Below are 72,089 nucleotides of genomic sequence, written 5' to 3'. Positions count from 1 at the left end.
ATCTCCTGACCACTAGGCACTGGGGTTTTAGTGTTGATTCATAACATATGCAAGGAAAGAACACGTCATTTACTGCGCAGGGAAGCATGCAAGCATGGATTACACGGCATGGGAAACTTGTCATCATTCAACTGATCACAATTACTCTGGAAAAATGTAAAAGGCAGAAAACTGACCATGAATATGCTTTATCCACATTTAAGAAGCAATCCTTTTTTCTACACAAATCTCTACTCCCTTACCAAATCCCCCACTCACCATCCCCCCCAAGCAAGCATCACCTCTAAAATGGAAGGAGCTACTGTCCTTACCGGCCTCACTGAGCAGCAAATAAATACTAGAGTAGCTGCTGCCAGTTCCCCGACTGTGGACCGACACACGCTCAACCCAGAACCCAAGTCCTGAAAGAGGAACCACTGAATAAAAACAAGACTTTTGTAAATCACCTTACTTGCTCTCCACACCACACAACCTCCCCGTCTCTGGATCTCAAAGATGCACAAAGCCCCTGCCTCCCTAAAGGAGAGCTGTTCCTCTATGGGATTGTCTTTTGGACATGGGTATTGCTTTGGGAAATGAGTTATTTATAGGGTTATTTATAGAAATGAGTATTTTAGGGGCACCTGGGTGGCTCAGCGAGTCAAGCATCTGACTTTGGGTCAAGTCATGATCTCACAGTTTGTGAGTTCGAGCCCTGTGTCAGACTCTGTGCTGATGGCTCAGAGCCTGGAGTCTGCTGTATCTGTATCTCCCCCTCTCTCTGCCCCTTCCCTGCTTGTTCTCTCTCTCTCTCTCTCTCTCTCTCTCTCTCTTTCTGAAAACTAAACATTAAATTTTTTTTAAAAGAGTATTTTTTAAGATTTTTATTTATTTTTGAGAGAGAGCAAGCAAGTGGGGGAGGGACACAGAGAAAGGGAGAGACAGAATCCTAAGCAGACTCCACTCTGTCAGCACAGAGCCCAATGCGGGGCTCGACCTCACAAACCATGAGATCGTAACCTGAACCAAAATCAAAAGTTGGACGTTTACCCAAATGAGTCACCCAGGTGCCCCAAAAAGAGTATTTTCAAGACTATGAAGTTTGCTAACTGATAGTCAAGACTTTAAGAATTTTACAGAAAACTTCCACTTAAGAATGAAATTGGAGAGAGTAAAGGGAAGTGGGGAGGCAGTGACAGGAGCACATGCAACATCTGAGCATTAGCACACCATGGGCTGTGTGTCCACTCTTCAAGGACGAGGTGGCCTTGCCCTATTCAGCTGCCCAGTCTGGCCATGCACTAAGGATGCAGGAAGAAGCTTTTGCCCATCCCCTGACCTGCTCCACAGGCCCAACAGCACTCTTCAGTGTTTGCTTGGCTAACATCTCTTCAACCTTTAAGTTTAACACTACTTCTGAATGAAATCTGGCCTTTTGTAGCAACGTGGATGGAACTGGAGAGTGTTACGCTAAGTGAAATAAGTCATGCAGAGAAAGACAGATACCATATGTTTCACTCTTAGGTGGATCCTGAGAAACTTAAGAGAAGACCATGGGGGGAGGGGAAGGGAAAAAAAAAGTTAGAGAGGGAGGGAGCCAAACCATAAGAGACTCTTGAAAACTGAGAATGAACTGAGGGTTGATGGGGGGTGGGGGGAGGGTGGGTGATGGGCATTGAGGAGGGCACCTGTTGGGATGAGCACTGGGTGTTGTATGGAAACAAATTTGACAATAAATTTCATATTAAAAAAAATACTTCTTCTGGGAATCTGTCTCAATGCTTCCCTTCTGGAGGCTGAACAACTGCAATTTGGAGGGGGGGGGGCAGGGGATGGATGGGTCAGAGAGATGACTAATTCCATGTTGAGACATGTGGGGCTTGTAGTTTTCTGTGGAAAATCCAGGTGGTGACATGGGGCAAACAGTTGGTTCTCTGGCCCAGTTATCAGAACAGAAGAGGAGGCTCAGAAATGCCTAGAAAGGTCCCAGCATCTGAACCATCCTGAAGGCACTGGTGTGGAGGGGGCCCCCAGGGATGGTCCAGGCTTGATGCATCCCGGGGCAGCCACCACACAGAGGGCAGATGTCACATTCTGAGGAAAGAGACCAAGAGTGTGTGTGTGTGTGAAGAGTTTTCTGTAGGCCAAGATTCGTGATACTGGGACAATATGAATCATCACTGCTGTAATTACGTTAATGTAACATTTCTCACTGAGAATCCAGGGAAGTGCTTACATCTACTTTAAGCTTCAGGCAATCAAAGACCGGGGGGGAAAAAAGCCTGAAAATGGTATTAATGTGTGAAAAACACTTTAAAAAAACCCACAGATATCTTGAGAACACCCGAGAAGAATGTTTCACCAGGCTGTCTACAATTTACAGCTCCAGCCTGAACACAGGATCATGAAGACACACAACGGCGTCTTCCTTCCTGAGGAATTAGCACCTGGATCATCCACTGCCTTCAAGTGTGGCACCTGCCACAGAAACAATTCTCCCCTTGGCTGCCATAAAATAGCTACATTTCCTTAGTGTAGATTTACAGGTGGGAAGGCTGAGGGGTCCCAGAACCCAGGTCTCCATTGGGCTTGATTACTGCTAACCAACAACGGACCAGAAGATTGACTGAATGAAACCTACAAATGCCATCTCTCTGGGTGCCTTGATGTCCATCTCTTCCATCTTCCGTGCAGCTGTCCTTGAAGTGACACAGGCTGGGATCATGATGCTAGGAGATCCCTTCTCTGATAGAAGCAGGATTGCAGTATGGGAAAAAATAAATTAGATTGGGGCCCAACTAGACTGAGTAAGCCATACATGTCTTCAGCACCCCGACTTTAATCTCTATCCATTAAGGGGTACTTGTGGAGTCTGGCCGGCACCTGAGCTCTATTTCTGAGGGTCCCATCAGAACCTGCTCTAACCTTCCCTATGCACTTGGCCTGCCTGTGGCTTTCTGTGCTGTTCACCTTCCATGGTCTGGATGGAAGACAACCTCTCTCGGGACAGCTGGCAGTGCCCTCCCTTGGCCTCACATCCAGGTATTATGCATGTCCCAAAGGATGCCATCCTTGACACAGCATCCATACCTGACTCTCCCCAAGTGCAGAGCCTTATCCTTTCTTATCAGAATCTGAAATTTCTTGGTGTTCAGGTAATTCTCCTTCCAGTCCTTCTCACATACACAAAACAGAATCATCTTTCTGTAATGCGGATCTGACTTTGCCAGTCCTCTGTTAAAAATCCTTCAGCCCCATCACTGGCTTCCCGTGCCTACAGAATCAAGTTGAAGCTCCTGCCCATGGCTTACACATCCCCCATGATCTGGTCCCTCACCAGCTGCAGCCCCTGTGCAAGACAGAATGTGCCAGACAACAAAAGAGATGCTGTTGTTCAGGCTACTGAAATAGGCAAAATATTCATGAATCAAAGGTAAAGGAATAGGCCTTGAGTTTTATAAAGGCAGGTAAACAAGGGAGTTGTAGTCCAATCTTACCATAGCCATAGTCTCTTGTGTCTATCCAAGAATGTTCGAGATTATGGTGGTCTCTGTAGTTATTTTTTCTTAACACGGAAGGGTGGGAAGACTTTCTAACAGCCACTGTCTCTGGGAGGACAGGTAAAAGTTCAGCATTATCATCCCATTTGACTCAACTACTCTCCATTGTCCTCCAGCCATCGACACACTCACCCGAACCCACTTCCACATTCCTGGCACAGGGTTCAATCTGTTCTCTGTGAATGAGAAGCCTCGCTCTGTCTTCTATACCTGACCAACCTTTCAAGGTTTGGTTACCTTCTCCATAGAACCTTCTTCAGGGCCTACTTTGTCCAGTTGCTCTAAGGGTAAGACAGGAAGACACAAGCAAAGTCCTTTGCATGGAGCACCTGGTGAATGTTCAGGAAGTATAGACGTCCAGAAGCCTTTCCCGACTGGGCCCTGAGGATGGAACTGCCTCCACTGTGCCCCATGCAAGGCATCTATCTTCACACCTGAGGCACCAGGACTCGCTCACTGCCATTTGTACCTCCTCCCCATGCAGTTTATTCATTCTTTCCACAGTTGTTTATTAATCCTCACTGGGGCTGCAACGGCAAACTAGACAATCCCACTGCCAGCCCCCAGATCGCAGACCAGGGGGCTCGTATGAGTAAATACACGGTCACAATGCAGAGGGAGGTAAGCACTAAGGGGCTGGGGTGGAGTGCGGCACAAAGGCAGACATCTGACCCAGACCTAGGCTGCAGTGCAGGCAGGTATCTGGGAGGAAGCAATGCCAAGGCTTTGGTGAGGGGGACTGTTCAAACGTCATTTGTAAAAGATGTAGAAGTTGGAAGGGAAGGAGGAGGTTGGAGTGGGAAGATGCCCGATTTAGGACAAGAGAACTTTCTCTGCATTCCCAGTCCACACACATACATATGCACACCCACACATGCACACAGATACCTTACATTCACACAGACACATGCGCACAGGCACACATGTACGCACACACACCCCATTCTCACACACACACACACACACACACACACACACAGGTCCCACACTCACACACAGGAACATGCAGATACTTCTCTCATGGCTTATCTGTAAGCATCAAGGTGTGAAGAATGAACCTTTTATGCTACACTTTGGATGTCTGTCGGAATTTTTTGTTTCAGGGCTGATAGGAATCTAAGTCACGAATCCTGCTAAGCACCCTTTTAATATTTTTTTTTCTCTTAGAAAGTAAGCGGGACTAGGACTTTACTCAGAGCAAGAGCTAAAGGAAAGAGAATAAGAAGGTCGCATGATAAGCATTCGATAAACATTCCCTTCCCTTGTTCCTGAGCCAAACCTTTCAGGCGGCAAGTGTAATAAAGTTTGTGCACTGTGTGTATCGTAACACGAGATATTGTCAGGAAGAAACCAACATTTTGAAAAACTTTTCCAGGTACCACATACAGGGACAAACTCCCAGAACTCAGGATTGATGGGGGCGGGGCTGCTGGTGAGTGGGGGTTGGGACAGGGCCAAAGACTGGGTAAGGGGTGGTCAGCAAAGGCCAGCAAAGCCTCTCAGGGAAAACTGAATTCATTGATTCTTCTTCCGGAGTCCTTCTCTGTCTGCTGCATGGAGAGATTGCTAACATACTGTAGACAGGCCACTTAGCAGCAAACCTCACTAGCCCTCAGGTTGGCTGGCAATGTGGCTGTTTTCAAGAGCCAGTAGCACATGGCATACCACCCTTAGCCACAGAGAACCTTCCATGCGTTCGGCTCCGCCGGGTGCCTACCAGAGTCTGCAGACATGCCCTGGGCACACGTTGCCATCCCCAAAGCTCCTCTCACCTTAAGGTCCAGGGCAGCCCCACCGCTCCTTCACAACAGATGGTGGCTCCATGGCCAATGATGCACAACGAATTGTTAAGGATCTGAAGGAAAGCCGAGGGAAAAAAGGTACAGTGTACCAAGAAGAGCCCTTGGGAGACAAGACCTGCCACGTAGTTTGCAGGGTCCTGTGAATAATGAAAACATGGGGCTCCTTGCTAAAATATTATTAGCAGTTTCAAACACAGAAACAGCACATCAGGGAACCAAGCCTCAGACCCTTCTGATCTCAGGGCCCTGTTTGACTCTACAGGTTGCACACCCACAAAGCCAGTCCTGCTTAGCAGTCACATGATCCAAAACCCTTATTTTGTGGGCAAGGAAACTAAAGCCCAGAAGTGGAAGCCATTCTGTCACTCCAATCCCGCGCCATGTTCAAGCTCTAGGAGGCCTCCACACTGGGTTTCCTTAGCCACAAACTGTTCCTATCAATTGTGTAGCCCTAGGCAATTACTTGCCCTTTTCTCTCTCGGTTTCCACATCTGTAAAATTGGGATAATAACAGTACAAACCTCAAAGATTGGTTTTCAGAATAAAACAAGTGTATGACACATAGTAGCTCTCAATAAACAATCACAATTTTTAATATTATTAATAGCAGTACTAACGGTTGTGGTATTTCAGTAAATATCGCCCCTTTCTCCTTTGAATGACCTTTGCTTTTCTTTATTGGGAGGGAGAGAACACCTTCCAGAGGCCTCCTTCTACCAACAGTAGGAGCTACCTTGGCATGGTCAGAGGAGGAGGGAATTAAGGCTGGAGTCAGTGCATCAGGCCCAGAGAAAGGCTAGGGTCTGTAAAAAGCTGGCACCAGTAGCCCTGCTCCTGAGACTCTATACCACGTACTCCTGCCAAAGATCAGGCCGTCTTAGAAAAGGAAGAAAATCCTGCCATCTGTAACAACATGGATGAATCTGGAAGGCATCATGCTAAGTGACATAAGCCAGAGACAGAAAGACAAACACTGTATTATCTCTATTATATGTGGAATCAGAAATAATCAAACTCATTAGAAGCAGAGAGAGTAGAATGGAGGTTGCCAGAGGCTAGGAAAAGGTGGAAATGAGGCGGTGATGGTTACAAGGTGCAAAGTTTCAGTTATGCCATAGCTAATACCGTACCAGATACTTAAAATTTGCTAAGGAGATAGATCTTATATTAAATGTTCTTACCACAAAGTGATAATAACAATAACTGATAATAAGGGCAGACGAAAACTTTGGGAGGCAATGGATACAATTATGGCCCTGATGATGGTGATGGTTTCACAGGTGTGCTTTCTTTTCCTTTTAAATTTTTTAAAATATTTTTTTTATTTTTGAGAGACAGAGTGCAAGAGGGGGAGGGGCAGAGAGAGAGGAAGACACAGAATCCAAAGCAGGCTCCAGGATCTGAGCTATCAGCACAGAGCCTGATGCGGGGCTTGAACCCACAAACTGTGAGATCATGACCTGAGCCGAAGTTGGGAGTTCAACCGACTGAGCCACTCAGGTGCCCTTCACAGGTGTGCTTTCACATGTGTCCCCAAACAGTATAACTCATGGAGTCGTATACATAAAATATGCACAGCTTTGTACATGTCAATAAAATCTCCATAAAGCAGTTTAAAAAATAAAAATGAAGTTGCCAGTAGATTTTAAAAAATCATAAGATTGGGCTGAGCTGTGTGCAGGCAGGGCTTCTCAAACTTGTGTCAACTATAGTAGAGTGTCCTTGCCAAAAATTCAGATTTCTAGACTCCAACCTAGACCCAATAAACCAGAATCGCCCAGAATGGGATCCAGGCATCTATCCTAACAAGCACCCCTGGAACACTTATTTCACACCAAAGGGTGAGAATCACTGACCAGGGCCAGCTGCTGGTGCACAGCCACCAACAAGCTCTCTGGGTTGCATCACCTACATTGAGCGTAGTGTCCCCGTCTATGCCATTGGACTGTTTAGCCCTGTGGTAATCTTGCACGGGCAAGGCACCCAGCAGGCACCAATTAAAGCATCTAGGTTGGTTGTCAGATGGTTCACTGCACACATCTCATATCTAACACACAAGAAAGGCTGACTGCTGGGCCAGCTGGTCAGGCCACTCCATCTGGGCCTTGTCCAGGAGGACTCTGGCTGGGGTCCTGGGAACAGCCCCAAGAGCCCACAGTCAGTGTCTTGCTCTCTTACAACCTCTGCTAGGGGACATCCCTGCATTTCTGGTCTTCCCTCAAGCTTCACACCTTCCCGCTAAAGATTGTGAGCTCTATCAAAATGGACAAGGGACATTTTGAGACTCATTTTAAACAAGTTTCAAGTGAATGAAGATGGTCAAATGTGCAAAATTCCAGATATAAGATAAATAAGTTCTGGGGATGTAATGTACAGCACGGTGACTATAGCTTACAGTGAAATACGGGTTTGTACGTTTGAAAGTTGCTGAGATGGGGCGCCTGGGTGGCGCAGTCGGTTAAGCGTCCGACTTCAGCCAGGTCACGATCTCGCGGTCCGTGAGTTCAAGCCCCGCGTCAGGCTCTGGGCTGATGGCTCAGAGCCTGGAGCCTGTTTCCGATTCTGTGTCTCCCTCTCTCTCTGCCCCTCCCCCGTTCATGATCTGTCTCTCTCTGTCCCAAAAAATAAAAATAAAAAAAAATAAAAAAAAAAAACACGTTGAAAGTTGCTGAGAGACTAGATCTTAAAAGTTCTCATCACAAGAACAATTATCTATAACTATGCATGATGATCACGCCAACTAGATTTACTGTGGAGATCATTTTGTGATATATACAAATATCAAATCACTTTGTTGTACACCTGAAACTAATACAATGCTATATGTCAATTATATCTTAATAAAGCCGGAAAAAAATTTCTCCCACCAGACAAAAAGGCTTATAAATTGCTTCAATGTGGTAAGTAATTCTGCTGGTCCTTAATACCAATTACAGCAGGCAAATGGCAAACATTCCTCACTATTCAAGGTGCCTGCCCAAGCCTTTCCATCCCTCCCTTAGGGAAAGGGGGAGAAATCCATTTGAAGCCAGGCTGTGGTCATCATGGGGATGGCTGAGTGTTGCTTTAGCAGCCTGCACTAAGTCCCCTCTCCTGGCAACCAAATAGGCCCTCTTTCAAAGCAGGTAGTTTGTAGTTTTCCTTTACATCTCCTTAGAAATTGTCAGAAATTAAAACTGACTTTGCAACTGGGCGGGTGGGGTGGGGTGGGGGGGGTGGAGCTGCAGTCTCTAATGGACCCAATCTCATCCCATGGGATGCTGTATTTACAAAGGAAAGTGTAGAGAAAGTAGGGGAATGTCCTACCACATTGCAGTCAAGGGACTTGACTGCAAGGGGGACTTGTTCTCCAGGGGACCCTCACGGAGCTCTGGATGCCTAGGTTCCCACCTTAGGACATCCTTCAGAGTTGACATCAATTCAGCAGGCCTCCCTAGAAGTAGATCTAAGCCTGTGCCCACTATCCACCCCCAATAGAGCCCTTCCCATAAGTCCATGCATTGCACTCATCAGCACCAAATCTTCCCCACAGGCCATGGAAGTGACCAACATAGACACTGACAAAAACGAGTACAGTGTGAGAGAAGAAAAACCATAGGCCCACCTCCCCCAAAGCTCTATTTTTCATTATTTTGTTTCATAGCACTTGCTTCTCACCAGTTGTTTTTTGATGTTGTTGCTGTTGTTGTTTTTAATCTACGGTTTTTACTACCACTACCATGTAAGCTTTATGAGGGGAGGGACTATGATTGGCTTTGTTCATATTGTAAACACCACAAGACACAGAGGTGCTTAAAGTGTGGTCATTAAGTGAAAATATGAGTTCATTTAAACTAACCCAATCTTGATGGCCCCCCTACAAAGTGACATCAGATGAAATTCAGTTGACACAGAGTACTTAATAAAGACTTGAGTGACAAGAAGTTTGTTGAAATTATTATTCTTTAAAAAGTCAAAATACCCATAAATTCATTCGTTTGTTCCAATAAATGAGATAAGTGACAGTCTAAAAAGTAAACATAACAAGAAGCATGTGGTGGGCAAGTGGCCATGCTCAGAGGGAGGAAACACCAGGTTAGTAGAGATGTGTTGAATGTGGAGGGATCTTGAAGGAAGGTTATCTCCTAGGTCATTAATTGAGAAGAAGACATCTTCTCTTCTGAGAAGACCTCCCTGACTTTGTGGGTTGGGCTGAGCGCCCACACAGCCTTAAAGATGATGTCAGTCTTGGCACTTGCCATGAGTTATTTTAATACCTGTGTACTTGCCCATGAACCCATGAAAGACCACATTTTATTCATCTCTGAATCCTTGGGCTCTAACACTCAGGAGGTTCTCATTAAATGTTGGCTGAACAAATGAATTGGCAGGCTAGGCTAGGTGGGAGAAATGGAGGGGGCAAAGGCTCACGAGAAGGAGTGGTATAAGCAGACAAGGAGTGTGTGTCTCCCTGGGCAATTCCAGGTCAGAGTGACAAGATGTATCTTAAGCCAGTGGTCTAGGCAAAGAGTTGTGTTAAGAAACCATCCCTCCAGCTTGAAGGTAACTTTGTTGCTGCACCTAGGACATTAAGTCATAAAGGCATTGCTGCTTTCTCACTAGTGTTATGAAAAATGGGTCCCAATTTCTTTTTTTTTTTTTATTTATTTTTAAGTAATCTCTATATCCCACATGGGGCTTAAACTCATGACCCCAAAATCAAGAGTCACATGCTCCATGGAATGAACCAGCCAGGTTCCCAATTCCTACAAGCTTCTTACTGGGGTTTTCCCTATACACTGAGAAACAAATGGGTCCTAGTGACAGGGAGGGAAAGCAGGACTGTACTTCGGATAATGAGATTCTGGGGTGCACGCATAAACTCTGGCCAAGTAAGAAATGCTACCAAAATGTCAGGTCAGGGATGGGATGGTCATGGCACAGCCCTTTCTCCTGCTCTCTTCCTCACAGGATTTCCAGAAGAAATGGTCTCTTGCACTTTCTAACAATAATCTAAACCAGAGGCATCTGCTTTTATCTTTCTCAGCTGAAAGGCCTTTTAAGCTCCCCACTGTTTGTTTTGGTTTATTACTGAAAGGCTAAAACCATAAAAAAAATCATTGTTGTGGGTATTTTCCAGTTGAGATGAAATATTTAACAAGGGTAAGGTGGGGAGGAGGAAGTTTGCAGAAAATACCATTTTTTAAAGGTCAAAAAATGCATAAACCCATTACTTTAATATTTTTTGTTCCCATGAGAGACAGTGTTCAGAACCCTACCCCCCACTTTCCCTCAGATTTCAGTGTACAAATTCACACTTACATCAGGTCCATCCCCAAAGCATAGCTATGATCCTCTTACAGCTCTGTTTAGAATCTTCCATGGCTCCACACAGCCCAGAAATGAGACCCAGTCTCTGAGCCAGCACTAAAATCCCACCACAATCCGGCATGACCTAATTGTGCACACTCACTGAGGACAGGGTCCTTGAACCCCTTCTATGCTTCACCTGTGAAAAAGATGTATCCTTGCAAATATTTTCAATGTGATTTTACCTGCCTGCATCACAGAAGCATGCCAGTCTCTGTTGGAAATAATCTCCCTGCCTCTTCCTTCTCATCCATGGTGACACATCAAAATCCTACCCATGCCTTCCATACTTAGTGCAATTTCACCTTCTCCAAAATGTCTCCCCAGTGCCCCCAAGTCAGAGCCCTCCTAGTGACACACAGCCATGCTGGACATCTTTTCAGGTCCCTTTCGGGCTGTGAGTTTCATGAGAGCTGAGGATTCAGTCTATAACATGTGTCTCCCCACCAAACACAATGCCTCCCCATAGCGTGTACTCTGTATGTATTTTTTTAATGACTGAATTCATGAAGACATGAACAAACTCTTTCCTCTCTGCAGCATTTGCTCTGCTATCTAGGTAAAAATTAAATCTTTAGAACATGCCAAAGCACTCTACATAATGGATGCATCTTCTGATTGGATTATAATTAAAATAAGATTTTTTTTTTTTTGGTAATAACATAGTTACCTTGATTGGCAGAAGGGAGATGGCAGATGTAATGGATAATTGATGAACAGTTTGAATGTTGCCACACTGTACATCCTATTATGTTTCCTGTTTCAAAAGAGAGCTTTAGAGGAACATCCCAAGAACCTAATGTTGAATTATCATTCCCAGGTGTAGCCAAATTATGCAACATGAGAAAGTCAAAACTTTCAAAGAGCTTTCAAAGACAGAGGAAGAGGGCACAGAGCAAGAATGCTATGGGGAAGAAAGAACAGGGCAGTTCCCTAGGACACCACAGAATGTCATGCAGGTGGGCTCTAAGCAGCCCAGGAGGCAGGGGCTCTGCACACATTCTAGACCTGGCTGGTCCAGTACAGAGGCCACTGGCCACATGTGGTTATGGAGCACCTGAAACGTGTGTTGCATGAGTTAAGATGTGCTATCATTGCAATAGAAATCCACAGCAGATTTTGAAGATTTAGTGTGGAAAGAAGAATGTAAACTATCTCATTAATGATTTTTTACATTGATTGCAGGCTGCAGTGATAAAACATTAGATATGTTGGGTTAAATAAAATATATATTAATTTCAACTGCTTCTTCTTACTTTTTTAATATGGCTGCTAGGAAATTTAAGATTCTATATGGGGATAGCATTTGTGGCTTACATTATACTTCTACTGGACAGCACAGTTCTAGACTAAGTTTCCTAGAGAGAGTAGGATGTCAGCCTTCTCACTCCCCAGAAGGAAAAAGAGCATCATACATACTCAAAAGCAAAAAAAAAAAAAAAAAAAAAAAAAAAAAAGCAGATGCCAAAGCCAGGCAGCTTTGTGATGGCATGAGAGTCATTTTCTGGCCAGATGTCCATATTCATTTTTCCAGAGCTCTGAGGCCTGGGACTGCTGTCCGAGTCTAAAGAGTAATAAATAAACAGTGTGACTATTACCACAGCCTCAGGATCGCTGACCATCTTAAGCCCCAAGCAGGAAAAGTGCCAAGAAGTATTTATCATATTTTGATGTGTGAACAGGAAAAAAAAAAAAAAAAAAAAAAAAAAAAAGGAAGTTCTTTAAGCAGGAGCTGTCATGATTTAACTTGTATTTTTCTATCATTGCAGGGCTCATTCATATTAATGGTTTATTTGACCTGGTGTCTCTAAATGGGCTAGTAAGTATGGCTTAACTGATTCATTATCAGCTTTGGGTACCATTTGCAGTGATGATTAGGCCTAATTTCTTACCCAAACAAACAAACAAAGTTTAAGATTAACATATAACCAAAGGAATCCCTGAAGACAAAAACTTTGACCATCACTTTGCTTCCTCATCCTAAGTAAACAGATTCTGCATACCAACCTAAGTGAGCCACGTGCACTCCTGGGTAGAAAAACGGTAGAGTTGGGAGGTGGTGGAGGATAGCCTGAAGGTGAATATGCCTTGTATCAACAGAAATTTCTTTGCTGTAATTAACTTAGCCCTCACTTACGTTACACTTACCCAAAATCTCAGGTGGTGTATTTGTTATCTATGGCTGTGTAACAAATTACCCCATAACTCAGCAGCCTGAAACAACACACATCTATTATCTCACAGCATCTGTGGGTCAGGAGTCCACATGTGGCTTAGCCACATCTTCCGTCTCACAGCTCTGCAGTCAAGGTCAACAGAGCAGTCATATAAAGTTTCAACCAGGGCAGGATCTGTTCCCAAGCTCACTCACATGGTAAATACTTTGCTGTATGTACCTATGTACATATGATAATGAGACAATTCTAACAAATATTGCTAGTACCTTTTCTAGTAACTGGACAAATGACTCACCCTGAATTTACATCTGCTCACCACTCCCCTTCCCTCCCTCCCTGCTCCCTCCTTCTCCCCACACAGGCCTTCAATCAAGGATAAATTTATTTTTATTTTATAAAAGACTGAGTCAGAAGCTTATGTAGAACCGGCCTCCCTGTATCACATGTGAGTTCTACAAAAAAAGAAAAAAAAATGCTTGTAATGCAATTCTTTGTGAGTTTCACTTGAAATTGTACTAACAGATTAAAGACTAAAGAGGGAGCAGTCCCTTGCACAGCAGAATGTCAATGGCCTCTGGACACTAAGTCATCAATCTCTCCACAAACAGGTGTCCACCCTTTTGCCAACCAATTCATTCCACCCAAGAGATCTCCGGAAGAACAACTGGACTAAATGTGAAGCTGCAGCTTTTGAAATAACAAGGAAAGGCAAAGCCTCTTAGGACAAGATGTGTTTTATTTCTCCCATACTTTTCTGTTTGTTGAAGCTCATCAAATCCCTCCACCAGTCAAAGGACCATGGAGGTGGAGCTGGGGATTTGCGGCAGCATCATTCAGGACACACATCCTGCAGATGAGTAATGTGGCAAGTATAGCAGAAGGAAGTCTGGGCCCCAGGATGAGCCACGTACGGAAGTTTCTTCCCTAACCCACTGCCCCCACTCTGGCCCTTTTGCCCAATCATGAGGGAACTTCCACCAACATTTTCACTCCCCTGCCAATGGCTGTAACATCACATTTTAGTTTTACTGAAAAACTCATTTCTGTTTTATTTATAAAACCTACTAATTATTTCTTTGACTAACTAGGTAATAGATCTGATGGTCACATATAACCTTTTACTGATGACTCAGTCACCAGTGACCTCAGGACCACTGAGTGTGTGTGTTTACTTGTTCCTGGTCAAAACGGCCTCAAATTTTTGTGCCTGTATGCTCATGTACTACTTCCTATAGATTTGTGCCCGTCTCTCAGAACTGGGTTTTGGCAGTCATTTCCACATATGGTTAATCCACCTGACTAGAATTCTCTCCTGTATGCAACACACAGATTATATATATTCTCACACCCTTCTCATGAATGTAGTGTTTCCCATCAGATGTGGGCTTAGGGTGAAATACACAACAACAACAACAACAACAACAAAAGATAACTATGCAAAATGAGTTTAAAGGTTCTGATTAAAGATCTCACAGTCTCTCTCCTATGATTTTCCCATCTTTACCTTTATTATTAATTTGCATGGATTCTTACTTATAGTTAAATAGCTTTGCTCCTAATAGCAAAAATAGATGAACTCCTATTAGGAGTTTTCCTAATAGGAAAAATGCTGAACTCTGGATACGTGATTAAAGTTCAATTTATCCCTTAATTTTATGTGTATCTAATAGAGGTTGGTGTGTGTAGGTGTGCTGCTTTGTGTTTCCTCTGCACATCTCCCACTCCATCATCTGGGATAGGAACACTGAAGACATTACTGACTCATCACCCTCCCTTACTCCTCACATCTGATCAGTCACCAAGACCTTATGATTTCACTTAGACTATTTCTCAGCTCCATCTCTCCTGGCATATTCTCTTGGCTACTGCTACATGTATTAGTTTGCTGGGCTGCTGTGATGTTTAATTTTATGTGTCAACTTGACAGTGTCATGGGGTGCCCAGATATGTGGTCGAGGACTATTCTGGGTGCGTCCCTGAGCATGTTTTTGGAGGAGGCTAACATTTGAATCGGTAAACCAAGTAAAGTGGATTGTCTTCCCCAGTATGAGTGGCCCTAACCCAATCAGTTCAAGGCCTAAATAGAACAGAAAGGACGACCTTTTCCCAAATACAATGGAAATCCTCCAGCCTAACTGATTGAGGTGAGACATCAGTTTTTCCCTGTCTTTGAACTTGAAATGAAACACCAGCTCTTCTTGGTTCTCAAGCCTACTGGCCTTGGACTAGAACTTGTACCATCTGCTCTCCTGGTTCTTAAGCCCTTGGATTTAAACTGGAATTACACTATTGGCTCTGCTGGGTTAAGAACGTCTTGGCCTCCATAATTATATGAATCAATTCCTTAAATAAGTTTAATGAGTAGATAGATATAAACAAACAGACTGACAGACGTATCCTGTCGGTTCTGTTTCAATGGAGAACTCTGACTAATATAGCTGCCATGACAAAATACCACAGAATAGGTGGCTTAAACAACAGAAGTTTATTTTCTCACAATTTTGGAGGCTGGAAGTCCAAGATCAAGGTATCAGCAGGTTTGGTTTCTCTTGATGGCCACCTTCTCATTGTGTCCTCTGGGCATGCCCATGCCTGGTGCATCTCTTGGGTCCTAACCTCTTCTTCGTATGAAGACATCAGGCAGATTGAATTGGAACCTATCCTAACAGCCTCATTTAACTTCAGTACTTATTTAAAGACCATATCTCCAAATACACATTCTGAGGTACTTGGAGTAGGGCCTCAACATAAGAAATTTGAAGAGACACAACTAAGTCCATAACGATATGGTTGTTGTCTTAGCTTACGGAAAGTCTTCTATCATTTTTCCTTCCTCCACTGTTGCCACCTTCCATTCCATCTATTATTATTAGTTATACTTCTAAAATGCAAATCTGATCAGGCATTGTCTGTTTCATTTGGTCTCATACATCCTTAATGCTTCATTGTTTTTAGGACACAATTGAAAGTCTCTAGCCAGAAACTACCACCATATTCTGGGTCTTGTCCCTAACTACTCTTTTGTAGCTTCATCTCTCAACATTCTTGCTCACTTGCCCAATATCCTATTAGTAGTCACTCAAAACAACTCTCTGAAGAGAACATTTTTTTTTTCAACTATATCCTGTGAGATTTGCAGCCTCCCTGAATACATAGCTTCTGGCCATTGCTGCATAATTATCAGTGGATGTGAATCTTTTTTTCCAGACAGATTAAAACTCCAATATTGCTTTTTGTCCAAATAACGAACTGTACTAATTAGTTAACCCGTTAAATATTTGTTGGGGACCTACTTTCAGTCTAGCCCTTTCCTAGGGACTAAACTTCTCTGTCTTGAGAGGTGGGAAGTATACATGATCTAAAAGAAATAATAATACAGTTCATACTCTCTTGGCCTTCTCCCACAGATGGCCAACAGAGATAACTCATTCAAATCTACTGATAAGGATTTGGTACAATCAAAGGTTTAAAATAAATTGAAAAATACTGTCTCATGGAAGAGCAACTTTTCTTCCAGCATAACACACACAACCAACCAGTAATAGCCAGCTCTTGTAGTCCAAGTCTTGCCACCTAGAAGTAACATCTAGAAATAACATGAGGGTGACAGTGTAAAGACTCAGACTGTTTATCAGGACAGTGATTTCAAAAGCTTAGTGTAGGTGGATTTATTGGACCAATAAGCCACCACTGCCATATTCTATAATAAAGTAATATAGATCCCAAAGAAACCTGGGGAGCTACATTTTGTGCATATGGTTATGTGAGTAGGGGTGATGTACTTGGGGGATACCCACTAGCTGAAATCTACACACTGAAACTTCCAGTACAACTTCAACACCTTAAGTTAAATTAAGGCAGCAAAATGCCATCAGTTAATTTCTCCTCCCCCGTCAAAACAAGCCACAATATCACTATTGTTAATTGTCTGAACAAGGTGCTTACATGAAGAAATAATACCATCACAAAAGAGATCCACAGTGCTTCCTTGGATTTCCTATTTTAATTTTTTTTTTTAAGATGTTAAGGTCAGGTGAGTAACATCTCACCAAAAGGAAGCAGCCTTTTTTTGAGTGTTAACTAATTGACCAACCTAAACAGAGCAATTGCAGGTTAGGGGTTCTATGGGGAGAAGATATATGCAAGGAGATGTGAAGAAGTACTATTAATTGGTTAAATATTGCCATTATAAGGTGCAAGGGAGAACTGATGAAGTCATGGTAGAAAAAAAAAAAAATCTTACTAATAATTTCCAAGCTGTCAGCACAGAGACCGTAACTACCATATACAGAGAAAGTATGCACACATGATATATTAATTTCTGGGTGAACGACCAGACCACATAGCTCCGGGTGTTCTAAAATGTGAAGGCAATTGTCCTAGTATCGTAGAAGTGATAACTCATGTAATGTTGCCCTGTTAGGATGACGTTAATAGGGGCTGAAGAGGGAATAACATCTCCAGAGAGTCCCCCATGGTCCAAATGATGGTGGCGCCTGTGAATTTTTCTGGTCCATGGCTCAGCTACAGGGCCATGGTATTGAACCTTCTGTTTTGAATGCATCCAACCTTGAATATGAAATGATGGATCTCCTTAGATTTTAAGCCCCCGACACTTTATTCCATTAATAAATATTCATTTTCCTTTTCTCCCTCCAGTAGCATTTTCTCATCAATCATGGCTGAAGCCACAGCTGTGAAAGTCCTTTATCCGTTACTGTTCATCTCTACATGATTCTGTGCATCTTTCCAAAATTATGAAATTATCGAAAATTGGGTGCGAACCTTTTGTTTGGCGTGGTTTTTTAATCGCCATTGAGTCTGTGTTTATTCCCAGAATGAAACCACTTTGTTATTTTTTTCTTCATTTTCTTCCAGTACATGTATAAATCACTCCATTGGATTCTACTGTCTTGTAAAAATAAAAACGATCCCCAAATGTTCAAGAATTACTCAGGGACTATTCAGTGTTCAATATGTCAAAGCAGCCAAGACAGACAGTCAGGAAGAAGATTAGAATCAATGAAGAAAAATCCATCCCGGGCACAAGTCGTCCTGCTGCCAGCACTGTGGGGGAAAGGCCTGCTCATTCGGCGCTCTCATTACTGGGAGAAAAAGTCTTCAAGCATGAAACCGGGGAGGAGGCCACCAGCCCTGCTGCCTGAGTTCTTCGGACACATCCATGGTTTATTTTGTCAAAATGGATATTCCTATGGAGTGGCTGTCTGCTGCGCAGTTTTAAATATCTCCTTTACCTCTCTGCTGCCTCCAGATAGGGAACAGTCACGTGGGCCCCAGCAGGGGCTCTGCCATAACCCAAAAAGCTGGGATACTGAGATCTCCACTTATTCCCTGCTGGTCACTGACATCAGAGGCTCTCTGCCTGGGGCAGACTTTCTGCTCACTTCTGCTGCCCTTCTCATCCTTCCATCCAAGTGCTGGATATCATCTGGTCTCCTCCCACCCCATTCAAGCTCATTCCACAACTGGGGGCCTTTAAAAGGTTAACATCTGCCTGGATTTTAAGGATGAAAGCTGGCCCAGGTGTTGATAGAGTTGATAATCATAGATTAAAGCTGCAAAAAAATGGGATCGATGAGCACATCGCAACCCGATATTTCATGAGCACCTTCTGTGGGCATGGCCCTGTGCCAGGCTGCACATTTGCAAAAGCAGCTTCTGGGAACCATAGGGTTACTAGAAGGGTGAAGGCAGGAAAGAAGAGAAGCAAAGCAATTGGGGCAGATTTGCTAAAGAAAGGAAACACTTGGAGAAATCTAGGAATATGCTAGAAAAGATGTCTGCTCCTAATGCATGTTAGACTCCCACAACTGCAAAAGGAATCTCAGCCTTAAATACTGACATTTCCTCATCTGGAGGGGAAGTAAACTCATTTCTTCTGGATGAAAGACAGGAACTGCTTGAACCCCACTCCCAATCAAAAACCCTAAATTCTGAGGCACCTGGGTGGCTCAGTGGTTAAGCGTTCAACCTCTGCTCAGGTCATGATCTCATGGTCCTGAATTCAAGCCCCACATCGAGCTCCACACCAATAGTGCAGAAACTGCTTGGGATTCTCTCTTTCTCCCCCTTTCTCTCTGTTCCTACCCCCCCCCCCCCGCCTTGGCATGAGTGTGCTCTGTCTCTCTCTCTCAAAATAATACATTAAAAAAAACCTCTTTAGAGCTGAGTGACAAGGGAGATGTATCATGTCAGCTTCCTCACTAACAAATTGGAAATGCAAGATGTAAGAGCAAGGAAGATAAAAAAACAAGCCCAAAGTTATGCATCCAAGTGGTCATGTGACCAAGGCTAGAAGCCACATCTCTGGGTTTTCATTCCTAGACTCTTTCCCCACATATCTTAAGTGGGGATGATATGGGCAATGGGTTTCTCCTTCCTACTGAAGCTAAATGTTGAATACAGCTTCCATAAGCCTGAGAAATAGAGCCAGGATGGCTGCAGGACTTAGCCCGGAGAGCCCGTGGCATGTTATGGAAATACAAAGCTTTTAACCGAGACTGCCACAATTTTGTCTCAGGTGACACCAATACCTATTATGGCTTTGAGTACATGCCTTGCAGCTTTACCCTGGTTTCTGCATTTGTAAAATAAGAGAGAGAACCTACTGCTCTTACAAAGATGTTGGATGACCAAATTAATGATTAATTATGAGTACACAGAATTTCATGGAGATTACTCTTCAGTTAACATTATTACTCTCAAAAAACCTGTTGTTATAATTATGTGTCCAACAAGTAGGACTAAATATTGAAAGTTTTTTTTTAACTTAAAAGATAACAAATATAATCTGAAGAAAACAAATGTAGTAAAAGTTCATAAAGCATTGTGCAGTTATGCTTTACATGCACAAATCTCCAATACCAGATGCCCAGTGAGACAGCTGCTGACAGGCTTTCAGTTCTCCACAGCATGGCCAACAAATACAGACTGCTGGCACCCTCCCCAACCAGCTATGAAGACACCAGAAGAGAAAAAAAAGAAGCTTGTGTATTTAAGGGGGGGGTACTCAAAAATTAAAGTGTGTGTGAAGTTTCTGGGGAGACAGAAGATTGGTAGTTGAGTTTGGGCAGAGGCCTAACAAGGGGCAAGCCAGGACTCACTTAGGAAATATCTGATTTACCACTCTGAGTCCCAGTATGGCCCCAGCATATCATTTTTGGGCTTGTTTTAACACAAGGCTTAATTTAAGAGTGCAGTTGTTTCTATCTCCCCAGTTAGCGTACCAGAGCCGGCCTGGGGTGAGGAATCCCCTACAGTAGGGAGCATGGGGAAATTCTCTGGGAAAGAGTACAAGGGATGATTAAACATAAATATCAACACCAGAGCCTCCACATCTTCCTAAACTCATGAAGAGGAAAAATCTAGGACCTAAGGTTTGCTCCTCCATACTAGTCAAGACAGCTGGTGGTCCCAAGGGTATTAAAGACAAGCTCATAGAGAAACGTGAGGTATCTGAAGACAATATACACCATAAAAAAAAAGACAACAAATGGACCAACCAATAGCAAAAGATAGAATACACACCAAAAGGAAAACAGTTCTTAAATCTACTTGGACTCTATTTTCTTATAACAATGAGCTGATTTTTTTTTCGAAGCTTTACTAAATGATCTATTCATTCTTCCACTGGTTTGTGATGATATGTCTGTCATATACCAAGTTCAGACATATACGTAGATTAAAAAAACATTGTGAATGGCAATAGTATTAAGTTAACAGAGAAAATGTAGTAGAACATATATTTACGTAAGATTGGACAGGTATTTACCTTATAGTGAGAAAGGCTTTGTTAAACAAAACTCAAAATACATAAACCATGAGGGGAAAGCTAAACAGAAAAAGATTCCTGTACCTCAAATGTCACTCTGTGCAGAGCCAATAATAAGAAAAGCCTGGAAGAAGATATTAATAAGGAATTACTGTTTAGATGTATGAAGAATTTCTATAAATCATCTAGAAAAGATAATAAACCCAATACAATATAGACAAAGGATAAGAATAGGCAACTCAGAGGGGATCCAAAGACTAATAATAGATGCTCATACCCAGTAGTTATCAGTGAGTATCACTTTGCAAAACAAAACCTGATAAGTAGGAAAAACCAAATGTTGCAAATAGAAATATCCATGCACTGCTGGTGGCTTTCTGGAGAGCATCCGGACAAAACTTAGTGAAATTAAACATACACATAAACCATGGCCCCCATTCATGCCATCCTTGAGTGGACACCCCAGAGTAACCCTCTCACAGACATTTATGAGGATGGCCACATTATTTGTGACAGCAGGAAGTTGGAGGCAACCTAGATGCCCATGACCAGAGCATAGATACATGAAACGTGGTATAAGCCCACGGTGAAATACTCTGTCTGCAACAGCCAGAAATCGTCAACTAGTTTTGCATAGAATAACATGGGAGTAATAAGTAAAAAGAGAGGGACTTAATCAATGTTATTTATATGAATTAAATATACATAATAAAAGATTTTTTTAAGCTACACAGCTTATATAAATTAATGTGGAAGTTGAATTGGGAGGACATACACTAAATACACTGGAGAGAGTGTATTTAGGGAGGAGGAAGGGGGACTGGAGTTAGAAAGGAAAGCAATTAAAATTAAATGCAACAGAAGAGGCACCTTTCCTGAATAACAGTACTACACTATTCACCTGTGCACATATTGCCTCATTGGTCCAGTAAAAACATGCAGAGTACCTTCCTGTGCCTTGTAAGAACGCTAGGATCCCATAGGTGGATGGCAGAAAGTTTCCTGCCCACAAGGTACTTCACATTTGTGAACTGAGGAACAGAAGCACCAGTTGTTTGTAAATGTACTCTGGGCTTCTATGATTCTAAGAGAAACGAAGATGATGGTGATTACAACCAGGACGACATATCAGAAGTGACATATCCTAAGATTAATCACTCCGAAACCTCACCAGCATATATACTTAAATGAATTTAGGCAAACTGGATTTTGAAGCTTGGTAGATGTCCTCTGGAAACAGACTCATGGGAACATGGAAATACCCTGCAGGAGGACCTCTAGTTATCTGGTGCCCAGCAGCATTTCTCAAGCCCTGCTCTGTCCCCCACATGCACACGGCACTCAGACAGCAGCAGATGTAGAAGACATAAAATACCACATGATCAGTTCATTCTTGCCAGTGTTATCCCTCATTAGATTTCTCCCGTGGAGCCAAAATACAGCCCAGGCCACTAGTGCTGGGCTGGGTTCTGTTTCCTAGGAGTAGATCCGTCTCTAACCCAGGTGGCCAAAGGCAAAAGATGAATTCCTTCCAAAAAGGAAAAGGGCTAGTCGGTGTAAAAGGAGTGCTCCACTCAACCCCTTGCCACTTGGGGTCCTACCTTCAAAGCTACTCAAGAGTAATGAGTTTTGATGACATCTTATCATGCAATCTGCATCTTCAGGACAAAGCGACAGCTTTGCAATGTCAGAAAGTGGCACGGCCTGGAGTATGTGTGCGTGCTGGTACTAGAGGGGGTGGGGGGTGGGGAATAGAGAGGAAGTTAGAATATCCTTGGGAGACAGCACCTAACCTCAGGTTTGGGGCTGAGATATCTCAGCCTTAAAGATCCTTCTCAGAACTTGAATTTTTCAGGAAAGGGGCTAATTTCCTTAAAGACTATTCCATTTGCTATTTTCACCTTTCATAGACATGAAATATCCTGGGTCCCTCATTTGTCCCACGCTCCTTCCTTCCTCCTTCTCACACATTTTCTGCTGCTTCTAGATGGGGGATACAATAAAAAACAAAAACAAAAACAAAAACAAAAACAGACCAATGGATACTGGTTGAGGCAGCAGGTGGGCAAGGATTTCCAGAAGAAAACATGGACATTTTCTCAGGGTCAGTACCCAGGCACTTAAAACCTTCAAAGATTCTGAAACATCACAATACCTTCCAGTGTTGGCAAGGGTATGGGGAAGAGAGCCCTGTCACAGCAAATGGCAATGCATTTCAAGCATTTTATATATGTCCACAACCTCTGGACCAGTAATTGCTCTTATGGGAAATTATAGACAGGGAATTATCAGAAATATGGGCAAAGACTGACATTTAGGAATACTTAATGCAACATTTTGTACATGATCCACATGCCATCTGAAGCCTCCCTGTCTTCTGAAAATTAAATAAAATCATCCCAAGACTCTATCTCGTAGCCTGTGGAAATTCCAGCGTCTTCCTCAAGATTTCTGATGATTCTCTGTGCATAATCTTCAAGTTCATGTAATGAGTGAACCCTAAATCTTCCCAGCATTAATCTAAATTCACAGCTTTATACGAACTGAGATCAGGGAATACATTCCCTTTCCTTGACATTCTCTCCAAAACAAACAGGTGGAATTTATATACACTCAGTCTTCAGAGATGAATCAGGAAAATGGAGGGAACATATACCACAGGAATATAAAGATGTTAAGTTTTAAAACTACAAAAAAATGTTTTTTAATTCTCAAAAACTTTCTTCAGCATCCCAATTCCCCTGTAATGTCACTCGACTTGCTGTCCTTTTTGTTTGTTTGTTTTAATCTCTTCTCTCTCTCTGTCTCTCTCACTTCTCTGTTTACTCCAACACCATATTTTACCTAACACCATAAACAGAGCAATGTAGCGCTCTCCTCTTTGCTATCTACAGATAGATCATGCCCTCATGGCCACACCAAAAAGCCTAAAGAGATATTTTTCTAAAGATGGTTAAGAACGATTTTCTTCCTAACAAGGACATGCAGAGACTCTTTGTCAGCTGATGTTATCATACTTCATGTGATGTCTGGAACTGTGGCAATCATTTTGTAACCATGGGGAAAAAATGCAAGAGCCAAGAATGGAAGGGTACAAAGGGCCTGGGAGCTAAAAAATGTAACCCTAGAAGGAATTACTACCATAAGTCTTTTCATAAGAAATAATAAGCATTTCTGTGTTTTATCATTATTTAAAACATTTTTAGACAAATGCACCAACTCAATTCTGACATGATGATCCCATAGGTTAAGGACTCAGTCCCACAAGACTGACTCCCCCCTTCAGACACAAGCCCTGGTTATCCTCTTGCTTCTGGCCACCTGGCTGTGGTCAGAAGTTACAGTGACCCCTCTTTAGGTTTGACTGATTTGCTAGAGTGGCTCATGGAAATGACAAAAACATTTCAACCTGGAAGCTCTCCAAATTTCTATTGGGATTTTATGGAGGATTCCTCATGTAGGTATAATTAATTATTAACTCTATTTCAAGTCCCTCTCCCTTCTCTGGACAAAGGCAGGGAGGGCTGAAAAGTCCAAGCTTTTAATCATGGCTTGGTTTTTTCTGGTGAGCAGCCCCCATCCAGGAGCCCACTAAGAGTCACCTCATTAGAACAAAAGACACTGCTATCATGCCAGAAATCCCAAGGAATTTAGAAACTCTGTGTCAGGATCCAAGATCAAAGACCAAATATTAACACAAGAGATGCCCCTAGTGCTGTTATTACTTAAGAAGTTACCAGGGTTGGGGGAGCTCTGTCCCAGGAACTGGAGCAGAGACCAATACATGTATTTTTTATTATCTCACAAGCATACCTTTACTTGCAGCCAAAGGCTTCTTAATAGATGCATTATACATCACACTCTTAATATTGATAAGCCTCAGGGTTCCCATCTTTACTAAGGGAATAACAATAGTAATTTATTATATTCAGTTCTTATAGAGATATATTGATCTGATGCCTCCATATAGTAAATAACCTCTACATGTTATACTTGTTATTCTTCCATTAATTAATTCATTCCCTGAATATTCTGTCCTAGATAGCATAATGACTACTAGAGGTTCTGAAATGAAAAAGGAAGATGCTTAAGATTTTTATCATTTAGCACCTTTAATAAGCTGGCTTTCCCAGCTTCTGTTTTTGACAAATCCCACCAAAAAACCTTTGCTATGAATCCACTATATTCACATGTTATTCACCTACGATACTAGACTCTTTCTTCATTCTTGTATGTTTGCTGCTCTTTCTGCCCTGCTCCTTCCTCCCACTCTGCAGGACCGAAGGAACTCAACCTTCGTTTCCTTACACACCTGCAGAATATACTGTTTATTTTGGTTTCCTCTGTGATCCATAAAATGTGTATATGCTTCCATCAGCACATTTTATGAATACAGATGGGAATTTGATGGTATTAAGGCAAGGGTCCAAAAAAGAAAAAAAAAAAATGAATCCTACTAATCAGGGCTTCTGTCCAATGGTAACCCAGGCAGAGAGAGTCTGAAGGAACTGTAGCCGTATGGGTAACAAAGTACTATTCTGCTGTTAGCTCAGAGAGTGTCCCAGGGCTGAATTCAGAGTTCGCTGTCCAGCGCTGAGCTCTCCTCAAAAGTGGGTTAGAGATGTGGGTTTGGTTCAAGCCTCCTAGTTCCTCCCTCCCACTTTTGTGAAGTCTAAACTTGGGCCTCCTAGCATCATCTTAGCAGCCATATAAAGACCAGACTAAGGAGAAAAAGGGACGGTTGGGCACCAAAGAAGTTGCCACTTCAGTTTGCAACGTCTATCGGATATGGCAGAATATAGTGAGAGCGATACAAGCTAGATCTTTCTTAAGGACAGGATCTATCCTGGTCTGGCAGCAGGATTAGGTGCCTGGAACAATGATCGGGCATTTTAGCAACTTTTCCTTTCTCGGGATATTTCTGATGAAGGGAAAGGAGACTAAAGCTTCCTTTCCCAGTAGTATGTGTATGACTGCCTTTATAGATTTATGTGTTTGCTACTTGTAGTAAACTGTGTTCCTATTCAACAATATTTACTGCCTTCCCTATACCTTCCTGCTTTACTGCCTGTGGCTCTCTTTGGCCAGTGAAGTGTGTGCTTCTAACCAGATGACAATACTCGTGGTTGGAAGCTTCAAGAGTAGCACTTGCTTCACCAAACTCTATTTTCCCACTATCAAGGTAACCAGCAATGATCTAGAAAGTAGCTGCTCCATCATCCTGGGCCCTGGGGTGAGGAAGGGAAGGACACAGAGCAGAGCCTCAGCCACCCATCAGCAGGTAAGTGGTGTGAGTGAGCAGTACAACAGGTGTTCTCAAAGTGACTAAGAAGTTCCAGATGTCTATTACAGCAGCACAACCTGGCCAGTGCTGGTGGCCCCGGGAGTCCCTCCAGGATTGAAAATATCACCTTGTCATCAGCCTAAAACAAAGCCCAGAACATATGCATGCTCAATGGACTTGCTGAACAAACTGATGAATGTTTTTAATCAAAACTATCATTTTCTTCAGTGAGAGGCAATATAGCACAGCAAAGGAGATTAGACTTCAGAGTCTCAGAGACTCACTTTAAATCCCATTTTTGCCACATACCCGTTGTGAACCGTTAGGCAGCCCAACTTTCTAAGTCTTAATCTCCTCTTTTAAGAAGAAATTTGTTTGAAATGCCTTCCTTCAAGGGCTTCCTGTGAGTGTTAAATGAGATAACATCTATAAAGAACCTGGTATGTTGTCAGGACATCATAGATGCTTAATACCTTAAGTTTATTGTAAAAGTTATTGGCCAATTGGCCATTTTGGTTTTGTTGTTTTATTCAAAAATGGTACACTCAGTAGCAGTGGAGGTAACAATACATTACAGATACCTCTGCAAGATAATCAACAGTACTGAATAATTGACTGGTTGGGCAGGAATGAGAAAAAATAAGGAAGAGGAAAAATAGAGGTTAATTACCAGATTTGTGAAGGAGATGGGTGGGCACTGCTATCTGATCTAGATAGAGCAGACAGAACAGGTCCTATGTGACTGGGCTTGGTTGGCAGGACAGGTGTATGGGTTATAAATTCAATTTTAGGTTTCCTGGGTTCCAGAGGGCTATGCGTCATCCACATAGAGTTGTTAAGTTGATAACTAAGTCCACAGGTCTGAAATTTAGGAAACATATAGGACTACACATATGTTTGTTAATTAAATGAATAGTTACATGCAGGTCAAGAGAGGTAAGTTACCACTAAATAACTTCTGCGGTAAGCATAATTCATATTTCATGTGTACATTTTTGCATAACCAATTGTCCATGGATAAAGGGATTAGCCTACTTTGCACCTGATTTGCATATGTCCTATTCTGAGGGGAAGAATTTTTTATTATTGTGAAATTTCAGGTTTACATTGAAGGAGACCCATGGCCATTTAACCAAATACAAAGATAGTTACTAAAGATAAACTATTTGGGGAAGTATGAAAGAACTAGCCTCATGAAGCAAAATTTTCAGATGCTAATCCTTTGGTAGTGATGTTTGTGAGCTTTCAGATGCATCTTAATCAGTACTAGTTATTAACCACAGATGGAGATGGTAGGTAGAAGATAAAGTGACTTTCCCCAAACCATTAATTCAACAACTATCTTGTTTTATTTTGTTTTGTCAACTCTAAGAAAGGCACTGCCCTGGTCATATTGTGAGATGATAAATTAAAACCAGAGGTAGTTCTTCACTTTCATGGCTTCAAATGGGCTGATGATAAGGAGGATTACTACTACAGGGTGATCCAGGTTAGGCTCCATGGTTGGGGGAGTGGGGAACAGTCACTTCCAACTGAGCAGGCCAGGTGGGTCCATGTGGAGCCTGTGATTTTTGAGCTGCTTCTTAAAACTTAAACATCTGTCTATGCGGGGAAAATGGTTTGAAGAAGGCATTGTAAAGGGGAGAATGACAGGAGCAAAGGTATGGAGGTGGGAAGAGTCAGGTACTTATGCAGAAGAGTAAAAAACTCAATTTGATTATGATTGAATATTAAGTAGTGAGCAAGGGGACAGAAAATGTAGATGAGGGCCAGATGGTAAGGAATTCTGAATACTAGGCTAAGGAATGTGATCTTTACTCGATATTAGATCCTAGGACTCCATTGTAAGAACTTGAGAAGAGAGACTGACTCTTAGAGGGAATTTCCAAAGAATGATATCCGGGGACTTTCCTGGGGATAGTTTTTCTCATCATAAAGTCAGAGAAATAGTATTTACTGCACAAGGATGGTTTTAAATGAGATAACCTATATAATGTGTTGGTTGGTAATAGGTTCCCTTCCTATCCTCTTTCCTGAAAGTGACCTGATAATATCCACCTGCTCCTCATTAAGACCCCAAGGGCAGCAACTGCAACAACACAGAGATATTAACAAGGCCAGGTGCTATAAAGGCAGCTGGAGACCCACAAGCAGGGATTTAGCAGATAAAGTAAAGGCAAGCAATAAAAGGAGAAAAGGGGGAAGAAATGTTTGCCACAGGCTGTTGAAAAGAAATAAATTGGAAACCTGTTATGCATGTATCTGGGACACTGCTGTTACCTCGGGAAGGGAGGGGGGGCTTACAGAGGGAGCTCTGGTGGGTCCTACAGCACCCAGGAAACCGGCCCCCCAGGCTGTGTGTGTGCATGCATCTGTGTGTATGTAGACGCTGTAGCCCATTCCAGCTGTGCTGGCTGGCAGAAGGGAGCTAGAGCTAATCACCAGGATTGTTTCATTTAGGAAAATTGCTCTCATCAAGTTGCAATTGTGACATCATAGCAGAGCAGTGTCTGCAGGCAAACTGACATATGCAAAGTTCCAACAGGAAAATCTGAGGAGACACAGCAGGAGCCCTCAGGGCACCACTAACAAGAAATGTATAGAATGGAAACAGCTGAAGATGGGCCTTGCTGCTACAGGGTTAAGTTCTTACCTGTACAGAAAGCCCCCCGAAGTAACCTCAGAGTGTGATCCAACTACCTACCTGCCCACTGAAGTATCATCAAGTCAGCAGTGCCCATGGAACAATGTGTCCACTATTCAAGAATAGAACAAGAGGGACAGCACTTAACGTTTGCTCTCCAAGGAGACCAGAGTCTAGACAGAGAGAGACAATATGTCCTCTATGAGCTATGAAGTCTCCATGAAATATGCAGACATATACTAAGGGATGGCGATGCTCCGAGGAGCCATATATAATCAATCTGCTATAATCAGGGAGTTTCCTGGAAGAGGCATACGTGAGCTGAAGCTCAAAGAATAACAGGAAAACAACAAGGAAGCCAGCTAGGGTTGATAACATGAAGGGGACAACATAAGGGTAGGTAATTAACAATGGCAAAACTAACTCAAAGACAATGACTCTGCTCCTCCTGCTTAACGCCTTCATATGTGTGACCTGCAAAACATCTACAGAGAAGTTTTAAAGTCATGACTCACTGCCCTTCTTCCTAGCACATCTCCTCCGGAGCAGACACCCACCCTTCTGGAGGACCCTGTGAGGCAAACCTTGTGCCTGACTCTTGAAAAGCATCCAGCTTAGGTGTCTCCTAAGCAGCCATGAATCATCCCAGCTCCATACCAGAGATCCTGGGCAAAGAATTTTAGTTCTTCTAAAGAGCTGTATATGACAGTGCAAGCTCCAGAGGGTAAGGATGTTATTAAACGAATAAATGAATGAACAGGATAGGTAAACCTTCCAAAAGAACTTAAGCTGGGGCCCCATACATATCCTAGTGAGAAGTGTTGGTAAACTGTTTACACATATAAATATCTGTTGAATTACTGAGTTAAATAAGGCAAGAATCAATTACTGAATGAGTAACTAAATGAAGGCAAGCACATGCTACTTTTAAAACTATCAGAGTTTTGATCCCTGAGGGAAGTCTTCCTGAAGGCAGGTGCTGGGCAAGCTTTACAAGAGCTTAAGTTTCTAGTTCCCCTCTCAGGGCACCTAATCCCATTCATACCCCCACCCCAAATGCCTGTGTACACACAACCCACCTTATACCAGGTTGCATGAAACCTAGTAACTCACCTAGTGAGCTTTTACATACATCAAAGCCAGCCCATTTTATAGGTGAGAAAAATGATACTGATCCAGATCAAATCTGAGCTGCAATAAATTTAGGATTCTAGGATTCTCCTACCATAGGTTTTATTCTGAGACCCTGGGAAGATGGCGACTATTTTCTTATCACCAAAACATACTGACTGTGCCCATTCTTCACAATGACCCCAGTCAAATCCCCAGGGAGTAGCTTTCAACTCAACCAACCAGCCCACCAGCATACTTGGACAAGCTCAAGGTTTTTGTGGCATTTCATTTATTTAAGCTATATAAAGTATACACTTTGATGTGGGTCCTAGTGGTAGATAGTTATTCTCCTCCATTCATAAACCAGGGTTTAAAATGCTGAAGAAACACTCTTCCTTTAGTGTCCTTAACTTTCCACTGAGAGTTTTGTTTAGCTCATAAATCTCAAGCCTCAGTCTTGGTCTTCTGGATATGAGCAGACTCTTTCCCTGGAAACTTATATCCTGTCTGAGAAATAAGCACAGCCCTATGCTAGGGAGCAACATAAAAATGAGCTCATCCCAGCAGAAAAAGATTGGCCTATTAGACATTCATCTCAGCCTTAGCCACAGGCAGAGCAGGAGGCAAGCAGAGTGCCAACTGCTATTGAAGTCAATGATGAGACATGGTGGTCGTGTCCAAGAGGTGACTCTGGTAAGGCAGAGGGTGGCAGGAGGGCTGGGAGGTGGGCTGGCTGCCTGGAGCGCTCAGGCATAATTTCCTTTACCTTCATGCTGTCACTCACAGTCCTTTATATAGTACCAATGTCATGCCACATCAGCTGCACCTGTGCCCCTGTGATGACTTTCAAACTCAGATAAATCCCATCAACAGACATCAGGATGATGGGCACAATGGAACACCTTAGTGATTGATCTGTTTGTTTCCATCCTACGGCTGTGGACCTATTAAATAAACACTGGTGTTTTTGAAGGAAAAACAGGAGAAATGACTATTGGGTGGCTTTTATATTTCTTGTTCTGTTTGGATGTTGCTGTTGTTGTTTGCTCTTTGGATTTTTTTTTTTTTTTTTTTTTTTTTTTTTTTGGTGTGAATGATTCTTTTCAGACAAATAAATCTGGACATAAGCAGCAGGACTTCATTTGCCAGCTCGAATTCCTTAGTGAATATACTCCACAGCTGGCATGATGTCAATGATTAGCTGATTTCCCTGCATTTTGATTGAGCAAAATTCTGCTCAGTGGCCAAGTTATACATGAGAAGTGGAGGGGCCACATGATCTTCCCCAGAGACCTTGCCCCTGAATGCTCCCAAGGCCAGTCCTCTCATGTCAGGCTGGTGGAGAGAATCTAGGATGACGCACACTTTTTTCCTCATTTTGCACAAAGTAAACTAGGGTTTGAGGGCAATATTATGCCTTGCTGTTGCATAATCCATTGCATTTTGGGTTGATTTCCAAAGGAAATAATTTATTAAGTGTTTTAAGTTTATTTATTTATTTTTGGGGGAGGAGCAGAGAGGGAGAGAGAGGGAGAATCCCAAGCAGGCTCCACACCATCAGCACAGAGACCTATGCAGGGCTCAGACTCACAAACTGCAAGATCATGACCTGAGCTGAAATCAAGAGTCAGACGCTTAGCCAAATGAGCTACCCAGGCACACGATCAAAAGGAAATTATTTATAAAAAAATGTTTATAGTATTTCAAATATATAGTTAGAAGCATTAAGAAACTCTAGACCATAAAAATCCACCCTCCTCAAATCTTTTTAAGTGTTTTTTTTTCTAGTTTTTAAAATCCTGACCAAAAAAAAAAATCTATTCAGAATCTGAGAGCCCCTTTTCTTATCTGTTCACCCAAGAGAGTTCCTTAATTAGTATGTTACTATTTCTTTACCTGTAAAATGCAAATGATGTCGCTAAGGATATCATAAAAGGAGTGACTCCAAAGCTATTTCAAGAATCACTTCAGGGGTGCCTGGGTGGCTCAGTCAGCTGAGCGTCCGACTTCAGCTCAGGTCATGATCTCGCGGTCTGTGAGTTTGAGCCCTGCGTCAGGCTCTGTGCTGACAGCACAGAGCCTGGAGCCTGCTTCGGATTCTGTGCCTCCCTCTCTCTCTGACCCTCCCCCATTCATGCTCTGTCTCTCTCTGTCTCAAAAATAAATAAACATTAAAAAAAAAAGAGTCACTTCTTCATTACAGCCTCCCAAGAACACTGTGCCTTGGGGAACCATGATATCAACACTGGGTATGTGAGAACCTGGAGTACCACAAGTCAACTCTGTCTTCTGCATCCTCCCCACCAGGCCCTGAACGGAATGACCTGAGAAACAATGGGGAAGGAACCTGCATGTCCTTGCAGCAATTAGTAGATCCTCAAAGGTAAGGCGGTGACTCCCAGATACTGCTCATCAGTTCTCCTACGATCAGTCTAAAATGAAGGCATAAGAATTTGGAACATAAGTCAGTCTGTGCATTGTGAGAAAACTCCGTCCAGTTTTCTAAGTTTCGTTGAGAAATGTGAAATAAGGGCAAGTGACAGCACGACACCCGCCTACACTGCTCCCTATCTATAGTTGTGCAACTCGAGGTGTGGCCTGTGCACCAGGGCCAGTGTGTAAGCTTCCTGTCAATGATCTGCAAGGAGATCAATACAGACATTAGAAGTAAACGTGTCGGGGCGCCTGGGTGGCGCAGTCGGTTAAGCGTCCGACTTCAGCCAGGTCACGATCTCGCGGCCCGTGAGTTCGAGCCCCGCGTCGGGCTCTGGGCTGATGGCTCACAGCCTGGAGCCTGTTTCCGATTCTGTGTCTCCCTCTCTCTCTGCCCCTCCCCCGTTCATGCTCTGTCTCTCTCTGTCCCAAAAATAAATAAATGTTGAAAAAAAAAAAAAAAAAGAAGTAAACGTGTCAATGCCTGTGTAGCAATTTGGCATTGTCAAAACTTCCAAGGAAGGAATCTACAGGCTCATCTATTTTGAACAGTGTGCAGATTAATCTGGAAGTTGTCCAACTTGGATGGCAAATCACATTGGTCACCTGTACTAGGATACACCTATTCATGACTGACTGGAAGTCAAAAATGCTATATACAGACAATAGGTACGTAGGTAGGTAAGTAGGAAAAATGAACAGGCCCTTTGCCATAGACAGGCTGAGAAGCACAACACTATCATATTCACCAAACTTATAAATTTCTCATTCGTTGTCTTTTCTGATAGGTTGATTATAAGCTTCATGAGGGCAGAAACTGTGCCTGCCTTCTTCAATGCTCCACCACCAAAACCTAGCACAATTCCTGGTTTGTTGAATGAATGAATGAATGAATGAATGTTTAGGATTCTGTCTCCCTCCAGTTTGGCAGCTGTTAAATATCAAGAGAAAATGACCACAGTGTATTTGTCAAGTCAAGTCACAAGCTCTCACTCTCCCCACTTAGCCAGTCTTCAATGTTAGGATAAGGAGAAAGGAGACTCCAGAATACATCTCCAAGTGTATAAACCACATCTCTAGAGAAATACAATTCCCTCTATAGCTTCCATTTCATCACCACCTCTTCAGGAGCACAGCTGAAAAAGTGGAGTATAAGTGACATTTCTTGTTGTAAAGTACTTATTGTTTGGAAGTTGTCTGTGCCCCATAAACATGCCATGGGGTCTTGGTAGGCTCCAGAGATAAATGAGGCTAAAGTTCAAGGGCTGCTGACATTACCAAAAAAACCCACAAAAGTCATGGTCTCATTTCCCCAGAGGATACAGGATAGACATACCACATTCAGCATATTGTAATATTTTGATTTAAAATATATTTTGTTGACAAGTAGTAAAAAGAGAAGCATTAGGTTAGAATCCACAGTGGCTCCCACCTGAGGTCACACAGGCCCCTCAGGGGAACTGGGAAGGGGGTGGATGTTCCAGTTATCTGTTGCTGCATAGCAAACCCCTCCTAATTAAAATGACATTAAAAAAAAAAACAAAAAACAACCATGTTGTTATGCTCATAGATTTTGAGGAATCGGGAATTCAGATAGGGTATGGTTGTCTCTGCTCCACAACACTTGAGATTCTAGCTAGAAAGATTCAAATAGCTAAGAAGTTCTCAAATAACTGAAGACCAGAATCGTGGAGATGTTTTCACTCATAGGTTTGGTACCTGATCCAGCATGACTCAAAAGCTGGACTTGGCTGGGGCTGTCGGCCAAAGCAACTCTATGGATACATGGTCTCTCTCTAGGGACTGGACTTCCTCACAGCATGGCAGTCCCAGTAGCCAATCTCTCATATGATGTCCCAGGCCTCCAAGATTAAGACTTCCTGAAAACAAAGGGGAAACTACCTTGCCTTTTAGGACCAAACTTCAGAGGTCACATGATGTCACTGTGGCTGAACTGTATTGGCACAAACAGGCGCAGGCACACCCAGCTTCAAGGGGACGTGTGTAGACCCCACCTCCTGATGGGAGAAATGTCAAAGAATGAACAGCCATATTTGAAAACTTCTCCAGTGTAGAAAACTTCTGAGACTGTAGTGATTAACAGGCAGGGATGCTGAAGGTACTACCGAGCATGTGAGAGTTTTGCACCTCAAAGAACTAACCTTCCCAGGATGTCAGGATGCCTGTCCCTACAAACTCCAGATCTTTAGATTTAGAAAGCTAGAGGGGCACCTGGGTGGCTCAGTCCCTTAAGTGTCCAACTTCGGCTCAGGTCATAACCTCACGGTTTGAGCCCCATGCCCGGCTCTGTGCTGACAGCTCAGAGCCTGGAGCCTGCTTTGGATTCTGTGTGTGTGTGTGTGTGTGTCTCTCTCTCTGCCCCTCCCCTGCTCATGCTCTCTCTCTCGCTCTCTCTCTCTCCCTTTCAAAAATAAACATTAAAAACATTTTTTTTAATTTTTTTTTCAACGTTTATTTATTTTTGGGACAGAGAGAGACAGAGCATGAACGGGGGAGGGGCAGAGAGAGAGGGAGACACAGAATCGGAAACAGGCTCCAGGCTCTGAGCCATCAGCCCAGAGCCCGACGCGGGGCTCGAACTCACGGACCGCGAGATCGTGACCTGGCTGAAGTCGGACGCTTAACCGACTGCGCCACCCAGGCGCCCCTAAAAAAATTTTTTTAAGAAAGCTAGAGAGAAGCCATTTCAACCAAGACCACCATCCCTCAACCTATCTGTTTTGCCCAAGAGGAAACTGAAGCCTGGGGTTGATAGGTTGAATTTAGACTCCAGACCTCCTTCTTCTTCCAAGTTAGGTAGTCCTAAACACTCTCTGAGGTGACGTACTTTCTCCAAGTAAATCCATGTTAAAATTCCTAGTGTATAAAATCATTAAAAGATATTAAAACTGGTAGTGAATATATGATGAGTAACAAGATATTTACATGGTTTCTTTTTTAAAATTTTTTTAACGTTTATTTATTTTTGAGACAGAGAGAGACAGAGCATGAACAGGGGAGGAGCAGAGAGAGAGGGAGACACAGAATCTGAAACAGGCTCCAGGCCCTGAGCTGCCAGCACAGAGCCCGACGCGGGGCCCGAACTCACGGACCGTGAGATCATGGCCTGAGCCGAAGTCGGACGCTTAACCGACCAAGCCACCCAGGCGCCCCAAGATATTTACATGGTTTCAAAGTAGTCAAACACACATCATTTACTAATAGACAAAAAGAGGAACTTTACAATGGAAAAATCTGGTGGACACTACCCTAACCCAGTGATCAAAGTGACAAATGAGCATCACTTGACTCCTGAGAGGAGGTGCTGAGAAGGCATAACATCACTTCTATGACATTCCTGCACAAAATAAACAAACTACATCTAATGATGATTGAGGAACATTCTACAAATAATTGGGCTGTTTTTCAAAATGTGAAAGATCATGAAAGACAGTCTCCTTCCTTGCAAGTAATGTTTTAAAGAGACTATATTGATACACACACACACACACACACACACACACACACACACACACACAGGAGAATGATAAAGTAAATGGATATAGTATAAACAGTTGGAAAATTTGAAAATGTTCCTGTACTCTTCTTGCAACTTTTATGTAAGTTCTGTATACGCTTGAAATTATATCAAAATAAAAAGTTACACAATCAGCAACAATAAAACACATGTTTGTAAATCTCGAGGTGGCGTTCTTCCAGGCTACTGCAATGAATTCCATTCCTTAGCTCCCCAGGCAGTAATGGTTTAAACAAACCACAATGTCCTGAGCTCTGCCCTCACACACTTACACAGTAGCTCTCTTTGGTCACTGAGGCTTCAGGGAAGATATCAACCACAGTACTTCAGGACACAAATGGGCCCGACTTCTTGATCTCTTAGGTCATGTCTTACTTAGGTTACAGGTAAAATTGCTTTAATGAAGAGACCCCAAATCCAGAGGCTTAAATAAAATAGAACTTCACTTCTCTCTCATCAAACAGTCCAGAAAGGTTGGGCAGCTCTGCCATTCCTCATTCAAATTGAGGAATTTGAAGCCTCCGTCTCTGTCCAAAGGAGCAGCTTCAATTGCCATTTCCCAGCCAGAGGGGAGAGGAAAAGAAAGAGTGAAAGACACACAGCTTCATTATACTCAGTCTGGAAGTTTGCATACATCACTTCCATTATCACTTTCTTGGCCAAAATTTAATTACATGCCACAGCTAGACTGTAGGGAGGCTGAGTAATCAGCCTCTAACTGGGTGGATGTGGGCCATGTTCCCAGCTAAAACTCAGGGTGGGGGCAATGTTGTATTATTAAGAGGAAGAGAGTAAGAAAAGATAATGGTCGGTAATTAGAGACTCTGCCCAGGGAACAGAGATTGGAGGGCTTCTACAGGACTAGCAGAGCATCTCACTGATATTTCCAACAGGGGTATGGGTTTCTGGGGGAGGTGGGAAATTCATTGAAGACATTGGTCTCCCAAAATAGGCACTGTCCTGGTTGGTGACCATTTGAACGAATTATTTAAGTAGCTATAACATTTCCAGAGACCCAAGGTGTTCTATTCTGGAGACAAAGACCAATCAAGACTTTCTCTGCCATGGAGAGTTAAGATCGCCATGGTCAAATTATTTTCATTCTGTCGATAAAATAAAAGGTCTTTACAAAAACAAAGTTGCTCTGTTTTATGCCTGGATTCACATCTGCATGCACACATACGTGCACACTCAACACAAGGTTGTTCCAAGATACTCAGAGTCCTCTCTTTGGGATACTCTTCATTGATTAGGAGCACTAGGAATATTTATACTGCCTACTCTCACTTACTTTATATGATTACTAAATGGTTTCTGTAAAATAACAGGCGAATTGCTCGACATTGCTTTTTAAGGGACTATGTCTTGACTTGTCAAATTTATGAGTGGCTAAATTGTTTTATGCACATCTGAAAAAATTACTTATCCCAGAACAGGCAAGCTAACACATTTGTATTCAAGTTGATTAGAGCTTTGTTTCATTTCTGAGGATTTTTTTTCTCAACATAACATTCCAGAATGTGACTTTTTCTTCACTCCTTTTTTCTCCTATCTCTGTAGGATGCAGGCATGTCCACGGGCAGACTACAATGGGCTCTGCCTTTTCTGTCCAGCTTCACTGTACCCCAAGGAGGCTGAGAGGAAGCTAACAAGAGTACAGGAGGGTACTGTCTGCTTTACTAGAATCCCCAGTTGGGGGCCACCCAGTTAGTTCACTCGTTTGAGCTTCCAACTTCAGCTCAGGTCATGGTCTCATGGTTCCTGAGTTCAAGCCCCATATCAGCCTAGCTGCTGTCAGCACAGAGCCTGCTTCAGATCCTCTGTCCCCCTCTCTCTGTGCCCCTCCCCCACTTGTGATCCCTCTCTCTCTCCCTCTCTCTCTCTCTCTCTCTCTCTTAAAAAATTAAAAAAAAATTAATTAAAAAAATCTCCAGTTGGCCATTTGAACCTGAAGATGTGTGGATCACCAAGGCATATTAGTCATAGAGCCTGATGAAAAGACAGGGACATTTATGCACCGGGAAACCAAAGATCTGAAAGCCTCCAAAGTGCCACAAAGAGGCTTTGAAAGTCACTGTGGTTCCCCACAGACCAACTTTGTGACTCTGCTTATGCCCCAGATCTGGAAATAGTGACCCCTTCTCCCTGCTGGTAACTTGTCCCAATGTCTAGCTAGGACCACCTACCTCCCTGTAACTGCCTCTTCAGCCATTCCTACTGCATTGATCCAGTCACAGCCCCAGACCAAGGACTTTCAGAAAGGCTATCAACCCTGGCCTGTGCCACAGACTTCTCCATGTCAAGAGCAGGGGCATCCCTAGATCTAACTGCCAGCTGCATGGCCTTAGCATACCCGCCCACTCTGCTTTTCTTTTTTTTTTTTTTTAAGTTTATTTATTTTGAGAGAGAATGCATGCATGTGCATGAGCTGGGGAGGGGCAAAGAGAGAGGGAGAGAATTCAAAGCAGGCTCCACATTGTCAGTGCGGAGCCCAATGCAAGGGCTCAATCTCATGAAACAGGAGATCACAACCTGAGCTGAAATCAGGAGTCAGATGCTTAACCAACTGAGCCACCCAGGGGCCCTCCACTGCTTTTCAATGCCCCATCTTCAACCAGGGATTGTCAGTGGAAGTGACAGAGGGCAGTCAAATGAAGACGTAGCATCATGTAGAGGTTACAAGTGTGTTGTTGGAGCAGGATTGCCTGGGTTTGCATCCTGGTTCTGCCTCTTTCTAATCCTGTGACCTACGCCAAGGATGCCTCTCTGCCACAGTTTTCTTCTTATTAAAATCTGATTGATAACATTACCTCCTTCACAAGATAGTGTACATTTAAATTACTTAATATATGCAAATCACTTAGAGCCATGCCTGACATAATTAAGCCTTGATAAGCATTAGCTATCACCATCATTATTATTGTTACTATTATTATGGAATCTGACAATTAGAAGATCATTAATGACCTTGTCCAAAGCAATTTCAGTAAACCAGTGGGAACATATAGATCAGTGTGATGTGGACAGATGAATGCATGGCAGGTGAGAAAGTAGAAATATGGTATTTGGTCACAAGGAGGAGAACAGATAAAAGATAACTAAGGAAGGGCCAAAAAGGAATCAATTCATTCTTTCACCTCAAAATACTCTGACAGAAAAATTGTTACAAGGCTTTGGTGATTCTGATGAAATCATATAAATTTAAATCAATCTATTAAGAGCAATGAAAATATTAATCATAACTTAAGCAAAATGCTTCAAACTTTACAGAATATGTATATCTCACTTTATTCTCTTTTTTTTCAAATCCAAGTTATTTAACATATAGTGTAATAATGGTTTTGGGAGTGGAATTTAGTGATTCATCACTTACATAGAATACCCAGGGCTCATTGCAACGAATGTGCTCCTTACTGCCCATCATCCATTTAGCCCATCAGCCTACCCAATACTCCTCCATCACTTTATTCTTAAGTCTGAGGATACAGGGGAGTCTCTTTGATGCCATTTACACAAGGGAATCAAGTCTTAGGTGATATGCCCTGTCCCAAGCCATGCATCCATCCTGGGTAACCCTCTCTTTCCTCTCTAGATTATTAATATTGCAGAAATGCTTATGTCTGTTACCCCACTGCTCACAAACCTCAGAGAATCTCTAGTAATGAGAGCAGGTGCACTTTCTGAGTTTGGAAGAAAAGAGCAGCAGCAATTTGCCAACGGTCTGCTTGCCCAAGCTTTTTAACTCAGGGGGGTCCCGTAACAGAATCTCCCACATTATTCCTTCTTGCTGACCCAGGGTCATAAGAGCAGGAGTATTTCCTCACAGTCTGGCCCCCCCATGCAGAACCCCACCATCCTCCTCTTCTGTTCACTTCGTTCTTTTTCCACTGGGCCCCCACACCTGAGCTGATGGCGAAAGACCCTCCTTTGCACTCCAGAAGGCTGAGCACCGGGGCACTCGCTCAGGATCTCACCACCACCACCCTATAAGGGGTTTGCACCTCTATGTTGGACTCTGAACTGGGGAACGTTCTGCCTCCTTGCAGACCTCTAACTTCCTGTAGCAACAGGCCTCACACTTGTCTCCGGATATCTTGCTCCCTGCTCTGCTTCCTCTGGTGATCTGTACAAAGCCCTATTGACTTAACAGTGCGTGTTCCCTTCGGCATTTCTCCTCCTTGCAACTCCCTGGGGTCTCTCTGTCTAAATGTAAGAGGTTCTGTGCTGATAGACAACACTGGCCAAGACAAACTTGGCAGCAATTGGTGTTTACAAGGTCACTCTGGGGACCCATCCAGCCAAGCAGGGCTGGGGCAGGGGATGCCGGCTGCCCCGAGAGGCCCTCCCATCTCTGAGTGTGGGTCTGATGCTTACTCATCCAGGACTTTGGCTTATCAAGCATGATACATTGCAGAGCACTTCAGTCTCCTTACTCTTTCTCCATCCATGACAGAGCTGCCCTTTAAAAGCTCTCCTTGGATATTTGAAGCATTTTAAATGTTTTGTTGTGAAGAGTTTTGGCTCTTTGCTTTACATTTCTCTGGACACAAGCAGCAGCTTTAAAACTACATTTAAATACATTGGGGAGTAGGAAGGGGTTGTAAAATTCAGAGCTTCCATTAAAGAAATCCTCTAAATGTAATTTCCTTTATTAGGAAAAGGGAGATGTCACAGAATTAAGAGGGTAGATGCATTAGATGACTATTGCTGCTATAACAAATTATGACAAACTTAAAAAAAACACAATCCTATTATCTCAGAAGTCTAAGGCATGTCTCAGGAGGCTAGAACAAAGAAGTAGGCAGGGCCTCATTCCTTTATGAAGGCTCTGGGAGAGAATCTTGCCTTTTCTAGCTTCTAGAGGTTGCTCATAGTCCTTGACTCGTGGCATGGTCCATCCTCAGAGCCAGCAATGGCACACTGAGTTCTTCTGATATTGAATTTCTGTGAGCTTCTCCACAGGCACATTTCCTTCCGACTCACTCTCTTCTACCTTTAAGGACCCTTCTGATTATCTTGGGCCCACCAGGATAATTCTCTATTTTAAGATAAGGTGATTAGCAACATTGATTCCATCTGCAACCTTAATTTCTTTTTGCCATGTAATGTATGTTCACAGATTCTAAGGATTTGGATATGGACATCTTTGGGGAAAGGAGGGAAGGCTTCTGCCTAACACAATAGGTATAATTGGAGATATGCTGGGCTTACAGTTTTAGTGAGCTTGGCATTGAGCCCGGTATTGTGAAGACAATCGCAGGGTAGTCTGAACGATCCCCACCTCCTCCCAGCCACCCACATCCGAAAAGGGTCTGCTGAGGTTCTAGCCACATATGCTAATCAAGACTCAGGTCCCAGGGATACAAGCCAGAGAGCAGTGTCCTTTTGATGTGGAGAGAGTTCTGGTGACTAACCATTATAGAATTCATGGAAGAGCAATCTCTCTGAACTGCTCTCCCTCAAACAACTACTCGCTTAATGAATCCTCTCCGTGTCTTGGGTAAATCACACTGGCTGAGGGCACCGCGCACTGAAGGCTCTCTGCTAGTTGGCTAATTTCTGATATATACAAACACTGTCAGTTCCACCAATAGAGCTGGATGCTCAGCCATGTCAATTGCGATTGCACCCCAACCTATTTATGCCAGCCTATGGTCTGGTAATAATGTAATGTAACTAAATGTCACATAAACCAGTGACAGATAAACACAAACAGCGTTGTTTTATGCATACCAACTGGAATGCTGTAGAAAGACTCGATAAAGATGAGTGACTTCCACAGCAACCACAAAAAAAGAGGCAGGCAAATTAGTTGGTAAAACAACTATAAAAGATAGGGAATAAAATCATAAAAGTTTCAGAGGATTTTGCCAAAAAAACAGAGACAGAGCCAACAGTGGGAAACTAGAGACCGTGCAGAAACAAGTGCAGCGGGAGCACAGTAGGGGAAGCACAGTGGGGTGCTCCAGGGAGCACCCCTGGAGCTCTAAACAAGCAGTGAAAGGGGTCCTAGCCTTGCTCTATTGGCTGCAGAATGGGTGAGTGAGGTCTGACTGATGTGCAAATCCCATGTAGGCACCGGAAGATTCATTTAAGGAAGGCTTGCAAAGTGTACACAGATAAGAGGATTATTTCTAAAAGGCAAAGCAAGGTGAGGGGCACCTCCACTTCTCAGTCACAGCAGGGGCTGGTCCTTCAAATCCTCTCTGCCTTCCTGCCTGGAAGTAGAAGGAATTATTGGAAACTCCACTCTGTCTGCAAAGCCTGTGTGTGATCCCAGGCTGACAGATGGGGCCATTGAAATAATGCTTCTCTGAGAAAGTACTTCCAGAAAATCCCAGCTCTTTGCTTGGTAACCTCACCCCTTTGAAGACAGTTATTAATTTGGGGGAATATCAAAGAGCGTCTGGTGACACATCTTCTGACCTCGTCCTCCTTCTTGCTCATGAGCATGTCCCAAGAAGAAAATAAATACTTTCTTTAGTCACAGCCTTAAAGCCTTTAATGGGCCTTGTGCCCATATACACAAAGAAGTCAGACCCAAATGAATTCAAGACAGCGGAGGAAGACGAACCCAGAGCCCTAGGGTCACATTTTCCCTGCCTTTCCTTTCTCTGTGGGTTTCTATCAGTCAGAATGCAGTCTGCCATCTGTGAGCCTGGGGTCCACGGCTGCTCTAGAAGGAAGAGTTGGGTCACTGGATAAGCTTGAATTCTGGTACATATGTGCAGATGCCAAGCAAAATGTATTGAATCCATACGGATTCTACAGAATCCAAAACATATAGAATCTAGCCCTTTTCAGCCCCAGTCTTAAGGGAGCAAGGCAAATGTAATTGCATGGAGATGTGTCCAGATACAGATATTTTCATATAATTTCAAAAACAGAAAATAAAGCACTACACTTATAATTAAAGCATGATGATTGAAGATCAAATGGAGAAGGAACTAGTGTAAATGATATAAACATTCCATATACTGAACAAATCAACAAATGATATTTGAAATTAGTAAATCATTTCTAGGTTACCACTGGGAGAATTAGAGATAGAAATACTGAAAAGAAGATGCATGACAGGGAAGGAGCGTGTACTGACTGAATTTGCATGGAAATAGTAAACGGTCCAGCAAAACGTGCATTAAACTTTTACAAATGTGTCCACGTAGAGAAGGAGGTGGAAGGTGGTTGAGAAGAGAATATGTTACTCCTGGCTTTGCCTGACCTCTGTACTGTACCCACTGAAACTAAAAACTGGAAAATTGGAAATAAGTGTTTATGCACTTAGAAAGTAAAATATTATGAAACTATTCAAAATGTCACTGTTGTGGAAGACGAATGGCATGGAAGATGTTCATAATATGTGGCCAAACTTTTATGGCCATTGTGGCCATTGGCAAGAATCTGAAAACGATTTGAAGTTCACACATGGGCAAAATAAACCTGACCACATTCAAATAAATTGTTTGATTCATGGCCTGATAGATGTTTCAAATCACTTGTTTTATAAGTTATAAAATGTCTTAAAAACTTGTTGGAAACAATCAAGTTAAAACAAAAGTATAAAAATTGTAGCAAAGTACCCACATTGTTGATCCCCTAGTGATAACATTCTAGTGTACAGTCTTTCGGATATTTATCTACAGGTTTATAAATTTTCACTATATATACACACACACACACACACACACATATACATACATATATATACATATATACATATGTATACATACACATATACATACACATATACATACACATACATATATATACATATATACATATATATGCATACACACACACACACATACATATAGACACACACATATGATTCCATTAAACAAAATAGAATAATACAATTCCTACTATTCCACAAAAACAGTAAGAATACTTCAAAGATATTTGTATCGTTCTTGCACAAGGACCTTGGTAATTTTTTCTGTACCCTTCTAGGTTTATAACATGAACTGCCATATAGTGAAGATAGTGTTTAAAATATTATCAAAATTATAAAAACTTTTGAATTTAAAATGAGTTCAAAGACAATTAGCTTAAAAAGCCCAAAAGGCTTTATTGAGTTAACAATAAGTTTAAAAAATGAAATTAATTTTAAAGCATTGATTTTTTTTTCCTAAAAGAGTAAGACATTTAAATTGTTTTTTAATTCAGTGTTTCAACTCAAGAAATAGAAATTAACTCAATTTAGCTTTTCTATAGTGTTTGCAAATAGGTCTTAATATTCATATGGCCTAAACAGCACAGCATGTCAATTCCTGGTTGTTAGCTTTTCCCCAAAAAGCTGAATTCAGCAGTCAGCAGGCTTGCCTTGGACAACGTTGCTTGGGAGATCGGTGGTAAGGGAGGAGTGCCATTTAGTGTTTGAAAGACCTAAAGCATCATTGAAAGTGATGGTTCTATGCATACATCCCTTTAAAAGGATGACATTGAAGTGTTAGGCTAACCTTTGGCCTAGGTTAACCTAGTTTTGGAAAAGCTTCAATCACCAGCTCTAATTATTGCCACCCCCTGGAAGGCTGCCATCCTGGCTTCAGTATCTACTATCTTGTGTGCTTCCTCTTGATGCACAAGAGGAACTGGGTCCAGTGGCCCCTCTGGGACTGACAGATTATGACCTTCTGTGAGAAGAGGAAGGGCCACGCTCCTAAATGAGACAACAGAGTGGGGAACCCAGGCTTCTGATTGGGTAATGTGATTTGCAGAAGCATTTATTAAACCTCCCTGATGCGTAAGGCAATGCACTGTAAAGCACATCCATCAGTGAATCGGGTTTTTGTGTTCTAAGCCTAGGGCCCTCTAGGTAATAATTAGATGATCTTAGGTAATTGATCTAACCTCAAAGTGACTCAGTACCTTAAATGCAAAGTGAGGACAATAAATACTACCTGGGTAATATGCTTTTTTTTTTAATGCTATCTTGACCCAGTTTTGAGGCCCAGGCTAGAGGCTAGTCAGTTCCCATTCTTTTATTTTTTTTAATGTTTATTTATTTGAGAGAGAGGGACAGAGAAAGGAAGAGCAAGTGGAGAAGGGGTAGAGAAACAGAGGGAAAGAGAGAATCCCTAGCAGGCTCTGCACCATCAGCCCAGAGCCTGAGGCAGAGCTCGATCTCTGGAACCATGAGTTCATGGTCTGAGCTGAAATCAAGGGTCGGAGGCTGAACTGACTTAGCCACCCAGGTGCCCCATCAGTTCCTTTTCTTGAGAAGTCAGTTGAGTCCACACCCCAACCACCTCCCTTATCAAGCACTCATACTCCTGGCCCTTATAACTCACCTGATTCCAGGGTGAGTAACAGGGCCAGGTAACAGACAACCCTTTAATAGCCCTTATGACCCAGATCCTGTTGAAAGATTTTAAATTAGGCAATTCTAAATCTGCTTGCCTCTCCTTGCTCTTTCCTTCCTGTAAAAATCACAAGGTGCTTGCCCACCATTCCCTTCCCTCCCTCTCCTTGGTGACAGACCCTCATGCTTCCCCTGACTGGTCCTGCATGGCATGCAGTATTCTGCCCAGGGAATCATCAGCACAACAAAACTGCAAAATTCTTTCTGGTTTCTCTCCTTTGATGTGTGTCTGGACTCACCATAATTCGCCCAAGGCAATATGGTTAAAAGAGCCTGCCCTGCGTAACTCACACAGTGATTTGGAGACACATTAAGATAATGGATATGAAAGCACTTGAACAGGTGGAGGGATTACAGGCATGTAATATGGCCTGAAGTGCTCTCTTCAGTGGTGGAGAGAAGCATAATGTCAGATGACAGATGAACGCTTCGGTAGACATCATTAGTGCTCATCAGTATTGTATTCTCTCCTCACTGGGCACACTAGACACCATCTCTCCTAGCTCTCTTGCACCTGAACAAATCCAAGTGACTATTTCTGGCCAAAGGTTATGAGTGGAAATGACATGTTTCGTTTCCAAACTGAGGCAAGGGAAAACCTTGCAAGATATTCTAACTCTGTTTCCATTCAGCATGGAGTATGGGAACCATGCATAAAGATTGCAGAACCACAAGATCTAATAGCCTAGATCACTGACTCAGTTCATGCTTGGGAGCCCCTGAAGGTTAAGACGACCTCTAGCAAATTTTACTTGAGTGAGAAATAGATTTAGACTATATTCTGCTGGAATTTGGGGTATTTTATAGATATTTAAAAACTAGGGGTGCCTGGGTGGCTCAGTCAGTTAAGCGTCCAACTTCAGCTCAGGTCATGATCTGGCAGTTTGTGAGTTAGAGCTCCGCATCGGGCTCTGTGCTGACAGCTCGGAGCCTGGAGCCTGCTTTGGATTCTGTGTCTCCCTCTCTCTCTGCCCCTCCCCTGCTCATGCTCTGTCTTTCTCTGTCTTGAAAATAAAAATAAAACATTTAAAAACTAATACACACACACACACAAAGAATAGCCATATGGCTATAAATTTAACAACTTAAATAAGAAACTTTTTTAAAAACACAATTTACCAAAAGTGCAGAAAAAAGAAATGGGAAATCTGAATAGCAATAGGTCTATTAAAACAACTGAACTTTAAATTTTTTTTAATTTTTTTAATGTTTATTTTTGAGAGAGACAGAGCATGAATGGGGGAGGGGCAGAGAGAGAGAGAGAGGGAGACACAGAATCTGAAGCAGGTTCCAGGCTCAGAGCTGTCAGCATAAAGCCCAATATGGGCCTCAAACTCATGAACCACGAGATCATGACCTGAGCTGAAGTCCAGTGCTTCACCAACTTAGCCACCCAGGTGCCCCTGAACAACCGAACTTTTAATTAAAAACCTCTTAATAACAAAAACTCGAAGCACAGTGTCTTCACTGGTGAAGCCTACCAAACATTTAAGAAAAAAATAATACCATTCCTATACCAAGACCCTTTCTCTAAAGAGAAAAATGTAAGAATATTTTCCAATTCTTTTTCATGTTATTTGGCTCTTCCTCACTGCTAGTTCATTTGTTTTCAATTTTTCTTGTTTTCTTGTTTTTTTTTTTTTTAATTTTTAATTCCAGTGTAGTTTGCATACGGTGTTATACTCTTTCAGGTGTACAATATAGTGATTCAGCAGGTTCCATACGTTAATTAGTCAGCACTTATCAAGATACGTGTACTTTTAATCCCCTTTGCTCTTTCACCAATCCCCCTACCCACCTTCCCTCTGGTAACCATCAGTTTGTTCTCTATAGTTCATAGTCTATTGTGGTTTTTTTTTTTTGGGGGGGGGGGAGGAGCTTGTTTTTTTTTTCCTTTGTTTTTTTTTCTCAAATTCTACATATGAATGAAATCATCTGGTATTTGTCTTTTTCTGGTTGGCTTATTTCCCTTATTAGCATCATACTCTCTAGATCCATCCATGTTGTTGCAAATGGAAAGACCACGTTCTTTTTTATAGCTGAGTAATAGTTCTTTTATATAAGTATATCTATCCCACTTCTTTAGCCATTTATCTATTGATGGAAATCTGGACTTTTACCACAGTTTGGCTCTTATAAATAATGCTGCAATAAGCTTAGGGGTGCATATATCCTTTTGAATTAGTGTCTCATATTCTTTGGGTAAATACCCAGTAGTGAAATTATTGGATCAAAAAGTACTTCCATTTTCAACTTTTTGAGGAATCTCCATACTGTCTTCCACAGGGGCCGCACCAGTTTGCATTCCCACCAACAGTTCATAAGGGTTCCTTTTTCTCCACATCCTCACCAACATTTGTTGTTTCTTGAGTTTTTCATTTTAGTCATTTTGACAGGTGTGAGATAATATCTTATTGTAGTTGTGATTTGCATGTCCCTGATGATGAGTGATGTTGAACATCTTACTGTGTGTCTGTTGGCCATCTGTACATCTTCTTTGGAGAAATGTCTGTTCATGTCCTCTGCCCATTTTTTAATTAGATTATTTGTTTTTGTGGTATTGAGTCTATAAGTTCTTTATAGATTTTGGATACTAACCATTTATCAGATATGTCATTGCAAATATCTTCTCCCATTCAGTATTCTGTCTTTTAGTTTTGTTGGTTGTTTCCTTTCCTGTGCTGAAGAATTTTTTAACTTTAATTTATTTATTTTTGAGAGAGACAGAGAGCCAGGGAGGGGCAGAGAGAGAGAGAGAGAAACAGAAAGAGAAATCCAAGCAGGCCCCATATTCAGCAAAGAGCCCAATGTGGGGCTTAATCTCACAACCACAAGATCACAACCTGAGATGATATCAATAGTTGGACACTTACCTGACTGGGCCACCCAGGTACTCCAGAATATTTTATTTTGATGAAGTCCAAATAGTTTGTTTTTTGTTTTTGTTTCCCTTGCCTCAGGAGAAATATCTAGAAAGATGTTGCAATGACTGATGCCAAAATTACTGCCTGTGATCTCTTCTAGGATTATTATGGTTTCAGGTCTCCCGTTTACATCCTTAATCCATTTTGAGTTTATTTTTATATAGGGTGTAAGAAAGTAGTTCAGTTTCATTCTTTTGCATATAGCTGTCCAGTTTTCCCAACACTATTTGTTGAAGACACTGTCTTTTTCCCATTAGATATTCTTTCCTCCTTTGTTAAGGATTAATTGATCATATAATTGTGAGTTTATTTCTGGGCTTCCTATTTTGTCCTATTGATGTATGTATCTATTGTTGTGCCAGTACCGTACTGTTTTGATCACTACAACTTTGTAATATAACTTAAAGTCTGGAATTGTGGTGACTCTAGTTTTGTTTTTCTTTTTCAAGATTGCTTTAGCTATTCAGAGACTTTTGTAGTTCCATACAAATTTTAGGATTTTTTTTTTTGTCTAGTTCTGTGAAAAATACCGTTGCTATTTTGATAGAGATTCCATTAAATCTGTAGATTGCTTTGGGTAGTAACACATTAAACAATATTTGTTCTTACAATATGAGCATGAAATATCTTTCCATTTCTTCGTGTCATCTTCAATTTCTTTCATCAGTTCATCATAGTTTTCATAGTACAGGTCTTTTACCTCTTTGGTTAAGTTTATCCCTAAGTATTTTTCTCTCTTTTGTGAAATTATCAATGGGATTGTTTTATCAATTTCTCTTTCTGCTGCTTCATTATTAGTGAATAGAAGTGCAACAGATTTCCTACATATTGACTTTATGTGCTGCAACCTTACTGAATTCATTTATCCATTCTAGCAGGTTTTTGGTGGAGTCTCTAGGGTTTTCTATATACAGTATCATATCATCTGCAAATAGTGAAAGTTTTACTTCTTCCTTGACATATTTTGCAATTTATTTTATGAGGCTGGTATTATCCTGATACCAAAACAACTAGACAAAGATAGTATAAGAACACTGGGGTGCCTGGGTGGCTCAGTGTGGTGAGCATCTGACTTTGGCTCAGGTCATGATCTCCCAGTTCGTGGGCTTGAGCCCCGCATTAGGCTCTGTGCTGACAGCTCAGAGCCTGGATCCTGCTTCAGATTCTGTGTCTCCCTCTCTGTCTGCTCCTCCCCCTCTCATGCTCTGTCTCTCTCTCCTTCAAAAATAAATAAACAAAAAATTTTTAAATGAAAAATTAAAAAAGAAAAAAACTGAAGACTTTCATGAATATAGAGGCAAAATTCCTTAACAAAATATTAGCATATCAAATATAGAAATGTATAAGAAGAATAATATACCAAGACAAAGTGGGACCTATTCAAGCATTAGAAAATTAGCATAAAATTTCAAAACCAATCAATATGGTTTACCATATTAAAAAAAATAGTGGAGAAAAAAAACATATGATCCTATCAATAGATATAACAAAATCATTTGACAAAATTTAACACCTATTCTCTTCCTTTAACTTAGTAAAGAGTATCTGTGAAAAATCTATAGTTAACACAATGTTTAATGGTAACAACAAATATATTTAACTATTTCCCCTTAGGGACAAAAAGAAGGCAAGGATGTTTTCTCTCACTACTACGATTTAGCACTGTACTCAAAGGTCTAAGCCAGCTGAATAAGGATAGAAAAAAAGGCATACAGATTGAGAGAAAGAATAAAAATGCTTTTATTCAAAGATAAAGAAATTTTATATGAAGAAATTCTAATACATCTAGAGAAAAATCTTTTTATTTATTTATTTATTTATTTATTCATTTATTTATTTATTTATTTTAAGAGAGAGAGAGAAAGAAGGAACATGAATGGGGGAGAGGGGCAGAAGGAGACAGAGAATCTTAAGCAGGCTCCACGTTCAGTGCTGGGCAATGTGAGGCTCAATCTCACCATTGTGGGATCATGATCTGAGCCAAAATCAAGAGTTGGAGACTCACCAAACAGAGCCACCCAGGCACCCATTAGAGAAAACCTTAGAGCTAATAATGAGTTGAACTGAGTTTCAGGAAACAAGATACAAAAATCAATTATATACTAAGAAAAAAATTAAAAATTGAATTGAAAATAATACTATTTAGAATAGCATCCAAAATTGAATACTTAGGAATAAATCTAACAAAACATATGCAAGTTTTATTTATTTAATACTATAAAACTTTGCTGAGAACAAAATGGGGGCACCTGGGTGGCTCGGTCTGTTAAGCATCCAACTCTTAATTTTGGTTCAGGTCATGATCTCACAATCCTTGAGAGCCCCACATAAGGCTCTCTCTCAAAATAAATAAATAAACCTTAAAAAAATACTTAAAAAAGAAGAGAAATGGAAGAATTATAGAACTTGGTTTCAAGATCTATAAAGTCCTAGTAAGACACAAATATAAGCAAATAGATCAATGGGAACATATTCAGAGTCTCAACATAGACCTGTACACATATGATCAATGGGTTTTCAGAGGCCAAGATATTTCAATGGGGAAAAGACAGTCTTTTCAACAAAAAGTGCTGGAAAACAGGGTATCTATATAAAATAAAACCTGACCATTACTTCATACCATACATAAAAATTAACTTAAAATAATTATAGGCTGAAATGTGAAAAGTGAAAACTCTAAAAGTTTAGAAGAATGCACAGGAAAAATCTTTGTGACCTTCAGATAGACAAATATTTCTTAGATTGAAGAGAAAAACACAAGTCATAAAAGAAAACACTGCTATACTGGACTTGATCAAAATTTAAAAATTGATTCCCTGAAAGGCAGTAAATAAAAGGATGACCGTCTGTGATATTACATTTGAATACATGTATCTGAAAAATGATTTGTATCTTACAACCCAACCCTATGAAGACACATCCAATTTTTAAAATGGACAAAATAGTTAAACAGAAAGATTAGGAAAAACGTTATATAAGCACCTTACAATATGCCCCAAACCATTAGTCTTTAGGAAAGGCAAATAAAAACTATTGCATGCAATGGGATGGCCAGAATTTTAAAAATACTGGAAATTCCTAGTGTTCGTCAGAATGTGGAGTAACTGGAACTCTCATATAGGAGTATACCACTTTGGTAAATAATGGATAAGTTTCCTAAAAGTTCAGCATAGCTTTACCATGTTGACCAGCAATTCTACTCCTAGATATTTACCCAAGAGAAATGAAAACATATATTCACAAAAAAATGTATTCAAAAATGTTCTTATAGCTTTATTCATAATAGCCCCAAACTGGCATCCACCCCCATATCCATCAACAGGTGAATGGCTAAACAAATTGTGTTATATCTATACAATAAATACTACCTTCTTATAAAAAGCACTAACTACTGATACATGCATCAAAAAGGATATATCTGGGGGCATCTGGGGGCATCTGGGTGGCTCAGTTGGTTAAGCATCCTACTTCGGCTCGGGTCATGATATCATGTCTCATGAGTTCGAGCCCCACATTGGGCTCTATGCTGACAGCTCGGAGCCTGGAGCCTGCTTCAGATTCTATGTCTCCCTGTCTCTCCCTGCCTCTCCCCTGCTCATGCTCTGTGTCTCTCTCTCCTTCAAAATAAATAAACATTAAGAACAAATTTTTTAAAAAGCATATATCTCAAAAACATTATTCTAAGAAGGAAAAAAAGTGCAGAGCATGTACTATATGATTCCACCTATGCAACTTCTACAACATGCAAATCAAATCTACAATCACATAAAAATCAATGATTACCGGGGCCAAATATCAAATATGTGGTCATAGGGATGAGCTACAAAAGACAGAAAGGAACTTTCTGCAATGATAGAAATATCTATCCTTATAGTGCTTGTGGTTACATGAGTGTCCATATTTACCCAAGCTCAATGAATTGGACACTTATAATAGTTAAATCTTCATTACGTAAATCGCATCTCAACAAAGTTTACTTAATTTTTATTTTTTTTTAATGTTTATTTATTTTTGAGAGAGAGAGAGACAGAGAGAGACAGAGCTGGGGAGGAACAGAGAGAGAGGGAGACACAGAATCCAAAACAGGCTCCAGGCTCTGAACTGTCAGCACAGGGCCCAACGCGGGGCTCGAACTCACAAACCGTGAGATCATGACCTGAGCCGAAGCTGGGTGCTCAACCGACTGAGCCACCCAGGCACCCCTTACTTAATTTTTAAAAAAGGTAATCAGTGGAAGGTACAGGAAGTTTGTCAATATGAAAACAAACAGGACCTGAAATGTACTTTGAACCCACATTTCATGATAGCAATACAGAAAAAAAGGACTCTAATCATGTTCAGATGCCTGTATCCATCTCTGAGTAATGTGATTATAGAAGGAAGTTAGCATGCATGCCCTAGCTGTCCCTTTAAAAGAATGATCTGAAATAGGAATATCAAAGGATGTCTGTGAAACAAAAACTTAAACATCTTCTTTTCCTTAATCAACACAGACTTTCCGGAAGCAACAAAGAACTTGAAGAAAGATGCATCTTCCTTCACTGGCACCACCCAATCCCTTCAATAAAAAAAATCAAAAGAAATCAAAAGGAGAGGATAAAGACCTGCATTAGAATCACATCTCCTCTACCTACCAGCCTTGTGATTTTGGCAAGTTACTTAGCCTTTTCCAGACTTGCTTTTCTCATCTGTTAAACGAGGACCAGAAAGTATAAATGACAGCTTCTTTGCAAATATTAATGGAATACCATATGGAAAATGCTTAGCAATGCTTGAAATATAATATACCTGCAGTAAATAGTAGTTAGGAGAAAAAAGAAAGGTAGCTCTTATTGTGTGACTTATGTTTTATATCAACATGTGTTCCCTAGAATTCCTGGTGTTTCCACAATGCCTCTAAAAGAACCATAACTTCTGCTGTTAGAATATATTCAAATTCTTTAAGAATGAAATAATATACAAATGTTTTATGTACTGTGTTATAGCTTTTCCCTTTGTTTGTTATTTGTTTCTTCTGTAGGAAAACTGATGGAAATGCAAAAGGAATGTATAGATGATTAATTTCAAAAACCTAGGGAAGCCTGAGGTTTAAATTCAGTTTAAATTCAGTCTAGATTTACTTTCTTCTGCAAACTTTGGAAGGAAATGATGTCACCACTTGGAGTATGAGAAAGTAGGATGCTCTTATCTGAACTGTGGATGATGAGACAGGAGCAAATCCACATCTGTAGGTCTTATACAATGGCTGTCCATCCTCAGAGCTGAAATCCTACCCATCATTCAGGCTTATTCAACAATTTATTTACAGTTTCTAAATTTATTGAAATCTGTTCAACTGTTTTCAGGCAACAAACAGATGGAGTTTAGGATTGGTGAATTCAAATCATCAAGCTCACAAACTGGGAGAAGATGGACTGGGTCTAAGAACAGACTGCATTGTTGAAGACAAAATGAAAGGGTAACCTTTATACACCAGCATTTCACTGCTAGGAAGTTCCAAACTGATGAAAACAGTTGGCTGTCCATCTGGAAAAGGTATTTAAAAATTAACTGAAATTCAGAGTGCTATTTTAAGGTAGCAATTGCTTTCTATAGATGCCCATTCTGTTCCAATGAAAATATGACATTGGAATCTGTTAAAAGATAAACTGAGGCATATTAAAATTTTTAAGGGTTTATCTGAGCAAAAACCGATTCGAATTGGGTAGCATCAAATCGAAAGTGGTGGAAAGCGCCCCCGCCCCCAGACAAGAACTCTGGGTGAGACTTTTATAAAGAATAAAGAAAAGGCAGAAGCAAAGGAAATTATTGATTGACTACTGATTAAAGCCTACTTGGCTGTGTGTGATTCATTGTCCATAGGTTCCAGTTTTATAACCTTGATGTATTTACAGGTTTAGAATTTGATGTGTTTACATAGGCTGCCATGGCATTACAGCCACATCAGTCTAATGGCCTCCTTGCTTAATTAATTTAAATCTCAATAACCTCAATGCTGAGATATCTTCTGCAACTCTAAAAGATACCATTGAATCATTTTAAAATTTAGAAAGTTTGAAGGTGGTAATGAATGTCAGCAATCTATGATGACTTCAGACTATGAAAATGCCAGATGTTAGGCCATAAGATGTGTATGACTGAATTTAACAAATTTTTCTTTTTGCACAATTCAAAGCTGTTAATAAAGTGTTCTAATCAATAGTAAAATGCCTGACCAAAGCTATTAGCCTCAGCATTAGAAGGCTAAAAGGCAATACTATCCCAATTATATCATAACTGCTAAGACGGCATGGCAACAATTAGCCTGGAAATATAGCTAAATTACTTAAGTCTTATCCTGAATAAACCAGGGTTCAGATGTACCAGTGTCCAGAATTAAAATCACAATACCATATTAGAAGTCTACAGCTGGTTGATAAATCCTTTTGGGAATCTTGCTCAGCCCCAAAAATATGCAAGTTCATAATCTTGGCCAGAGACTTACATGTCACTGGAGCAACATCAGAGTAGTGTAATCTCTCCCTTGACTACAAGCTATCCCTTTATTCATTAGCCAGATGCTAACTTTAAGAAAGGTGAGGCAGACACAGAGCTCACCAAGACATCCAGGGTTCCTCTACACATCACAGCCTCCCTTGCAGTTGGGTTGGGGCCACATAACTGGGTTATGAATAACAGAATAGGAGTGGATGTGATAAACCACTTCCTGGCTTGACTATCTAAAACCTCTCAACATGGGATCCAGCCTTTCCTTTCCTTTCCGAGGCAGTGAAAGAAGTCACCATGTAGCTACTGGATAGGAGCAACCTAGGGCTCAGAACTCACTGTTTGCAAGAGAGACACAGGAGAAACGCCCTAGACATACTGGGTGTCATGTCAGAGAGCTACAAACATTCTCCTTTCTGGTACTGTGGTGAAGCCAGTGGGATTTGGGATTTACTTCTTACTGCCGCAAAGACTACCATACATATCCTGACGACCATAAAGCCAATAAAAAGGACCTTTCTGTTTTGACTATAACACAACAGAAAATACCCTTGGTTTCATTCATGCCTGATAGGTCCCTGAGAGATTTCTATTACAAAAGATAACTTTGCTTGATATTCAACCAAGAAGAGGGCTCAGATGTGTAAAAGAGTCATCTCAGCCCCTTTCCAAAATTAAGAATCACATAAGCCTCCATTTGTGCAGCAACATCAGCTTTTCATAATGCTTTCACTCACCTACAACCTTCACAACAGCCCGACAACTCTCCTTTGTTTTAAGTGTATAAAATCCCAACCTCATGACTGAACAAAGTGAGTAACAGCAGGATTTTAAGTGCGGAGTCCAGCCACCCAGCTAGGCAGAGCACAGATGAGACAGGCCGCTGCCTTTAGTCCTCTGTAATCAAGAAATGCTCCCAGCTTTCAGCCTTGTTGCAGATTTTTACAAGCTCCTCTCTTAATAACCTTTCTCCATTGCATTCCTGACTTATTACCTCCCTGGCTCCCAGCACTCTTATTTATATGCAGACTCATTCCAGCTTTGCATCCCAATGTTTATGCTGTGTTTATGGTGTTGTCTCCTAACTAGAGTCCATTATCTGCTGAAACAAGAAGGGATGTTCGTGAATAAAACACAGCTTGCCTGTGGCTACCGGACCAGCAGAGCCCATCACAGGGGGCAAAGATGTATCTCTGCTGATAGGGAGTAACCTGCTGCTTTCCCATGAGCTTCCCCTTGGGTGGCTCCAAGAGGAGGAGGAGGAGGAGGAGGAGGAGGAGGAGGAGGAGGAGGAGGAGAGGGCTGAGAGCATGTGACCTACTTCAGGGAACAAGCCAGCTGTCTTTCAAAGCCTCACTCCCAGGAAGCTCTGCCCCCAAGGTAGATGAGCCCCTGCTCAGCTACTGATAGACTCCATGTCAGCAAGGTTGCATTTGTAGTCAAATTGACTTAAACAGGAAAAAGGAAGACTATATATGATGGTGGCTGGAAGATACTTGGCCCTAACCAACGACTGAGAGGATTTAATGAAGCTCAAAGCCAGGTTCCGAAGCTGTCTCTCTGCTTCCTGCCTGGCCCACTGTCTGGCCCCTTTGGAATAACAAGGAGAGGTTCCTGGCTTAGGCGGCGTGTAGGAGGGCCTGGGAGGACAGGCGGAGCACAGGTGAGCCACTCTCACCAAAAGTCACAGGCCAGGTTCAGCCCTTATCCCTTCTGCCCGCTAGTAACGGCCCTAGTGGAAGGTGGTGAAATGTAGGTTAATGTAGGTGAGATGCACAGCATGCTGGCTCTGAAGTCAGACAATTATGATTTCAAACTCTGGCTCAGTACCTGAGAGCTGGGTGACCTTGGCTAAGTGACTTAACCTCTCTATGACTTGATTTTCTCATGGAGAAAATGGGAAATAAGAATAACTGCCTCTGCTGAGTTGTTTTAAGGATTAGGAATCGTGTATGCAAGCATTCATGTATGTATAGAGGGCCTGGTGTGGCATAAACACTGGCATATGATTGGCCCTCTGGTAAATGGTAGCTTTTCTTAATTGTTTTTATAATTATGATTATTAAATGGAAAACTACTTGTGCTCTTGTTCTCATCCACCTCTCACCATCTCTATGAAACCATATGTGTAATGCCAATCCCTCTTCATATGGAACAGAAACAGGCACAGTGCCCTGGGCCTACTTAGTAGATACATATATTTGTTGAGCGGAATTGAATTGAACTGAACTGTGCCCAAAATTTTACATCCATAGGCGACTTCCTTGGTTTGCTTCTTTGGCTTTGATATTTCTCTAAAAATTAAGCTTGGCTTACTCCTGCCTAGAGCTCCTGAGTGTTTTGGCTGCAGTTATCAAGTGTTTGTGATTTTTAGTGTATGAAACATTTCATATTTGGTCATGTGCTTTCACATAATTATATTAATACTATGGTGCAATTAAAAAAAAAAAACAAGAACAAAACTGTTGGATCACATTTCTGTCTATAGGCTACACGTTTCGGATTTGTCTTCTGCAAAAAGTGGGAGAGACCCACAAAAAGTCTTTAGAATTCTAGGTGACAGTTTAATTTTGCAGAATATCGGGGTCATGTCTTCTGAGTTCATCACAGAGTCTTGAGATGGGAAGGGAACTTAGAGGTCATCTGTCCCTGCCCCCACCCCAGGCCACGTCCGCTGACTCACATTGAAACTGTGAACAGCACCGGCTCCACAGGCACTGGCACTGACCCCAGTGCACACTGCCAGGCCCCGGGGCAGCAGGTGCCCACAACTAAGGAGGGGCATATAGGCCAATAAAGATTGTGTTGACCACTGCACACCACGGAGCCTTGCCCGGTCTTTTCCATCTTACAAAATTCAACAGGAAGATGTGAGGCTTATTGAAGGACGCATTCTCAAGGCCCACAGCTCTAGAGTGTAAGCCCATTTGTATGGGCCCATATGCACATCTCTAGACCTGGATCAAGCTAACTCATTATCACAGGGATGACACACAGGGGCACAATGCATTTCACATACAACCTTCTATTCCTTTATTCCTAGAGGTCACTTATTAAGTTTTTTAAGAATGCCTGCCTTGGCTATGAACCTAGACTTCACTTAGTGCATACTTCCTTCATGAAAATGTATATCCAGGCCTTCATTTGTCATGTTTCTTTTACATCCTTGGCAGTGAGGAGGTGCAGGTGGAGAAAAACCTGCAAATTCAGGTAGTCTATGATCCGGTCCAGGCAGTGATGGGTGAGTGCCTGGGCCTCGGTCGTGTCCCTGCAGGTGAAGGTGCCACAGAGCTGGGCTTTGGTGGGGATAGCGCCTTCCTTCTCTGCATGCCTAAAGCTCTATTTTACATTTTAAATCACTGTTGTGTCATAGGGTTACATTCTGATAGCAGCCAAGTAGTTAAGTTCAGATTCTTTTCCTCTGAACAGTAAATAGTTTACTTTTCAAATAGCATAATTTTTGAAGTTTTTATTCCTCACCATCACTGTGTTAAGAAAGCTGTCAAGTTTTGTAATTTCATGGAGAAGTGTGAAGTGGCCTTTGTAAGCTCCAGAGGAACCCTCTGAGGCCTGACATTCTAAACGTGATGGCTCTATTTACATATATATTGTCCTTCCAGGGGAAGGCTGGAGGTCCGGATTTGGGATTACTGTCTTAGACAGCTTCTGCTTTGTCATAGGGGCCTTGTCTCTCTCATATTCATGTATACATTCATTCATTCACTCGCTCATTTATTCATTGAAAAGAGTTTATCATTTTATCTTTGATATCTGGGAAGGCTGGGGCTTCTGTTCTGCTATTAAGGAGGGCAATAGGAGTCAGGAGTCAGAGCCGCCTAGAAGAGAGCCCAAGCACCCACAGAGATAAGCAACATGTATTCTGAGAGATTTTGATCCCACCCAAAGAGCTTTCAGTCAAATCAAGAAATTGTATCTGCTGTTCGCCTGTGTTTGTTTGTCTTAAACTATGAATATCTGAGCCCCTTCCAGAGGTCTTCTCAAGAAAACCAACTTGCAGGGCGCCTGGATGGCTCAGTCGGTTTAGCGTCCAACTTCAGCTCAGGTCATGATCTCATGGTTCATGGGTTCGAGCCCTGCATCAGGCTCTGTGCTGACAGCTAGGAGCCAGGAGCCTGCTTCCGATTCTGTGTCTCCCTCTCTCCCTCTGACCCTCCTGGCTCATGCTCACTCTCTCTCTCAAAAATAAATAGACTTAAAAAAAACCCAAAAAACAGAAAACCACTTTGCATTTATCCTTGAGCTGGGTTTTGGTTTTGCCTTCTGCCTCTGCTCTCCTTGGCTTGACTTCTCTGCACCTGTTCATTAGGTCTTGCCTAAAAGGTCAAGGAAGCTCCAGGCGGTCCTCACTCCAGAAATGGAGCTGAGAAGGCAGCAGGATTTCAGGGAGTACCAGCCCTGGGAAGAAAAAGTAACACCTGTGTCCAGTACGTACCACAGCTGGCAATAACTCCAGCAGCATCTGCTTCAGTGACATTTAACACAGTGGTCCAAGCTGTAACCATGTTATGCACTCTGGGCTAGGGGCACCCTTACATCAACCCACAAGATGCTCATAAGCACCCTGAGAGGCAGCTTCAGCGTCCCCTTTTCACAGATGGAAAAACCGAGAGTGCCAAGGTTACATAGACTGCCCAAGTCCCTCCTAATTAGCAAGTGGCTGAGTTAGCGATTCAAAATAACCATTGGTTAACACTGCCTGCTACAAGCAGTGTCCATGTTAGGCCAAAGAATGAGGTCAAGGACGTGACTGGAATTTTTAAGCTTTTGTAATTTTCCCATATTTGTTACTTATTTCCTCCTTATACTTCCCTGTAGTGATAGAAAGAGTAAAACAATCTGGAAGAGATGGTGCCTCCCACATTGAAGAATCCTAAGGGATATACTGGGGATAACAGTAAAAAAAAAAAAAAGAAAGGAAACAAAGGTAGACTAAGTTGATGGGCCCTACTTCAAGGAAGAAAGTAGCACGAGGCATGGAATGATAAGAATTTCTAGGATGTAACAAAGTCTCTAGGTTTCCCTACTAATGCCTTGAAAGTTTTACTAATGCCGAGCCTTACTATGTAAAGAGTAAGAAGCCTAAACCAAACTATAAATTATGGATTTATTCATTGCTTTCTGTCACTTGACCTACTTAGTTCTCCTTAATCAGGAATATATACATAGTCATGCACCTAAGAATGGGCACACAAATTAAGATAAGGAAAGATGATTAGGAAAGTGTCTGGCTGGTATTTATTCAATCCCTTTATTCAGTGAATGAATAGATACTGAGTCCCACTGCTGTGCTAGATGCCAGAATCAGCAATGAGAGAATAGAGAGGTATAAATCACAATGTTCTTGCCCTTGAGGAAGGTGTCTGGTATCTAGGCAGAAAAAGTATACCAATGCAATTCTCACAGATGGGAGCAGAGAAAGCCAGAATGCCAGTGCATCCCATGGAGGAAAAACTAGGGACAGGTGATCAAAGCGTCCCATGTCTCCATGATAATGAGAAAGCAGCATGGAGGGCCAGTTCAAGACAGACCACAGGTCCGCAGATGGGGTAAGATTTATATTCCCCAAACAATCAGGTCGTATATGTACTGGGCAATTGTGTTAACTTTTATGTCTTTTTATTTTAAATAACATAAAATGACAATGGAGAGCTGAGGCCTGGCCAAGACTTTACTAGCATGATAATATTTTATGTTTAATATCAAAGGCTGGGAAAGAATATATCAAGGGTTGGGGGGAGGGAAGGGAATTCCAAGTGGAGGAAAGAGTACAGCAAAGAAGGTGAGGGAGAGCAAGGCAATTTATCCTCCTGAAACTCAGGGGTGGGCCTTCCTTCCACTCAGGGTCCCTTCAAATAAAGAAAGATTCTATCAGGAAGTGGCATCTCCAGGTGTGTCCCCTCCAATAATACTGACTATAAAATACATGTTATTTTTCCTTTGCATAAGACTGTACACCAACCACCGAGTTCCCAAAGGTGGAATTTAAATAATTTATTTTTAGAGTATTTGTGGAGCTCTTATAATCCTTGCCCTATGTGGGTAAGTACTGTTGGGGGAAAAGATCTGGGTAGGGGTGTCAGAGCTGATGTTCTACTTCATACGGCATTGAGCTAATGGTCCAGTAACATAGGCAGAAGACACTTAGATTTCTGAAAACAAGGCAGTGGGTAATGGATGTGAAGTAGTTAAGACAAGCCAGGTCTTTAAGAGAGCCAAAGTTGGAGGTATTGAAAGCACTCTTTCTTTGCCAAATAAATTAGATGACTTGGCAGATGAGACACAGAAGAGTGTCAGGCATTTCAGGGAGACAACGTGTTGTGTGGCAATGCAAACATCTGCAGTATGGAGAAAATTTGGGGATGAGAATTATGAAGTATATATTAGGGACTCCTGGGAAAAAAAGCGATTATAGCCTGATTCTAAAGGACCTTAAAAGCTAGGCTAAGCTCAACTTTTAGTAGACAATGGGGAGCCACTGAATTTTCTTGAGCCAGGCAGCAGCTTAAGATTAATCCTTCAGGGAGCACAGAATAAACTGGTATGCCCAGATCAGAGAGGAGAATGTCCGGTTGAACCACCATCATCTAAGCATGAGTTGATGAGAACTGGACCAGAGTCCTGGTTGTTGACACAGGGACAAACAGAGAGGTGATTAGTGGCTATGATTTACAGCGTGCATGAAATACTGAATGAAATAAAAAGGATGAAGAAACGTATAATGTTATGGAAAAGGTACTGAGGTGAAATGAATGTCCTTAACAATTGTTTATAACACTAAGCATGACTTAAAAGAGTTCTGGGGGGTGCTATTTAGAAGAACTGGAGAAACCACTCACAAGTTACATACATAACTCCGCAGGATAACTGTTGCCTTGCTACCAAAACCACTTGGGGATGGGGGTGGAGGGTAACACTGACTACTTCCCTTTCCTCGAACCACCCAGTTATCTCTGTCCCTCCACACCTGCCAGGCCAGAAGGCCAAAGAAAAGCTGAGCAAGCTGTGGGATGCCATTCAATGTATGGTTCATTCAGGACAGCCAGGAAAGTGTGAGACAACATACCTGCTCATCCCAAACTTGTCCCTAAACAGGAAGGGAAAAGATCTCAGTGCTCTCCAGGGCTCTATATGAAAGCAGGTAGGAAATACTTTGAAAAGGGGGGAGTAGAGGGTTAGGGCAAAGGAGCATTGTGGTTCACACTGCTTCCTGGTGCTTCATTTTCCTCATCTTGACTATTTGGAGCTCTGCTGAAGCCCTCAGAGATGGCATAGGATGCCAGTGCTCCAGGAGGAATGCCCGGGGAAACCAGAGCACATTTCTGAGAAAAGTAGGTCCTACTCTCCATAACTCTTCAGCTGCCACCTTCCCAAAGGCCAGTGTCCCAAAACAACCACGGAAGAATGTTATTGCTCCCAGGAAGACTGCAGGAGGCCCTGCCCTTTGAAGTTGAGCACAGCGATTTGTGCTGAGCCAGCCGCCCGCCCTCGTGGAGTTAAACTCTTGTCCCTATTTTCAGCAGGAGCAGCATGCCTCTGTCTTGCATGGAGCCAGTCAACTGCAGAGCCAGAGCCCTTCAGTAGCTTCCTGCCTCCTTCCAAGTCATGGAGACTTATTGACTTCAGAGTGATTCCGTAAAACTATTCTGAAGTCAATGAACCTAAGGGTCTAAATAGTCAAATAATAGAGAAGGTTCTGTAGGTGGTTCTTTGCCATGTGCTTCAAGAGATAATAAGACATCAGTCTTCAGATGGTTTCCCAATGACCTAGCACGGTATGTCTGCAGTATCTCCATCATTCATGAGCGGCAGCCTCTCTGAAGACTAGACTGGAAAGCAAAGGTTAAGAAGATCACATCAGGAGCCAAACATTCTTGGAAGCTGATGCTTCTCTACAGACTATTGATATTCAAATCCCACCAAGTGTGTGCCCTATTTTAACTGGACCACCTCAGTTAATGAATGCATCTGTTAACTTATTTAGGAGTGGGTTTTCTTTGAACTATGACAGATTCAATTTCCCCCGAGGTGTACCATTCCAAGACCAATGAAGACCTGTGACTTATATTTATATGCAATTCAGTGGGAGAGAAAGGGATTTGTGAATTCTTGCGCCTAGGGATATAATATTAGCTACCTTCAACTCATTAATTAATTATTGCCATTAAATGAATGCTTACTTCTTACAGGATACTAATCTAAGTACCAGGGAATTAAATAGACAGATAGATGGGTAGACAGATAGATAGATACACACACACACACAACCAATCTTGGTCTTCAACAGGTGCAAATAATCCTGCAATCTTACAAGAGAGAAGGATTAGACAAGGAAAGTGTAAGTGTGACACAAGAGCAATAGGAAAAGCAATGTGCAATAATGACAATAATGATAGCAATAATAATTTCAAAAATGCATATATAGCAGTCTGAGTAAGTGAGCACTCTTCGAAGTATCGTAGGTATGACAATCCAATTAATCCCCTCAACAGCCCTGTTGGGTTGTATTGTTGGGCAACACATATTTCCATTTCCAGATAAGAAAACTTAGCTCACAGAAGTTAATTAATTTATGTAAGGTCATAGAGATAGGGCTCGGTTCGATCTAAGGCTGTACAGTTTAGTGCCAAGTGCCATGCCCTGAAACGCTGTGCTACCAGATTTCAGAGTTAGTCAACTGTAGCATGGTGCAGAATGTTCAGGAAGGCTTCTTGTGGGAACTAGGTTGTAAGCTGGCCTTGAAAGATGAGCTAGAACTCAGAAGTGTGAAGAGGAAAGGAACAGAGCATTCTAGGTAAGATGAACAATCTGAGCCAAGCTTGAGAGGCAGGAATAGCTGTGGAGGAGAGAAATGGCACAGTGATTAAGTGTGTGGAGCCAGAGGCTGCTGCTTCAAACCCTGGCAGCCCCCCTTACTAGCTCTGTGACTTTGGACAAGTTCCCTAGCCTCTCTGTTGTGTCCTAGGTTTCTTATGGTAAAGTGAACATAAAAATAGTGCAGAAGAGTAGATTGGTAAATATTTGTACACCCACTTAGAACAGCCCCTGACACATAATAAGTGTTACACGAGGCATTTCTGAGTCACGGGCACTGAGAGCCAGGCTTAGCTAAAAGGATAAGTGATATTTAACTGCCTGTCAGCCTGTGTCTTCCCCTTATCACTCTCCCCTTTTCAGACCACCTCCTCGACACCCCAGCATAATTTTTGCCTGGGTATAGAATTAAAGGAAAGCTCCTGGCCAAACCCTGTTATAAAGGACACCAGTGCAATTGCCGTCAAAATAACCACAAACATTTACCCAGAGCCTGTAAGTGAAAAGCACTTTTAGGTGTACTCAATAATTTAGGGAGAAAAAAAAGGAAGAAGAAATTGCAGTTTGAATGCCTCCAGGTGGAACCAGTTGCACTGAAAGCCCACGGCTATGTCGGGCCCATGGCTGGCTGCAGTGCAGTGCACATGGGGCTGACTCCAATGCCCAGAGCAGCCACGGGAGTGAGGGAAGGAGTCAAGGAGGTCAGGAGCCCTTACTAGCTCATTAGTGCTATCTGGATTTAAAAGAGAGATTCCCAAATCCCAGGAGGTGGCTCACTGCTTGGAACAAAACAATGCATTAACATCCTGGTATTCCAAAACGATCCCCAAAGCCCTGCAGTTACGCTGATGGAATGTGATTTATACAGAGGCAAGTGCTGCCAAGGCCCAGACTGGGGAGGCAGCCGAGCAAGGGAACCGCTGAGAATGCTATGAATTTCTCTATTTGCGAACCTCCCAATTAAATAGAAGTGTACCTCAGGGGTGGTGGGTGCCCAAGACCAGGCCTCCGCCATTGTGTGCCTGTGGACTGCAGGCCTAGTCACTACATCGGACCTCTGCAACTCGGCTGGGCTCCCGAAAGTGCCACAGTGGCCATCTGCAAAAGCCTACTCTCTGAGCTTGCTGCCTTCGGCCTGAAGGTTACCCCAAGAGATGGTTCTAGACCCAGCTCAAAAGCTGCTTTGGTTTCTTTTGGGAGGATAGAGGTGAGGGGATGGGATAGGAACACGCAGGTGAAATAGAGACACAATTCACACAACAAAAAATGCCCATATGCACAACTTCTAGAATTCTCTCCAGCTCAGGAATATTATGAGTTAGGCTCTCCCTTACAGTCTTCCACGGCACTGATGGCTACCACTGTAGCCTGGAGAGTGACAAAGCAGAAATGGGTCAGGAGCACACTCTCTGGAGTCAGACAGGCCATGGTTTGCATTCATAGCCCTACCAAATTAGAAAACTGTTCACGCATATTCCCAAGTGGCATATTCCCGAGTGCCCTACCTGAGGGCGTGTTCAATTAGCAAATGACCACTATTTTCAGCTTGAGAGCCAGTCAGTGTATCAGCCTGGACAGGCCATTTGCTGCGCAAACCACCTCTACCTCTCAGAGGCTTAGCTCAATGCAGGTTTATTTCTCACTCTTGTCACAGTCAGATGTGGGGGCCCTGCTCCACATGGTCACTGAGGGATCCAGGCTTCTCAGATAAGGCAGCTCCTGCCAATTCCTAGGACCTCAGCATTTTACACTGGCAGACAAGGTAAAAATGGAGCAGCTAGGAGCCAAATTTGGAAGTGACACACATCACTCCCACCCACATTCCGTTGTCACATGGAGTGCATTTCTATGAAGGGACGGTAGGAAAGTAGCGTCTATTTCTGTGTACAGGAGGAAAGGGAATTAATGGAGCTTGCTAAACACTTCTGCTGTCTGCAGAATCAGGGAGGCTTCCTGGAGGAGTGATACCCAAGCTCCCTGAGAATGTGCATTCTTGCAGCCTCCCCTGTCTCTGGCTGGAAGTAACCTCAGAGGTCATTTCAGCCACTATCTCCCAGTCCAGCAAAGCACAGAGCTGGGTGCACAGTAATTGCTTGGACAACATTTGGTGTTTGATCTGAAATGGGATCTAGAGGAGCGCAGCAGACAGAGGGGCTGAGGGTAGATGCTGGGCCCAGGGTCCAGAGCCAAAGCATCAATACCACCTGAGTGCGAGTCAGAGGGACCCCGGGAGGGTCCCCACAAATTAACTCCACTAGTGGGTGGGCAGAGGGTCAACCAGAGAATCTGTCTGGCTCTTTGCAGCTGTTGTATACGTTTGCAAAACCTCCCAGACCGTGTAAATACCTAGACAGCTTCTGCTGAACACCATGTGTATTTGACAGCCATTTGATTTGCTCTCACTGAAAAACATCCGGAATATATAATCCAAAATAAATATATATAAATACTCATTTATAATTAGCCCGCTGTTACTCCCTCATATATGGAGTGAAAAGATTTCCAATCTTGCAGTTAAAAAAACCCAATAAATCATTTTCAATGATAAACTGCGTGTGTCATTCTTGTAGTTAGAGTCTTAGGGTTACAATGGCTATCAGAGGTCACTTGATCCTTTTCCCATTTTCCCAGAAAGATCCCAGCTTGTTTTTAGGACCTCATAAAAGGAGAAAGCACAGAACATCAGTGCCTGAAAAGTCCTGGGCTGTTCCACTCTGCTAAGGCTCACCAAGAGAGACTGCTTGCGCACACAGAGCTGTCGACAAGAATGGGAGTCCCCTGTTTTTCACCTGGCCCTAACTCCCTCTGCACTTCCCCTGCTTGAGATTACCAGCCCCAGAGTTAGCACACTCAGGCTGCCAGAACAAAATGTCACAGACTGGGGGGCTTCAATGATGGAAATGTATTTTCTCACAGTTCTGGAGGCTAAAAGCCCAACCTCGAGGGCCAGCGGGACTGGTCTCATGTGTTTGTCTCCTCAACTTGCTTACACCTTCTCACTGTGTCATCACACAGCTTCTTCTCTGTGCACATGCGGAGGGAGAGAGCTCTGGGTTCTCTTTTCTTATATGGACACAAGTCCTATCAGATTAGGGCCCCACCCCAGTGACCTCAGGAAACCTTAATTCCCTCCTTACAGGACCTATCTCCAAAGCAGTCACATTGGGTGATAAGGCTTTGCCAGGTGAGCTTTCGAGGGACACAGTTCAGTCCATAACAGCCCCCCACCCCAAGGGACCAGCCTGAACCCTGACTCGGTTGTGCACAGCAGTGTGGAGTTGGTCCCACTAGTCTCGCGCTCCTCTGCCCCATGGCTCAGTCAGTGGCTGAGATCTGCGCGTTGCCTCCCAGGAATCGCCCCTTCAGATGGTCCTCGGTCCCTTCCTCCCTCCTCAGAGATCTAATCCTACACCCCTGGCTGTCCAGAGACAGTCCTTCCAGAGGATCTGCAAAGTAACTTTGGTGACAGCCTGCTTCCTTTGTCTTCCACCCACTGTCAGGCTGTTTCAGAATGTCAGCCTTCCCTGGACCACACGCTGTCTGTAGTCAGGTAGGATGATACAAATTAGATTCCTGAGTCATAATCTTATTCATTCGTGGGGGTCGTTCATTCATCCAGCAGATCTGGGCTGGTTTGGGGGGACTCTCCTGCCTGCGTGAGTTGCATGGCTATTGTTTTAGCTGTATTCAGAGACGGGGGGACGGGACATGACCCCTGACCTTCCTGAGGAGCATGAGGCCATCTCACAGGACATGTAGAAATCACAGTAGAATCTCCTTAGTTTGAGATCAATCCTGAGGCTGTGGGGTGGAAGGCAAGGAAGGAAGGAGCCCGGAACACGACACCAGGACTCTGGTTCCTGCTCTACCATCTATTCTGTGTGCCTTGGGGTGAATGACAGCCCCTGTGTGAGCCTCTGTCTCCTGACCTATTGTCTGGGAATGTGAACTAAATGTTATCTCCAGGCTCCCTCCTATCTGCATGCCCTGCTGTGCCAGTCCTTTCTTTTTTTCTTCCTGGCCTGGGCCATGCAGGAATATCTATTACAGAGGGCTTCCTGGACTCCACTAAGATTCCTTGGGAGTGTCCTAATCAGGCTCACTCCCCTAGATTTCCCTGGATACAACTGTGGCCCACGCACCTTCATGTCAGGGACCCGTCTCATTTTCCAGGTCCAAGAAGATGAATGCTCAGCAGGTGCACCAAGGGAATGGAGTATTTCTTCGAGGAAGTTAATAAGATTGTATATTTTAGCCTTGGGGCACTGGAGAAGGGAAAGAAAAATTCCCTGAAACAACATGTCTCTTGTTTAATAAAGTCTTATTATTATTATATATGAGTGTGTGAGAATGAGAAATCCATATCAGTTCTTTGCCGTCACAGCTTTATTGGTGCTGAGCTTAAAAAATCAGTTTGGTGACTAGCAGAATAAAGAACTGACTGACCAGTGATTTTCAATATGTGGCTCTTTCAAGAAGCAATCTAATAGAGTAAGAGCTTATTGAAAAGTGTAGATGATGTGGAAATGAGTTACACACAGGGGTGGCCTGTCCTGGTGTGCACCTTGGGAAGGACAGGCATATATGACAGGTGACAGGGGCCTCTTTGCTGGCTACACTAGCTCAGTCAACACTCCTGCTTTAGGAAGTAAAATTAAGCTTATGGCTTAATTTTTCTCTGACTCCTATCTCCCAGTCCTTGTTTTGAACCTCCTTAAACTGAGAGCATCTTACTACCACAGGAAACTCTTTTGTTCAGGCAGGCAGGCCTCGGGCTTCTGTGTGGGTGTGTGTGTGTGTGTGTGTGTGTGTGTACATGCCTATGTGCATCTGTGTGTACCTGTGTGTACATTGAGCCCAGGTGTCTGTCCCCAGGGCTTATGGTCTCAGCCTGGGCTCTCCCTGGAGGATAGCAGACCCTGCTTCTCGTTGGAGCTCATTGAGGGATAGAACAACCATGACCTACCCTAGGGACTCTACAACTCCCTACAACCAGGTCTATACCAAGGGTTTTCCCTGGCCTAAGGACAGGTTAACACCTCTTTAGTAAACACCAAAATCTGTTTTGGCCCCGGGGTAGGCCTCTTTACCCTTAATCTCCTGAGCTTCCTTGGTACTATCCGCAGCCACTAACTTTTGAATCCCTGAACCAAAGTATTTTAAATTTGGCTTTTCTGAGCAGAGCAGAAGATAGGATTTTCTTTCCATGTTCAGGTAGTACTTTGTGGCCAGGTGGCAGAGCTGAGCCAAACTCAGCAGCCATGTTCCAGGAGTCCACGATGGCAGCAGGGCTGGGCTGGTGAGGTGGAGGTGATATGATGCAGTGCGTCCGTCTGCTGGGGCCGCCATAACAAACTACCCCAGGATGGGCAGCGTAAACAGCAAGAATTTATTTAGGTGGCTTCTTCCAAGGCCTCCGTCCTTGACTTGTAGATGGCTACCTTTCTCCCTGTGCCTTCACATCACCTTCCCTCTGTCCTTATCTGTATCCTAATTTCCTCTTCTTCCAAGGATTCTAGTCAAATTGGAGTAAGGTACATCCTAATGAATTCATTTTAACTTAATTACCTCTCTAAAGACTGCGTCCAAGTACAGTCACACTCTGGGGTACTGGGGTTAGGACTTCAATACATGAATTTGGGAGAGACACAATTCAGCTCATAAAACATGTGACAAAGGAACAGAAGCTGTGTGAGATAAGCACCAGGGATTGAGAAGCAGAATGTGTCTTTGCTGTTGTCAGCATTCTCCCTGAGCTGGAGCGCAGCGCCCCCCCCCCCCGGCCCAGTTCTCAGGTGCCCAGGGTCCCCAGCATCCCTGGGGTCCCTCCCTCTACACCTTTTCTTGCAGCACGAGAGGTGCAATGATTGATGAGGCATATAAGGTGGGCCCACACAAGCCACAGGGGAATAAGCCTCTAATAATGGAATTATAAATATTAACCACAGAAAATAGATACTGTTTTTAATAAAGGAGATATCCATGTACAAGAAGAGATCATGCCCGGGAAGCAGCTACTCTTCCTGCCTCAACCCAAGTCTGGGACATAACTTGTTTAGTCCTTGCATATCTGAATCTGCTGCCTGTGGCCCTGCTGTCCTTCTTTCTCCAGCAGGAAAGAATGAGAAACTGGTACCCCCAAAGCATCAAAAGAGCAAGTGGAGTCAACAGAGAGCTGTTTGGATCTGAACAGCTATTTTTCCTGGCTGGACATTAGAAACCTAGGTTCTATCTCCCAGAGAAAGAGTGGGTATTGGATTAGTGACATTCTGGGAGGGGCACTGAGCCCCTGGCAGGGAGATGTAGACCAGAATTACTTTGGGGAACGACATGCAGGGATGCATCATGGTTCTGCAGATTTAAGTGTCTGTCCCAGACCTCAGAGCTACTCTGTGGAGCTGAGGCTTTAGGTAGAGGGGAGGATTGACCCTCTAATGGGGCAGATGGTGCTCCTTTCATCCAGAGCTTTTATCCAGCCAGGGAGCCATCTGCAGTCTAGGCTGAGTTTCCTGTGGGGCACCAATGAGGAGAGCAACACGGCAGTGGAGGTGGCCTTATCCACCTCTCTTTCCTGCTCCCTCCATCCTCTGTCTTCAGGCTATGTGTCCTGGGGATAACTATTAACAGCTCCAAGTCTTCTAATTTTTTTGCATTGAGTTTTCATTACATTTTAAACATCACCATGGATGGAATTAATGAGCAGAGGCCTGCTGGATATTCAGCCAGAATTCTCAGAACCCCAACGGTCTTGACTCTGAGAGCTTAGGACCACTTGTCACTTAAGTGATCCATAATTTTGTTTCTGATTAGTTCTGAGTAGTACCCTCAGTTGCTCTGGGAACCCCTTAGCCTTCTGTCTGACCATGAGCATGTTTGACTTTCTGCTCTTTGTCTTATGGACTTGATTCAAGTCCAGAGGGTCCCTCAGAGGTGGGAGTTTATGACTCCAAAGGACATGAGCAGCTAAGAAGGCCACCCTTTTTACAGGACTATCTTCACAGGAAGAAAAGCCAAACTCTCTGCATAGATAAGCAGAAAAATCCTTTGGCTCTGAAAACTTTCCTCCTGTGTTCTCAGTGCCTGGAATTCTATTACTGGAACTTGACTCCTTTGTAAAATGCAAAGACATCTAGGAAGAGTGAAAAACTTACATTATCAATAAGAATTTGAGGTCTGAGGGCATGACTTAAATGCCTTTCCTTATATATTACTTTTTTTTTTCCTGCCCAGGACTCTCAGAAGGTTAAGTCATTCCATATAATCAAGGAGTTCAGATTGCTGAAGATTTACCTCTTATAAGTCTAATTTCAACAATATGAACTAGTTTGGATAGAGATCCCATCTAAAATGTTTCAGGCTGTGCTACCTTCTTAAATACAACCTACCAAATGCATAAAACACTTTCTTGATAGTTCAAGGTCATCATTATGAACTCCCATCGCTGCCCCCTGTGCTGATTCTCTCCGGCTTCATTGCAGGGTCCTGGGCTGTTGCAATGGCGGTCCTTTCCTTTCCTTTTAAGTTTTCTGTCTTCTCTCTCTCATATAAGCCATTTTTGCTCTCTTTCTGCTCAAGCTGAAGTGTTGCCTTAGGCATTTGTTCTCTTTTCTAACCTATCCTTTTAATCACCTGGGGGGAGGAAATAAGATACCCAGGCTTTGGGGAGATCTGTGAGTAAAAAAAGAGTAGACAGGCTTTGAATAAGAATTTTTCCCATAGACTAGGGCAAGAACTTTATTACAGGATTTACTAATTCTTACTACACAGATACTTTGGCTTTTTCTCTGATTTTCAGCTATTATCTGGATAAGTCAAGTGACCAGATACCCTGCTGCATGATAGGGAAATTACGTTTCTTTAGAAAGTTAGGGATAGAGATGCCTGCCTTGAGCATAAGGGAATGAGCACCTTTTATAGATGCCACTGCTCACACTTGCTTCTGTCTCATCAGCAAGCCTGTCCCTCTGCAACAAGTTTCCTCAAAGTAAATTATTGTCCAAACTGGCATACTTTTGAGAACAAAAGAATGCACTATCAATATTTATTTCAAGACAACAGGACTACTCTAGGCAAATCAAGACCTAGGGTCTCCTAATTTCTAGGACAAACTCTAGCAATATCAGCTGGCATAGAGAAATAAAAATGTAGTGGATTTACTGCAGGGCTGTATGTTCATCATGGCCACAATCACAGACTTTTCTTGAGCAACTTCCCCATTGCGATTTAAATTTACAGGTCATAGACTCTGGCCAATGGCATAGAATGTCTGACATCTTAACAAAGCTAAGACAAAGATTTAATTATTCCTTTTGGACTTAATATGCTAATCCTTCTGCTTCCAAATACTACTAAGTTTCTTGGGTTGGCAAATTAAATGTGTTTCTGGATTATTTTTCTTGAAATATCTTTTATAATGAGTTTATGGACCAGTGGTTTGTTTGGGCTGAAATATTACAATCATTAGATCAGATGGTGTGTGTAAAGTTCTTAGTCTAGTCTGGAACATAGGAAGTATTCAGTTAATATTAACTAAAGCAAACATGTGTACTTGTGAGTACACACACACACACACACACACACACACACATATAATTCTGCTTTTAAACTAAAACACAATATGGAAATGTGTGTCAATACTTAAAATATCCTTTGGCCTAGATATCCAGCTTCTAAGAATTTGTCCTAAGGAGAAACATGTTTATCACAATGTTGTTTACAATACTGAAAAATTGGAATAACCCAAATCTATCAATAGAGCATTAGTTAAAAGAATAACAAGGCATTTATACAATATAATATGATATACAGCTCTTAA

The 72,089-nt window shown here is 42.4% G+C and overlaps 2 long non-coding RNA genes across 2 annotated transcripts; both read left to right on the top strand.

Annotated features, from left to right (window-relative positions):
* Nucleotides 1-28,493: 28,493 nt before the first annotated feature.
* LOC123581477 lies at nucleotides 28,494-52,604 on the top strand. The gene is made up of 3 exons (XR_006703752.1): nucleotides 28,494-29,311; nucleotides 31,904-32,083; nucleotides 52,450-52,604. It is a non-coding gene; the product is annotated as an uncharacterized LOC123581477 (long non-coding RNA).
* Nucleotides 52,605-53,306: 702 nt separating this feature from the next.
* On the top strand, nucleotides 53,307-62,439 carry LOC123581478. The gene is made up of 2 exons (XR_006703753.1): nucleotides 53,307-53,491; nucleotides 61,981-62,439. It is a non-coding gene; the product is annotated as an uncharacterized LOC123581478 (long non-coding RNA).
* The last annotated feature ends 9,650 nt before the right edge of the window (nucleotides 62,440-72,089 follow it).

Source organism: Leopardus geoffroyi, chromosome A3 (genome assembly GCF_018350155.1).
Source record: "Leopardus geoffroyi isolate Oge1 chromosome A3, O.geoffroyi_Oge1_pat1.0, whole genome shotgun sequence".
NCBI lineage: Eukaryota > Metazoa > Chordata > Mammalia > Carnivora > Felidae > Leopardus > Leopardus geoffroyi.
Note: the sequence above shows the minus strand (reverse complement) of the source record. Positions and strands in the feature narration are given on the sequence as shown.